Source organism: Lactuca serriola, chromosome 3, assembly GCF_051521515.1.
Source record: "Lactuca serriola cultivar US96UC23 chromosome 3, Lser_US96UC23_V15, whole genome shotgun sequence".
NCBI classification, from domain to species: Eukaryota; Viridiplantae; Streptophyta; class Magnoliopsida; order Asterales; family Asteraceae; genus Lactuca; species Lactuca serriola.
Window position 1 is genome coordinate 65,854,638 of NC_136410.1, and position 72,089 is coordinate 65,926,726.

A 72,089-nucleotide genomic window follows, 5' to 3' on the forward strand; every position below is an offset into this window, starting at 1 on the left:
CTTTTGTCTTAAAAAAATGGATCAAACTTCATATCTTGTTACATTTTTGTACAAATAAATTATTTATAAAAACTAATCTATTATTAATAAAAATAAACCAAGAAAACTAACCTATTTAATTTATTACATACTATATGAATAAATAAATTATTACAACCATTTTATTATAAAAACAACCAACACAAAAACACAACAAACAGAAAGGTCATTGGCTAGTTTATGCACATAAAACATATCAACATATACATCAAACAACCTTTGTTTTCTAAGACAACTTTAAATGACAAAAGATGCATGAAAACTTTTCTCACATAAAATAACAATTATAAATTTGTCATCGAAAATATGTATGAAGTTGTTTTTATAAAAAACCAAGTTATCCACCATCTGCAAAAACTAAAATTTCCAAAAATCAGAAAATCTAACCAAACTTATAAAACGGATCTGATACCAACTGTTGCGTTTTTATTCAAAAACTAGTTTCAAAAACTAGTTTCAAAAACATAAAATTTAGGCAATGGAAGACTTCATAATTTGAATAACATAAAACAAGTTTATAAACACACGGATCTTCTTGCAAAGTTTGGAAAGAAAACAAGCACCAAAGAAGAAGATGGAGAAAATTACAACCTTTGTAGTTCTTTGGATCCTCTTGGGAGGCTTGGAAGTTGATGAAAGAATGTAGAACATTACAGATGCCAACAATAAACCAACATGATGTAGACTGCTAGTTCTTTTGTATAAAACTCTTAAGACTCTAAGGCTTTATGTTCTTATCAAAATAAGAACATAACAAGAGCATAAGCAAGAATGTGATCTTCAAGTCTTCTACTAAAACTAGGGTGAAACACAGATACATACATATTTATGATTTTTTGCATGAGTAGTGAAAGATATGAAAGCCTCACTTTATTTAGAAAGTTTTTGGTCCATAAGTTTTTAACACTCTAAGAACCCACGCCCCTAAAGCGTATGTGTTCTGTATGCTTCAAATTATCCCTTTCTTTTAAATAAATTAATCAAAAAACCATCACTCCTTATTTTAAACATATTTTCCATGCTTGTCCTTTTAGAGGAGTGTTCTTTGCATTGAACAAATGAAAAGCCCATACTCTATTTTGTCTATCCATATTTCAAAAATATGAAGTCAAAAGAAGACAAACTTGGTTTATATTTTATAAACCAAGTTTATAAAATATAGACTTGAACTTTTTGGTGAAAGAAAAAAGAATTTATCTAGTCCAATATGTTGGGCATGACTTATTAATTCATACCATATGAATTATATATAATGTTACTTGCTAAGGAAAATTATTATTTCCGATAAATAAATAATTTCCAATTTAATTATAAGAGTTTATTGAATATCTTTTTAAAATAAATTTGTAATAAATTATCAATTATACCAAGTTGTTGTTAGTGTGACCCTTTAGTATCATATGTTAATTAGCAATATCACTTTAATATGATTCTTGAGCATACTAGATCTCTCAGCTGCCGCGTAGCACCACAAACCACTGGACATGTGTCAGCAACAGGGAGGGCTGACAAGGACAGAGCGTGACACGCCTCTAGTCTAGGCGCAACGCGCCTCTGGGTTTTGTTGCCTATAAATGCTCGTTGCTGCCCATAATCCTCTCCACACCATTCTAAACTCTTTCTCAACTATTGTGATCGATTTTAGAGATTTTTTTGGGACTTCGGAGTATTTTAGTTTAGTGAAGCTCTATGCATCCAGGCTCGGCTGATAGAAGTGCTCAGTATCGAAGTTCTGCAGCGCAAATCCCGGTTTCCGTTAAAACTCTATGTAAGTTAACCTAGGCATAGAAGGCTTTTAAGTGTAACTTTACATATATATATATATATATATATATATATATATATATATATATATATATATATATATAGTCATAGTCGCTATTATGAACCTATAAATAAGATTTATCAGTAATTCCCAAGTCATAAAACTAATTGATCTACTTACGAGAGGTGCCTAGAATGGTCATGTTAGCTTTATTCTTGGATTTTAGAAAAGCTATATGTCGAAATGATACTACTTCATAACTGTCCTGCTTGGCCAATCCTTATTAGATAGAACTCTTACTATTGGTTGGGATTAGTTAAGGATTTAGCCTTACGTTACCAGATTCCCATAGGAACTAATAAGTTATAGTATTATAGGTTAATCCTCGTTGGAGTGCTGCTCGTCAGAAAATTGTCCGGTTAGCTGTTTATCCCCTGAGAAACTATCCATATGACTTCTTATAGCTATATTATATACTACGGTATGTATCCTCTATATGATAGGATATAGTTGTCATGTAGAATATAATTAGGCCACTAGACTAGCTTAGTTAGTTTCCTATCGTGTTGAACTGTTTGTCTGATGTGTAAATGTTATATGTATGTATGTATGTATGTATGTATTGTTGGATTAGGTGTGTAAGCTCATAACTATAATTGGTATGTACTTGACCCGATAGTAGCATTGCCCTTTTGGGTTGCCTTCACGAAAGCAACTTGACTGGATGAATTATGGAGAATGAGGTTAATTATGATTTATTAATATATTATGTGAATAATATATTAAAAGAGAAATCATATTATTTAATTGATATTGGTCAAGAATTAATTTAAATTTAATTTTGTGGTCAAAAGAGATTAATTAAATTAAGGGGATTGGTATTGTAATTATGTGATAATTGCAAATGGGTTGAGGATCCCTATGGATAGGGGTGGACGAAATCTTATGGGTAACCCATAAGGATTTTGTCCATGATATGGATTCTAGAAGGATCTTATGGGTTGCTTAGAGTCTAAGCAACCGGATTAGGTCTTTGACTGAAACCTTAATTCTTCAGCTATATAAGGAACCCCTTGGCATCATATTTTCGGCTACCAGAAACCCTAGAAGGATCTTAGAGCTGATTTTGAGCCTCGTCCTCTCTCTCTCTCTCTCATATTCTCCAACTTGCTCTTGGTGTTTGTGATCAATTAGAGGTGTTACACTTGTGATACTAAAGCTCTCAAAGGTTAAAGATCAAGCTACAATTGAAAGGTAACATCCTAACTTAGTTTAGTTATGAATTTTTTATGTATGCTAGCTTAGGGTTTGCAAGCTTTGGATGATTATTGCATGTACAATTAAAAAAACTAGATCCAAACAATGATGATGATGCACCTCTCACTCAGAGGCATCTCAAAGATCTGAACACTAAGCTTGATACTCTTCTCGCGTGTTTCGTTGCTTCTACGAGTCATGCCTATTCTAAAGCCACTGTTAAGAGTATGTTTGACACTCTGGTCAAAGAGCATGCAGCGAACCTTGCCAAAGCGAACAAAGTGGTTGACGATTCCGTACTCCTAAGCTAGCAAGCGACCGCAAAAGTCGATAAACTTATCTCAGAAACGAAGGTGTGTATGACAGATCTCAATACTGCCGCTGAAGGGAATACTGTCAAGGCGAATGAGGCTATTTCAAAGCTCAGCACTTCGCTAAGGACTGAACGCGAGAAACTAGAAAAGCTTCGCTCCGGTATCTCTGATGAGAACACCTCTTTTCACTCTTCCATTTCTACAAGGCTCCATAAGTTTCAAGATGATTTGGCCCTTGAAAGCAAAATCATGGATGAGCTCGCTCTTCGCACTACTCAACTTCGTGCTCAAACAATCAAGCTCAAACAAGCGATGTTTGAAATTGATGAGCTTAAGTATGAACGAGCGGTTATGAAGTCATGCATCAGCGATGTCAATTCATTGCTATCTAATCTTGTTGAAGTGCATGATTCTACTCTGACCATCACCGTTCGTAGGCACTTAGCTTATAAGCTTCGTCCTGCCTTCACTCTTTTAAACATGCTTGAAGGTGTTCCTGAGGCCCCTATCCTTCCGGAATAAGGGGAGAAGAGAAAACCGCTAAGGCAGGAGAGAGCCAAAGATAGACGAACCAAAGGTTAATGTAGCTTTGGGTTCAAAAGGAAAAGCTCCAATGGGTGTTGAAGAAGAAGAAACTGAAGAGGAGCAACTGAAATGAAAGTCAAGTGAACATGAGCTTAATGAAATTTCTTGCATTGCGAGAGAAATTAAGGAAAAAGAATGAAAAGAGAAAGAAGCTCACGACCTCTTGGAAACTAGAAAACGCTCTTTCCAGTGTGGACGTTGGAGCAACTAATGTATTAAGTTGTTGAATTTCCCAGTGTTCATTGGTTGGAATCGTTGATTTCGTTTAATCTGACTAACACGAGGGATAATCAATATGATATGCCAATAAAGAAAACAGCTCTCGTTTTTCACTGCTTTGATTCCATTGTAGATATTCCCTCTCTTGACGCGAAAGTAGATAAAGCCTTTATTGACTTTTATCTCACTTATGGCAAACCTCAGTACCTGACTTGGAGTATTCAAAAAATAACTATTGTCAAGGTCGCAGGTCCAATCGCTACTGGATGTTTCATGAATGCAAAGTTTAAGGTAACATGGGGATCTGAAAACACGTTGCATGAGTTCACGCTTGCAGATTTGCACAACCTTAATCCATATGATTGGATCTTGTTGCTGAATCATCTTTTGACTGAAGAACAAAAATACGAACCCATTCTGGCTCATCAATGTTGGTTTCGTATATATATGAAGTGGCGAAGCTTGATGTTGAGATTGCTAAAGTTCTGAAGCGAAAGCCTACCGTGAATCCGATTGGGAAAGCCAACGACATGAGCGAAATGAGGATGGGAAAGATCGATAGAGTTCACATGAATGTAATGTTTCAATGTGGATCTTATGTTCTCGGAGTTTTAAAAAAATGCCTTTTCGCTTTACCTGACAAATACCAATTCTCCACAGTCTGCTTGGAACACATCTTGGATATTATTAACAAGTGCACCTTAAATGATGATGCTGCAAAGAGGAAGTTTAATGATATGATTCGATGGTACATCTTGTTTCGCAGAACTTTGCTTGCTGTGATTCCCAAGCTTTTTAAAACAGTTAAGAAGACTCAACAGGCACAACAGTAAAGCTTCTTTCGCCTCAATTGACGCAAAGGGGGAGATTATTGGGTATAATAGATTGTGTCATTGGGCTTATTTATTTAGTCCATTTTGTATTCGGTATTGGGCTTGTCCAAGCCGTCTTATTTATTAGGGTTTAAGTAATAATAGTGCATGCATGCACCGTAGATGATTAACGTTTTTCATAGAGATATTCTTGTAAATCCTAGCACACCTCTACAATTGAAATTCTTCATCAAGTTCATCTGAGGTGTGACTTTAAATCATTCAAAACTTTGTTGATTCATTCTATGTTCTTACTTCACTTCGTGTTTATATTATACTTGTTCAGAATCTATTCGATCTATAAGGATTTTAGTCTTATCAATTATCACATTTGAATTAAACAAAAACCAAGAAGCCACCTGGAACTATGGGAGAAAAAAGGCCCCGCGCCTGGATGGATTCATTTTCAAGTTTTTCAAGCGCTTTTGGCCTCTTATGCAACATGACATAATGACGTTTGTGAAACATTTTGAAGTGTTTGGGTTCATATCTAGAGGGAGTAGTTTGTCCTTTATAACCCTAATGCCCAAATCAGAGGATCCCCTCTCATTGATCGATTATAAGCATATTAGTCTTATTGGTAGTGTGTATAAGATCATAGCCAAGGCCCTTTCCTCTAGATTAAAGAGGGTTATTGGGAAGGTGATTGGTGAGGTTCAAATAGCTTTTATAGGAGGCCGACATAGTCATGATGGTCTCATGATCATAAATGAGGTGTGTAATTCACTACAAGAAAAACGCGATTTTGTTAGGGAATGGCGCTATAGAACGTATTTTTGTTGTTAATCTGCTATGGATCATGCCATGGAATGCCGTTCCAAAGCAAGGTTGCTACCACATTGTCTACGAAATTTCTTTCCGGTAGCAAGCATGAGACTTGCTAGGGAAAATGCTACCGACTCCATATCTGTTAGTATTGTGCTACCGATATTTCTTTGCAAAAAAATTCGAAGCAATTTTCCAATTAGTTTTTTTACAAAAACACATTCCATTGTACTGCTGTTATGGAATTAACTATCTTGGTTAATGTGCACTGGAATTTTTCAACCGAAAACAATTAGACAGTTGCTTTTCTATGGAAGTATCATTCGTAGGCATTTGCTAGGGAATTCTGCTATGAAATTTGATTTCCTTTGCTTTTTTTGCTATGGAAAAAAAACCTAGCTAATTTGTGATGAAATTTGTTATAAAACTAAAATCCATAGCAATGATGATAAGGAGTAGTTCAAATTCATAGATATTTAGCAATGGAAATTTGCAATTGCAATAAAACTCGTGGAATTTTTAGTATTGAGCAATAATATGTTGCAACTTTTGTTACCAATTTTGCTAATAATTAATTTTTTGTAAAGTATTTTACATTAATTAAAGTGTCATATTATGGAATTTATTTGCATAAATAAAGCATCCAATTCAACTCCCATATTCGCAAACCCACAAGCGGAAGAAGATAAATTAAGACAAATCGATGTCGTCGTCTTCAAGCTGTAACGTTAGGCTGTGCGGATGTGGACATCCGGCTGGAATTTGGAAGGCATGGACACTAAAGAATCATGGACAGAGGTTCCTTGGCTGTACAAACTACAATGATGAATACATAAATTGGGGTTTTTTTCGTTGGATTGACCCACAAATGCCGAACAAGTGGTATAAAAAGAAGATGTACAAGTTGAGAGCTCAAGCCAGTGGTGAAGATGTCATTTTAGATGCGCCCCTAACGCTCCTGTCAATTTTCATGTCAATGAAACCCCGACTCAAGTTGTTATTCAAGATACTAATAAACATAGTAATGGCTCTCGAGTTGAAGGTGGAAAAGTTGGAATTATCAATTTCGTGATGGTGTGTTTGGTTTGTTTCTTTGTTGGGATGTTGTATGATTAATTAATGTTCTTATTGTTATTACAATCAATGGAGGAATTGTTATTATGATCAATGGAATTGGTAAGCTATGGTTTGGATGATATGTTTTTGAATTGGTAATATATTTTGTTTGTGTTATTGCATTTTATATGTCTTCAATAGTACATGAAGGAATAAACATTTGTTATTATGTTTATGTTATCTTGATTAAATTTTTACCATTACAATGTAAAGAAACTGGATTATAACATAAACGATTACTAATACGGATAATTAAGGAAAATATTGTACATACAAATATCTCAAAAACACATGTCCCCTTTTAGTAAATGCTTTCAATGTACCGAAGAATGATAAATTTTCATTTTATTTAATTCTCATGAAGGGCACTAATACATAACATCACATTTACCAATTCGCATACAAAAACCAAAAATTAGACAATGTAACCATCCTTCTATACAAAAACCAAAACAACCAGTCAATATATTCTTCCTCCTCTTCTTCTTGCTCCTTTTGTTCTTCACTGCTTGATGTACTATACTCATAACTACCCTCCTTTTCAGGAATACCATCATTGTCGTCTTCATGAATTTCACCTTCTTCATCAATGTTATTTTCATTATCTGAACCGTTGCTTGACATGTCGTGATCATCATAATTGTATGTATCGGTTGTATTTGGTATAATGATTTCATTTGATTCAACTTCATCTTCTTGGAAAGCAACGTCTTTCTAAGGATGATTTTCAGGTACATCAGTCTAACCACAAGGTTTAACTTTAATTACAGTCTACCACTCCGAGTTGTTCATTTTGAAACTTGGGTAAGGAATGTAACACACTTGATTAGCTTGCATGGCTAAAACAAACGGCTCGAACTTGTTGTATTTTCTTTTGACGTTTATCTCGACCAAGTTATATTGTTTGTGAACCTTAAATCCTATGTTAGGTGTTCGATCACACTAATGAAATTTAAACAAAACTATGGTTTTAATTGGGTAACTAGGGTATTCGACTTCTAAAATTTCCTCTACCTTACCGTAATAATCACCTCATTGGCTACTAACACACAATCCGCTATTGATTGTTGATTTGTTCAGACCATGAATTTCTATGTGAAACTTGTAACCATTGACAAAGTATACGCTATATAATTTCACTCTCCTAAATGGCATTTTGGAAAGGTTAAATATATGCTTGTTCTTTATCTGGATCTTACATGTCTATATGACAAATGGCAAAACACTTAATTAGAGTTAATTATAACCATAACCAAAAAATAGAAAATTAACACCCACATAGTGTTGAAACCATAGTGCAAAGTACTTCTCAACTTCAGCTACAACCTCCTGTTCATCCATATTCCCAATATGTTCATTCAAATCTTCTTCAAATATTTTGTATTACCATTTAAATGACATTTTGAAAGTTACTATGATGTAATAAACAAAATCATGCATGTAAATGTTATTCAGATCAATTACACAACAAATGTTATTATAATTAAAAGTGAACTATATGTTAAATACCTGACGTAATGTTTGATCTTATCTTCGTTAAGGGGTATGTAAGTTTGGGCAACATGTAATTCTTCACTAGACAACATTCTATTCCTAAATCTTCCATAATGACGACCAGGATATGAAAATATATCTAAAATTTCATTGTTATCATCAGGTTGGTCATCTCCTCCTCCATCATCATTTCAAGGTAACTTTCTATTATGTGTGGGGACACTGGTCTCGAAATAATGAGAGCAAAATATTGATTCTTCACGAAGCAAGTACGCGTTAACAACAGACCCTTCCACTCGAGCTTTATTGTTCACATCTGTTTTCAACTGATTTAGATATTTGTAGTAAAGAAGATTTAAATTAGCTTACAAAAAAGCAACATACATTTTGATGTAACATACAAACCTTCAAAATGGATACATCCGCTGATATTGGACGGGACCAACTATCTTCGCCTCATATGGCAAATGTACTGGTAAATGTTTTATGGAGTTAAAAATACCAGTGACAAAGATTGTCTCTAATTTACATAGAATAATTGGGATCTCGGTTTCAATCTTTTCCATCTTTTTTGTTGTGATTAATGTTGTTGTTAATGTTTTGAAGAAAAGACTCAACTTTGTTAATGTGTCCCACACATGTTTTGGCAAAATCTCACGAAATTCAATTGGCATCAATATTTGCATAAAAACATGACAATCGTGCCTTTTCATTCCGAACAGTCTATAGCTGGTTAAATCAACACACCTCCCCAAATTAGAAACATAACCATCAGGGAAATGCAATTTCTCCACCTATTCGCATATGGATTTCTTTTTATTCTTGTCTATAGCATAGTATGCTCTTTAATCATCTTCTATTCCTTTTCTCTTCCCACAATATAGTTTCAGATCTCTTCTCACTGCTACATTGTCCTTTGTCTTTGCTTTGACATCCATTACAATGTAAAAAAAGCTATCAAATACATTTTTCACAATATGCATAACATCAAAATTATGTCTAATAAGGTTTGTTTTCCAATATGGTAAATCCCAAAATATGCTTTTCTTTTTCCAACCATGGTCGCCACATGCTTTATTTACATCATCAACATTTAGTTCAGTTACTTTTACCAAACCTAATTGCTCAATTTCCCTTAAAGTTTGTTCACCATTCTTATTTGGATGAGGACCTTCTGTTACTTCAAAATTCCTCTTGAACTTATTTTTATCCTTTCTATATGTGTGATTTACCTAAATAAATCTCCTATGGCAGTCAAACCATGACATCTTATTACCATTCTTTAGTCTGAATGCTTGTGTATGTTTCCCACAATATGGACATGCTAACTTACTTGTTGTAGACCGTCCTGTCAACATTGCATATGCTGGAAAATCGCTTATTTTCCACATCAAAGCTGCTCGTAAATGAATTTTTTTTTTAAAGATATATCATATGTTAATACGCCTTCTTCCCATAACTGCTCGAATTCTGCAACAACTGGATGCAAAAATACATATATTTTATGTTTAGGGTTTGACGGTCCTGGCACAAGTGCGGTCAAAAACATGTAAGGATCTTTCATGCACAAAGAAGGTGGCAAATTAATAAGGCGTTATAATAATAGACCAAGATGAATATTGTTTTCTAAATGCTCCATGTGGTGCAAACCCATCTGTACTTGGGCCTAATCTAACATTACGTGTTTCTGCTACAAATGAAGGATGAATTTTGTCAAAGTGCTTCCAAGCTTCTGAATCAGATGGATGACACATTACTCCAACATCATGTCCATGATCCTCGGAGTGTCATCGCATGGAAGCGGTTGTGGCTTGGAAAGCATACAGTCTCTTCAACCTTGGATTCAAAGGAAAGTAATGCATTATCTTAAAGGGTACACGAGAACATCTGGCCAAATTTTTTGACCGTTTTTACCTATCTGCATTGCAGAATTTGCACCGATAAAGCTCTTTGTCTCCCCTCTAATATATCATACGTCCAAACCTGCAGCAATCAATCATCTACACAGGAAAACCTAGTGACTGTATTAACTTTTTGCTCTTGTATGAACTACTTACCATATTATTCTCCTCCGGTAAAACATCATTTATGAATTTGCAGATAGCATCATAACTTTGTTTAGGTATGCGATACTCTAATTTTATATTCAATAGTCTAGCTACAACAAAAAGTTGTGTGACTTTTTTACATCCAGACCACAACTCTTTATCGTATGCCTCTAACATATCAAAGAATTTTTTATCTAGTGCATTTGGCTCCTCCTTAGGGTTACTAGTAATAAAATCAGGAGCCATTGCATCTATGACCATTTCTCTATAAGTAAATTCACCTTCATTCAAATTTCTGATTGAATTATCCACCCCTAAAGACATATTGTCATCATCAATGGATCGTTCGCCATGTTTATCCCAATACCAATATTCTTGAACAAAACCTGACTTATACAAAGGATGCTTAACAGTATCAGGGTCTCTATATGGTATGTTACGACATTTGATGCATGAGCATTTGATTCCGTTTTCATCCATGAACCTTTGTTGACTGGTAGAAAAGTCTATGAATTTTGTCACTCCTTGTATGAAAACAAATGATACACAACCACGATTATCTTTTCTTTCATACATCCACGTTCAATTGGTACTGTTCATGATGTTAAATATGTAAAATATACATTTAAATAATAGAATATTATGTTCATTAATATGCATTCGAATTGATAGATGGGATTTGAAGTAAATATATGTGTACAATATAAATATTGCAAAGGTACCTTTACTACAAATTGTTTCACAAAATTAATGATTGATTGATGAACCAATCTTCAAAGTTTTGTCGTTTGTATGGTGGAATCACTTTGATGATTTGATAATGGCATAGAATATTTGTAGAATGGTTTAATTGAATTTGAGAATTGTAGAACACATTTTCAAAGAAAGAGTGTATGAGGGAACCTTCGAAAACCCTTGATTTCGATGTGGTGGATAGATACTAGGTCAAAGTATTTGGTCGATATTATTCAATAATAGGTTAAAACATCTGTAGTGCATGGGTAATAAATCTAAATCACATGCATAATAAAGTCACAATTTTGAAAAGTATGAAATACTTAGTTTAAATATAACGTTAAACGAGTCACTGAAATCAAATTTTCAATTAAACTTAAAATAAAATCCAAATATTATTTTATAAATTGTGAAAATATATAAATATTAGTGTTAAATGCAAAGCCTAAATTGTAACCCCAAAGTAATAATAAAAAATTAAAGAAAAACAATGTTTGGTGTTTTTAAATAATTACAATGATAGAAATTCAAAAGGTAAGCAAAAAAACTTTTGAAACTTACCATGATGTATTAAATGATCAAACCTAAACAAGTCAACATCATCAAGTTACTACTTTACTATATACCATAGAAAGTGCACGGTCTACATAACAAATCCAAAATATATTACATTAATTTATGTATTGATATTAAACCAAATTACAAATATATATATATATATATATATATATATATTAACATTTCAACAAATTACAAGTATATATTCACATTACACAAAAATGCGTATATAATATGCATCTCTAATTGTCTCAATCAAACAACCATCATATAACTACTCTAAACTAATGTCAAACATCCTAGCAAACTCAGCCAAACATGCATCCCACAAACAAATATCACAATTTAACACCCAACTATATTCATCCATAAAAGATTTTCCATATCTGTTCACAGAAGGATGATTTGCACAACTTTTATGCAAGCCACGGAATTGTATCTGCTTTGATCTCCCTTCCCTAACCAAGTGGCTTCGAACCTTGCAACTGGTTTGTCTTAGATTCCAATTTCTTCTTTTACTAATGTAAACATTATTCAACATGATCACAGTTTCTTGCTTCCTTTCAATGCCTTCGTCATCAGTAGCATTCCCAGAACGAATATTGCATCTAACCGTCCCTTATTTGCTGCATCTTGAAGCAATTGTTTCCCTGCTTCATCATCTCCTAACAAAAAATACTTCACCAGAAATACATTAAGTAATCATAAAATTTTAATATAAACAAATACAAATATAGAAAACAAATTGCATGTGTAATTAATAGAATGCATAAAAAAAGAGTATCATTCCATCGTTGAAGAGTATGTGTGGGTTGTTCAACTTTCTGCATCTGCATATGACATAATCAATATCAACACTTAATGGACGAAACCTTAATCGATATGTGTCCATGGTTTTATATATTTCTTCTGATGTTGCAAAATCTCTAAAGAGTTTATAACTATATTTTACAAATTAACAAAATTCATGTATTAAACCCAAAATTAACTACATATATAAATATAATAGAAGTATTGTACACGAAACTTACACTAACTGGCACTTAAAAGCATAGATTGGTGATTTTCCCCCAACCATAGTTACAATTTTTTTCGATCATTTGCGATGGCAGAGCAGTAATTATTATTCCTTGTTGTCTTGTTCGCATTCTTGTTGATGAAGGACTCGCTGCCATGATGTTGAACTGCTTCAAGTGTAATACAGATAACGTAAGAACAAGGATTTCAAGGTTTATTGATAACCGTGTTGGAAGTTTGATGTTTGGGAATGAATTGTAGTTGATCTATCGCCGAAAAAATGGAATGACGGGATGACTCTGACTCCAAATTATGGCGCCGAAGTGTTTAGACTATGAATTGACCTAATTGTCATTATACATAGAAAGCTTCATATGTAAATGGTAAGGATATTTTGTCAATACTATTAATTCAAAAACTGAAATCTCTTTGAAAACAAAAACAGTCCATTAAATTTGTGCCTTTTTAAAAACATGACCCATGACCCATATGTCATCCATGGGTGTTAGCATATGTCATCCATGGGTGTTACCATGACACCCATGGCCCATATGTCATCCTTAGGTGTTACCATGACACTATAAGCAAATAACACATGATCCATGACCCATATGTCATCCATGGGTGTTACCATGACATTATAAGTAACTACCACATGACCCATGACCCATATGTCATCATACATGGGTATTAACATAACACATGACCCATGACCCATATGTCATCCATGGGTGTTAGCATGACACCCATGAACCATATGTCACCAATGGGTGTTACCATGAACCTATAAGTAACTACCGCATGACTCATGACCCATATGTCATCCATGGGTGTTACCATGACGCTATAAGAAACTACCAAATGACCCATGAGCTATATATTGTCATACATGGGTATTACCAGAACACATGACCCATGAACCATATGTCATCCATTGGTTATTATGTTTAAGTTATCTTGAATAATTTTATAGCATTTCAAACAAAGATTGTATTAGGGAATCGTCAACAACCCTTCATCGTGATTTCGATTTGGTGGATGGATACTAGGTCAAAGTTTATTTGGTAGATATTACTCAATATTTTAAAATGTAACAGATAGCAACAAACATAAAATAATTACCGAAATTGTATACATCATTACAAGTTATAAAAAATATAAAAACATTATTATACTTATTAACACAAAATAACAACCTCAACAATTGTATAGAAAATTCAACCATTGTTATTAAAGTAGCATACACTAAATTAACATATATGTCAAAATTGATAATTATAACACAACCATTTAATTTTACTAAAATAATGTAAACACGATTATATATATATATATATATATATATATATATATATATATATATATATATATATATATATATTAAAGCTTGACCAAGTTAGGAATAGTAAGCTTTTGTTGACTTTCATTTTGCCACACGACTTTCCAAACTTTTACACTTTTAGTCCCTTAGTAAACTTTTGTTGGCCTTCATTTTGCCACATTACCTTCCAAACTTTTACAATTTTAGTCCCTTATTAACAACACAACATACTTACTGATCAAGGAACAACATCAACTAACTACTTATCAACTAACTTATTTTTAATTCATATATTAAACCAAAAGAATGTACATATCATTAATTATCATAATATGAATGTACATATCAACAAACTACTCATAAATGATCCCAAACTACCTACAAAACCTAACGAAACAAGCCTTACACATACAAATTTCACACATGAACACCCACTTGTATCCAAACACAAAAGCCTCTGACACACTAATCACATAACTGTGTATTACACAAGTTCTATAAAAGCCATGGAACTGTACATGTTTTCTCCCATCCCTATTTAAGTATAGATGAACCTTAGAACAAGTTTCTCTAAGATTCCAAGTACCTTTGGTTCTGCGGTAGGCATCATTCAACATGTCCAAAGCTTTATGCTTCCTCTGTCCTCCTTCTGCCATCATCATCATTCCCAGGGCAGATGTTGCATCTAAATGTCCCAATGCAGATGCTTCTTCAAGCATCGTTTTCCCTTTATCACCTTCCAAGAAAAATAACTTCATCTGAAAAAAATTAAACACACAATTTCTAGTTAAAGTAATGCAAAATAAGAAACAAATTAATATTATGCAGATAACAGCGTGCCAATCCATCCATGAACAGAATATTTAGGTTTCTCAACTCTTTGAATTTGTTGACAACTACATATTTCTCATCACGCCAACGACGAAAACGTAATCCATATATCTCTTCATTTGTTTGTATATTTCTTCCTTTTTCCTGTCTCATTCAAGATTCTGCAACTAAAAACGAAACACAATATTGGCCCCTAACTGTAAGCACAAATCAAATATACACATGTAATAGAAGGATTGAAGACAAAACATACACCGCCTTCATCTTGAAAGCGTCAATTGCTAAAAAAATTCCCACCTCGACTCTTATCTTCTCAATCACTTCCAATGGCATGTCAGTTAGCGTTTTGATTTGCTTTCTTGGTTATATCTTCGAAGAAGTACTAGCTTCCATAATATTATTCCTTGACTAAAATAAAGATACTCTAAAAACAATTTTAGGGTTTTTTTTACCATCGGAATTTTGAAATTGGGGTAGATTGCAAGTAAATGAAATAAGCCTGAAGAACTGAGAAGACATGATGCGTCGGAATAATTATGATCCTTAGAATATGTTGACTATAAAATGACCTAATTACCCTCAAACATATAATGACTCATATTTGATTATTAAGGGTAGTATTGTCAAAAATCAGAATTAAAAAAAATCAACCTATTTTAAAACACAACCGACACAATTGATATATGCCTTTTTAATATAGAAACTACCACATGACCCATGACCCATATGTGATCCATGCATATTACCATGACACTATAACCAACTACCACGTTGACCCATAACCATATGTCACCCATGGGTATTACCATGACACTATAACCAACTACCACATTGACCTATTACCCATATGTCATCCATGGGTGTTACCATGACACTATAACCAACCACAACATTGACCCATGACCCATATGTCATCCATGGGTATTACCATGACACTATAACCAACTACCACATTAACCCATGACCCATATGTCATCTATGGGTATTACCATGACACTATAATCAACTACCACATGACCTATGACCCATATGTCATCGATCGCTATAACCATGCCACCCATGACCCATATGGCATACATGGGTGTTACCATGACACTATAAGCAAACCATGACCCATATGTCATCCGTAGGTGTTACCATGACACTATAAGCAACTACCACATGACCCATGACCCATATGTCGTCCATGGGTGTTACCATACTACATGACCCATTACCTATATGTCATTCATGGGTATTACCATGACATTATAACAACTATCACATTGACCCATGACCCATATGTCATCTATGGGTATTACCATTACACTATAGGAAACTACCACATGACCTATGACCCATATATGATCCATGGGTATTACCATGAAACTATAACCAACTACCACATGACCCATGACTCATATTTGATCCATGGGTATTACTATGCCACTATAAGAAACTACCACATGACCCATGACCCATATGTCATCCATAGGTATTACCATGACACTATAACCAACTACCACATTTACCCATGACCCATATGTCATCCATGGGTATTACCATGACACTATAACCAACTACCACATTGACCCATGACCCATATGTGATCCATGGGTATTACCATGACACTATAACCAACTACCGCATTGACCCATAACCCATATGTCACCCATGGGTATTACCTTGACACTATAACCAACTACCACATCGACCCATGACATATATATCATCCATGGGTACTACCATGACACTATAAGCAACAACCATATTGACCCATGACCCATATGTCATCCGTGGGTAGTACCATGACACTATAAGAAACTACCACATGACCCATGATCCCTATGTCATCCATGGGTGTTACGATGACACCCATGACCCATATGTCATCCATGGGTGTTACCATGACCCATATGTCATCCATGGGTGTTGCCGTCACACCTATGAAACCATATGTTATCCATGGGTGTTACCATGACAGGCTTCACGTGCGTGCCCTTCTTATTATTTGTTGGCTAGCCCTTTGTATTTCATGGCATGGCTACATGTGTCATTTGGATTTGATGGCACTTCAACCGGGGGTCTTTTTTCATCCTTTAATGCTAACCCTGAACTCATGCTTCCACCTCCTGCTTAAGCACTTCCTTCGATAAATTCTGGTTCAAGATTTGAAACTAACAGTCGAACCCAACGAGTGAAGTATATGTAAGGATTCAGAAGAAACCAATAAAAAAGAAAGATTTCACGGCGATATATTCCGTCATATCTAAAAGAAATTCATGAAATAAATAAAGAATTATGTCACTTCAAGAAAGAAGGAAGGAATTCCATCAATAATTGTCAAATCCTAAATTCAGTCTTCACTGATAGATAGAAAGATAAATTTTGTAAAGCAAAGAGAAGAGAAGGCTTGAAATCAAATTCATCTTAATACGAAATTTTGAAATAAAAATCTTTCCACTTCCAGCGCACCTCCTTTCCATGTTACTTCTTTTTTTTCCACTTCATGACCAGGAATTATAGGTCGGCATTACATTCATTCCATCAACAAAGGAACCTCTGGACGTTGGCTTCAACTTCAATCCGAGGGACCATGGATCAAGATTTTTGGTTCCCCTTTGATTTTCAACTTTGCAGTCTGCTACTATTATAGGGATATGGATTTCTTTCCCCCGGATATCGATTTATCGGGAGTGCTACTCTTTCCATCAAAGCAATCACACCCTTAATTCACACTCATTCTACTCCACTCACACCCGAAAGAAAGTTATCTCATCTCTCAAACTGGATCCGGTCGTAGGGACTGATTGATTGATCACCAACCTGCAAGACCAAGAATTTGAAGAAAGATCTCTACTTAGGTTTAAAATTTATCTACCTCTCAAAGTCACCACTCCGTCCAAGTGTGGAGGTCAGAATCCCATCCTATCCACCCGGGCCGTCGTTACCACCTTCTTTTGTCTGATCCTTCTCCTTTTGAATGATCTTCACGTTTCTCTTGAGATCGAGATCAGCTTCCCAAGTCAGAACTAGAAAGAATAGTAAATAGCACCGTTGATAGACTTCATATGAGAAAATGGGATGATTCCTCAGGCAGTGTAGCTTTGTCGGGGTGCACCTTTAGTAGCATTGGAATCTCTCTTTCTTTTTGCAAATGCATCCCATTAAGACTTCTCCCCCTGGGTAGGATCTTCCAACCTTTCATTCATTTCTTGATCCATCAACCTGGGAGCGAAGCCCTTCATCTTTCTCTTCTTGCTACTAATAACTGGGCTTCCCTTCACCAAAAGATGCAAAAGGTTGGAAGAATCGCTTGAGAGACCGTCCGCCTAACCTGTCAGATATTCCTGGACTCGCTTTCAACCAAAAAAGATGTTGCTTGATCCGAGTATGCTACTTGTGTAGTAGATCCAGCCATATCAAAGTGTCTTTCCAACTTGAGAAAAGGAGTGATTTGCACTCCTCCGATTGAGGGCCCTTCTCGCTTAGTGGAAAAAGTACTCAAAATGGCAATACGAACCTAATGGTTAGCTTTTGATGCCACCATACCGTAGGGGCTCTAGCTTAAGACTATCAAAAAGAAGGTGATAGGGAAAGGCATGGCTAGATCGACTTTTAAAGTCCGGCTGGATGGGAATGATTTCCGGAGAATAAGCCTCGACTGCCATGCCAGCTCGATCTAAGGTGGGAAGGGATCGAGACCTTTCTCACGAAGATGGTCTTCTATAGTTTAAAAATCTTGACTTTAGAACAAAACTACTTTCTTTCTTCCATGCTGCCGTCGAAGGCCTGGCTTAAGACATTGACTTGGGTCTTCCAGCTGCCAACCTTCAAAGTAGGAGTTTGGGATCTTGTCATGAGCATGCTCCAGAGAAGGCTTTTTCCTTTATTTATCTACCTGTAACCGAGCGAGGATGATCTTCTTCATGATCGGCCAAGTCCAAAAGCTGCAAGAAAAGGGGGCCAGAGAGAAGGTATTTTCATCACCTCCTTTGGCTCTTAAGGGTTCTCTTCACGATGATTGGTCGGGGCTTTCGTTCCCTCTTTTAAGTAGAGAGATGTTCCTGCTACAAAGAAGTGGAATGATTATCAGAATGAGGTGAAGGGCTTAACCGCGCAGGGCGGGAATAAGAAAATAAGGAAATTGGGTCGGGTTTGATCATTCATTTTTGCTTTTTGGATTGAAGGATAAATTACAAGCAAGTTATGTTTGGAGCGAACAACTAACACATGATCCATGACCCATATGTCATCTATGGGTATTACCATGACACTATAAGCAACTATCACAAGACCCATGACCCATATGTCATCCATGAGTGTTAGCATGACACTTATGACCCATATGTCATACGTGGGTGTTACCATGACCCATATGTAATCCATAGGTGTTACCATCACACCCATGACCAATATGACATCCATGGGTGTTACCATGACACTATAAGCAACTAACACATGTTCCATGACCCATATATTATCCATGGGTGTTAACATGACACTATAAGTAACTACCACATGCCCATGACCCATATATAATCCATAAGTGTTACCATACCACATGACCCATGACCCATATGTCATCCATGGGTATTACCATGACACCATAAGAAACTAACACATGACCCATGATCCATATGTCATCCATGGGTATTACCATGACACTATAAGCAACTAACACATGACCCATGACCCATATGTCATCCATGGGTATTACCATGACACTATAAGCAACTAACACATGACCTATGACCTATATATCATGCATCCATGGGTATTACCATGACACTATAAGCAACTAACCCATGACCCATATGCCTTTTATATATAAATTTTGTTTCAAACATAGCAACATAAAGATGTATATTTTATTATTTTTTAATTCTTTAAATTAAAATTATGGTATGAAAACCTCATTACTCTTTCTTCTTTATTGACATTATATACCCTTTTTATCTTACTGAAACTACTTTAAAATTTTTGAATTACTAAATATTTAACGCTAATTTGTACAGTTTGAATTTTTTATTAGTGGAGCTTCAAAAAAAAATTGAAATTCCTTTCCCCCTAACCTACACACGTCAAGTCTGCATATTAGGGTAAGTTAACTTATTAGAAATAGGGTTTACATTTTCTGTAATCATCTCTAGTGGCTAATTGATTGAAATCTACATTTCTTCATTACGTTTGTGCACTGAATTTGGTGATATAGGTTGTCACTCATCTAGAATTTATTTTATTTAATTTACTATTGTTGTGATCATCATTTCTTGTTCTCTGATCATATTCATGTATATAATCATCTTAAAGCACAACTATATTGGTTTTGCTTTCTTAATCTATGATTGCCGCACTTTAATTACATGTTAACGAACTAGGCAATATCATGAAAAAGTTGTATTAATAGCATGCATAGTAATGCCTTCATCTATAATTTATTTTTATTGTATGATTGTTCTCAACTCATCAATAGTTTATCATCTTTAATAAATTGGTATTGACTATAGTTTTTTGTTTATTTTTAAGTAAGAAAGATGTTGAACTTGACACAAAAAAGAGCATCAGGTGTGAAGTCAACTAAATTCATTGCACATCAGGTTTTGAACCACAACAGGACTTCAACTACAAAAATTCATAAGCAGACAATTAATAGATGAAGAAGTCGACTTCTCAAAATCATCAACCACATCTGTGACAACCCGATATTTCAACTCTTTGTAAATGACCAAAAAGGGTCAAGTATTGTAACCACTTTTGAGTAATAAAATTTACTTTCATAATAAATGTACAAATAGTTCTATTTAATTTCCTTCTATGTTTAAATGTCTGTGAACCATGATCGTACGTGAAAAGAACGCCCAAATCCAACTTCATATAGCGAAGTTATGATTTTTCCAAGTTCGGCTTAGCAACAGACAGCTAAAAACTCGAATCGGAGATCGAGCGACTTTTGGCCGGAATGACCTAAACGAGAATCGAAGGTCTCGACAATGGTATTCCAACGGTAAAAAGTCTGGCAAAAACCGACATCAGATAAAGAAGTTATGAATTTTCAAAGAAATTCCTTAAACACGATGAGTTTATAATAAATAATAAAAAAAAATAATTTCGGAATTTGCCGACGGAGTCTAAACGAAAGTTGTAGAGCGTAGTCTCACCTACGCGTGGATATAAAGACCATCGAAAACGGAGTTCGTATGAAGAAGATATGAATTTTTGAAGTTTATTAAATAAATTAATTATTTATTTAAATCAAAATTCGGACATTATCCGAAGAGGAGTCAGCGTCCTCATCTGATGTACGCGCTGCGTACCCCTGTACACCCAGCGTACCGGAGAGACTTGGCCTCTGATCGTCCACGTCGCGCTATCCGACCCGTCCGACCCGTCCGAAGTATCCGACCCGTCCGACCCGCTGTCCCGTCCGACCCGCTGTCCCATCCGACCCGCGTACCCAGCAACCCGTCCCATCCGAATCCGAGGCAGTCGAGGCTTCGGTCATGCATGACGTACGCGCACGCGCTTCGTACGAGCGTACGCCCCGCGTACCGAGGGAGACCAGCCTTCCTATAAATAGGATGCGAGGGCTTCCGAGAAAAGGGCTCATTTCTCTCTTCTCTCTCACAATCTTGCCTCGTTTTCCGTGTCCGTTCAAACCCGAAGCCCTGGTCTTTTTGCTCAAGTCCCGAGGGTCGATTTTACTCCCGAGATTCCCGAGAATCCCGAGGAAAATCCGTTTCCCGAGACGAAACTCTGCCCGGTTTTCCATCTCGCTATCTTCAAACTTTCAAGTGAGTTTCATACCCCTTAATCAACCTTTTTAAATATTCTAAATGCTTTTATATGCTTTCAATGGGGGGATTACAAGTAAAACACACGAGTATTATCGTGTGTTACATAAAGAAACTCTTTTATATGCTGTTATATATCCAAATCACGTGCGATTTATAAACCTTTAAGGAACTTTCATATATATAACATATGTTAAAATAGCATTCTATCTTTTGAAATATAAATTTGTTGTAATGCATGTATAAACTAAACTTTTCTTAGATTATTCTTGTCTATCTTAGACTCTACACCAAAAATCTATGCTTTCATAAACAAGTGATTCTTTTTCTAGGTATTTCTAAACAAACAAGATACACTTTTTAGAAAACTATAATAGGTATAGTTTTACGAACAAATTTCTAACTCTTATTTTCTAGAAACATGAATTTCAAGAAGTTTACTTTCGTATACAAGAACAAACGTAACATTTTAACAAGTAGATCTGTTTTTATACCACGGTTTTGTGAGACACTAACTTCATGTACGTTCGAGTACACATTTCAAGTCCTATATTATATACCAGAATCCCTTGTAGGGGGAGCATGGTGTTTGTGTATAGATCTATACGGGCTTGACAACCCGCGCCCTGACTGTTAGCTGCAGTCCACCGTTTGGGGTAACAAACGTCATAACATTCCAACGCCTGAAGAACGTTGTGTATAGGCATTCCGAGTCAATAGTATGGTTATAAAACTCACATGGGGTATTAAAAATGCATTGATTTACAAGGTTTTCAAACTCATTGGTTATTTTACACTTACATACATTTTGGAAACAAACATTGGTCTTGAGTGAAGGCTACTTTTATACTAGTAGAAAATATAGGATTTTCTAAACACAAACAAACAAAGATAAAACATTTCATTTCATTCAAACATTGTCACTTAAATACTTATGAAATTCACCAGCTTAAATGCTGATCTACTCTTTCAAAATTACTTGTATGTCCCAGGAAATCAGTAATTTCAGGTATTCATTACGCTTTTGATGAAGGGATGCTGCGGCGCCAGTTTAATCTCGTATTTTTGACATCATATTGTAATTGAGTTTTGAACATGTAACTTTTGACAAATGTAAACTTTCAATTATATATATGATGGTTGTATTGCTTTCTTTACTATGTATTCATTTGTTACGTTACCACATGAAGTCATCCGCCCCCGAACGTTTCCGCCGTTCAGGTTTGGGGTGTGACAGATTGGTATCAGAGCAATGTTTATAGTGAACTAAGTATATCGAACCACATAAGATATACAAACTATAAATGCTTAAGGGACTAATACTCTCTGACAAAACAAATTTTCTTTTTACGCTTAAGCAGCATTTCGTTCAACTTAAATTGATAGTTCATTTAAGTACAATTACATGCATACAACAAATTATTTTCATGATATCTAACTATACAACAAGTATTTAGACAAGTTGACACTACGATTAAGACTCGATATATGTAATCTGATTTGGGACAAATATAGCGTGATCAACTATATTTGCCCGAGATTGGACCAACGTATATCGAGGAATGATCGTAGTAGGCAACAAGTCAAACCTTACCAAACCATTACAAGAATCAAACACAAAAATTAAAATACTATAGGAGTATTTGCGATCTAAATTAGTTTAACTTACATGTTTTGCATGTTTCAACTTTATTCCATTCTTATAACCCTATTTCTCGTACAGTCAAATGGCTGGATTTCACCACCCTGGCGACCCCTACTTTCCCAACCAAGGCAATGGAGGATGGATCGAAGATGATCCCGAAGAGGACGAAGAACCCATAGAAGTGGGTGATGACTCCGGTACCGACTCAGAGCCGGAAGTTATCGATCCACCACCCATTCAACCTCCCGTCTTCGTAAGGAACTTTCAAGGACCGACTCCCGTCTGGGGAAGTCACCTCCACCATTGGAGCCAACAGCAAAACCTACGCCCTCCCTACGGCATGTGTCGGGACTTCTGTGATGTCCGCGGCGGAGGTTCAGCTGATCGAGCACTCCCGGTAATGGTGGGTAAGTTAGCCAATCAGTCCTATCAGTCTGGAGTTCAAGCTAGTCGACTCCGGGATGTCAACGTGGAAGTGCAGGTTCACACTTCTGACATCCGTAGGCTGGACAAGATACAGGACAATGCTCAACTCCAAACCGAATCATTTCAAGCGCAAATGATTGCAGCCCTCGCTGAACTGAGGGAACAACAAGCCGCTTTTGATAGGCGTCTAATGGAGTCAAAAGCAATCAGATACGGAGTCAAGCTCCAAGCGCAACCTTCGACGCAAGTAGTGCTTGTCAAGGACTCAAATTTTGTTATAGCTTAGGACCTCGGCTAAAAGTCTTTAAATTTCTCGAACTTTGTAATCGGAGACCCTTATAGGGGTCAAATTTTCATGATCGTTGTAACAACTTTTATATTAATATAAGTGACGCTATTACTACTATGTTGAGTATTTCGTTCAAACCTTGAATGGTCTTTGGGAAGCCAAATACTTGTTTCATACCTTCATCTTACAAATAACTTTCATTCTTCTATTTTAAGACTCATACTATCATCTGTTGTTGAACTATAGCGATTTAGTTCATGAGACACATACATTTTCTATTCTATGAAATTCTTATCCTTGTCTTTTCAAACTATAGTTGAAGGATGCCTCCGCGTAGAAACCCAAGGCGAAACAACGGTGAAGAAGCACCAGTACCACCACCACCTCCTCCACCTCAATTTGATGCTGTTATGTTTCAAGCAGCAGTCACCGCAGCGGTGGCAGCTGCCATGTCACAGATCAATAACACGAGTACTAATGGCTCGAGATCTGGCACACACCCATCCAACCATGGCGAGAGTCATGGACCACCGTGAGAATGTACCTATAAGGACTTCACTAATGCCAAGCCCCGGATATTTTATGGAACTGGTGGTGTGATGGCCCTGAGGCAGTGGATTGAAAGGACGGAGGCAGTCTTTGAAATCTGCTCTTGTCCCGAGCACAGCAAAGTCAAATTTGCAACTTTCACCTTTATTGACTAAGCTTTGACCTGGTGGAATGGCCACGTTAAAGTACTTACCCTAATCGTGGCAAACTCCATAAGCTGGGAGAGCCTGAAAGCCATGATGATGAGAGAATACTGCCCACGGGGAGAGATTCAAAAGCTTGAACACGAGCTATGGACTCTCGGAATGGTTGGTACCGACATCGCTACTTATACCAACAAATTCTGCGAGCTGGCAATTCTTTGTCCAGATATGATTGCTCCCGAGAGCAAGAAAATAGAAAGGTACATCTGGGGACTGACGCCCCAAATGCGATCAAGCGTGTTAGCTTCTAAACCTGACACCTTTGAAAGTGCTAAGGAACTGGCACAATCTCTGATTGACTACGGAGGTCATCAAAACTCAACCACTTCTGCACCAGCACCACAGAAAGGAAACAACAACAACAACAACAATGGCAGAAAGAGAATGTGGAATAAAGGGAAGGGTGGGTCTTCCCAAGAATCCGCAAAGAAACAACTGGTTTCAGTGAGTGCTTCCACTGTACCTACTACAGCTCCTACAAATACCTACCCAACAAAGCCTTATATAGGTAACCTCCCAAAGTGCACCAAATGCAATTACCACCACCATGGACCTTGTCAAGAAATGCAGTGCGCCAACTGCAACAGGAAAGGACATACAACCCGTTTCTGCAAGGACCCCGCAAAGCCGATCACTCAGGTTCCCGGTGCGGGTGTAGGGCAGACTTGCTACGGTTGTGGCGAGGTGGGCCACTACAAGAGGAACTGTCCTAAGGCAGCAGGCACCGGAGGTGTGGGACGAGTTTTGGCGATAGGCCACGACGAAGCTGTAGCTGACCCAACTATAGTTGTTGGTACGTTCCTTCTCGATAATTCATACGCATGCATATTATTCGATAGTGGAGCGGAGAGAAGCTTCGTGAGTCAAAACTTTATTCATTTACTTAAACCTAAACCTAGCAAGTTAGAAAAATCATTCACTATAGAGATGGCCAATGGAAAAACCGAAAACACTAATTGCATATACATGGGCTGTACGTTAACATTAGACGGCCATTCTTTCCCAATCAATCTCATGCCGGTCCAAATTAAAAGTTTCGACGTCATAGTCGGCATGGATTGGTTGAGTCTTCTTCGCGCCGACATCATGTGCTTTGAGAAAGCAGTCCGTCTTAACCTCCCTAACAACGAAACCTTAGTTATCTACGGCGACAAATCTAGTACAAACCTTCGAATCATTTCGTGCATCCAAGCTCGAAAGTGCTTGCGGAAGGATTGTCGAGCATTCCTAGTGCACATCGTTGATACAAGTCAAGAACTGAAGGACATCAAGAGCATCTCGGTAGTACGCGACTTTCCCGATATCTTTCCAGAAGAACTACCAGGATTACCACCGCAACGCCAAGTCGAGTTCAGAATCGACTTAATTCCAGGAGCTACCCCAGTAGCGAAGTCGCCTTACCGTCTCGCACCAGCAGAGATGCATGCACTTTCCAGTCAACTTAATGAACTCCTTCAAAAAGGATTCATAAGACCAAGTTTCTCACCTTGGGGAGCACCGGTCTTGTTTGTAAAGAAGAAAGACGGATCGTTCCGTATGTGCATCGACTACAAAGAACTGAACAAACTTATTGTCAAGAACCGCTATCCTCTACCCCGTATTGACGACCTATTCGATCAACTTCAAGGGGCGAACTACTTCTCAAAAATAGACCTACGATCCGGATACCACCAATTACGAGTTCTAGAGGGGGACATTCCAAAGACAGCTTTCCGAACTCGTTATGGACACTACGAATTCGTAGTGATGCCGTTCGGATTAACCAATGCACCAGCAGTATTTATGGACCTAATGAATAGGGTATGCCGCCCTTACTTGGATCAGTTCGTCATCGTCTTTATCGATGATATACTTATCTACTCTCGAAGTGAGGAAGAGCATAGTCAGCACCTACTAAAAGTCCTAGAAACACTGCGAACGGAGAAACTCTATGCGAAGTTCTCTAAATGCGAATTTTGGATTCGAAGAGTCGAATTTTTAGGTCACGTTGTTAGCGAGGAAGGTATACACGTGGACCCCTCCAAAATTAAGGCTATTGAGAACTGGTCGGCACCAAAGACACCTACAGAAATTCGTCAATTTCTAGGTCTAGCTGGCTACTATCGCAGATTCATAGAGAACTTTTCGAGCATTGCGAAACCCCTTACTACATTAACCCAGAAAGGTGTAGCCTTTGACTGGGAAGCGAAACAAGAGAAGGCATTCCAGACACTAAAGCAGGCCTTGTGCACCGCACCGATACTATCCCTCCCCGAAGGGATAGAAGACTTCGTAGTGTATTGCGATGCGTCAAATCAAGGACTTGGTTGTGTTCTTATGCAGAGAGGGAAGGTTATCGCTTATGCCTCCCGACAGCTTAAGACACACGAAGTGAACTATACGATACACGATCTCGAGTTAGGAGCAGTGGTATTTGCTCTGAAGATCTGGAGGCACTACTTATACAGAACAAAGAGTACTATTTTCACCGATCACAAGAGCCTTCAACACATTTTCGATCAGAAGGAACTCAACATGCGACAACGACGATGGGTTGAGTTACCGAATGACTACGAATGCGAAATTCGTTATCATCCTGGCAAGGCCAACGTAGTAGCTGACACCCTCAGTCGAAAGGAATACACTGGTCGGAGGGTCAAATCTCTGACCATGACCATCCATTCCCACTTATCCACACAAATTAAGGAGGCACAAATGGAAGCTTTGCAACCTGAAAATGTGGCGGGTGAATCCCTGCGAGGAATGGAGAAGAACCTAGAAGTCAAGGGTGGCGGAGCCTACTATCTCATGGACCGAATCTGGACCCCGAAACATGGTGGTTTCAGAAACGTAGTCATGACCGAGGCTCACAACTCAAGATATTCCGTTCACCCGGGTTCAGATAAAATGTATCTGGATCTTAAGAAGCTGTACTGGTGGCCTAACATGAAAGCAGAAATTGCTACCTTCGTGAGTAAATGTCTTACTTGCGCTAAGGTTAAGGTCGAGTATCAGAAACCGTCAGGATTACTACAACAACCAGAGATACCAGAATGGAAATGGGAGCGGATTACTATGGACTTCATAACCAAGTTACCCAAGACGACAAGTGGACTCGATACCATATGGGTCATTGTCGACAGATTGACCAAATCCGCGCATTTCCTACCCATCAAGGAGACTGACAAAATGGAGAAGCTTACAAGAACTTACTTAAGGGAAGTAGTGCGACTGCATGGTGTTCCGATATCCATTATCTCCGATCGAGATAGTAGATTCACTTCAAGATTCTGGCAGTCACTACAAGGTTCCCTGGGAACTAGGCTAGACATGAGTACAGCCTACCACCCACAAACAGACGGACAAAGTGAGAGAACAATACAAACTTTAGAAGATATGCTGAGAGCCTGTGTGATTGAATTTGGAAAGGCATGGGATATTCATTTACCCCTTGTCGAATTTTCATACAACAATAGTTATCATACAAGCATAAAGGCTGCTCCGTTTGAAGCCCTCTATGGTCGAAAGTGCAGATCCCCTCTGTGCTGGACTGAAGTTGGCGATACCCAATTAGCTAGAGGAAGAGTTCCTGAAAGCACTCTCACCGGTCCGGAAATCATACGAGAAACGACAGAGAAGATCGTTTAGATTCGTGAACGATTGAAAGCCTCTAGAGACCGACAGAAAAGCTACGCTGACCAAAGGAGGAAACCTTTGGAATTCCAGGTAGGAGACCACGTCTTATTAAAGGTCTCACCGTGGAAGGGTTTAATACGCTTTGGAAAGCGTGGGAAACTAAATCCAAGATACATAGGGCCTTTCGAGATTCTTGCCAGAATCGGCCTTGTGGCTTACAAGCTTAACCTACCGCGCGAACTTAGTAACATCCATCCAACCTTCCACGTCTCAAACTTGAAAAAGTGTCTGTCCGACGAGACTCTTGTTATTCCACTCGACGAGATCGAGATCAACGAGAGCCTCAACTTTGTGGAAGAACCAGTAGAAATCATGGACCGAGAGGTCAAACAAACAAAACAAAGTCGCATACCCATCGTGAAGGTTCGCTGGAACGCCAAGCGGGGACCTGAATTCACATGGGAACGTGAAGATCAGATGAAACAAAAGTACTCTCATCTCTTTCATGTTCACTAGTATCTTTACTACTTTAAATTTCGGGACGAAATTCTCTCTAACGGGGGGATGATGTGACAACCCGATATTTCAACTCTTTGTAAATGACCAAAAAGGGTCAAGTATTGTAACCACTTTTGAGTAATAAAATTTACTTTCATAATAAATGTACAAATAGTTCTATTTAATTTCCTTCTATGTTTAAATGTCTGTGAACCATGATCGTACGTGAAAAGAACGCCCAAATCCAACTTCATATAGCGAAGTTATGATTTTTCCAATTTCGGCTTAGCAACAGACAGCTAAAAACTCGAATCGGAGATCGAGCGACTTTTGGCCAGAATGACCTAAATGAGAATCGAAGGTCTCGACAATGGTATTCCAGTGGTAAAAAGTCTGGCAAAAACCGACATCAGATAAAGAAGTTATGAATTTTCAAAGAAATTCCTTAAACACGATGAGTTTATAATAAATAATAAAAAAATAATAATTTCGGAATTTGCCGACGGAGTCTAAACGAAAGTTGTAGAGCGTAGTCTCACCTACGCGTGGATATAAAGACCATCGAAAACGGAGTTCGTATGAAGAAGATATGAATTTTTAAAGTTTATTAAATAAATTAATTATTTATTTAAATCAAAATTCGGACATTATCCGAAGGGGAGTCAGCGTCCTCATCCGAGGTACGCGCTGCGTACCCCTGTACACCCAGCGTACCCGAGAGACTTGGCCTCTGATCGTCCACGTCGCCCTATCCGACCCGTCCGACCCGTCCGAAGTATCCGACCCGTCCGACCCGCTGTCCCGTCCGACCCGCCGTCCCATCCGACCCGCGTACCCAGCAACTCGTCCCATCCGAATCCGAGGCAGTCGAGGCTTCGGTCATGCATGACGTACGCGCACGCGCTGCGTACGAGCGTACGCCCCGCGTACCGAGGGAGACCAGCCTTCCTATAAATAGGATGCGAGGGCTTCCGAGAAAAGGGCTCATTTCTCTCCTCTCTCTCACAATCTTGCCTCGTTTTCCGTGGCCGTTCAAACCCGAAGCCCTGGTCTTTTTGCTCAAGTCCCGAGGGTCGATTTTACTCCCGAGATTCCCGAGAATCCCGAGGAAAATCCGTTTCCCGAGACGAAACTCTGCCCGGTTTTCCATCTCGCTATCTTCAAACTTTCAAGTGAGTTTCATACCCCTTAATCAACCTTTTTAAATATTCTAAATGCTTTTATATGCTTTCAATGGGGGGATTACAAGTAAAACACACGAGTATTATCGTGTGTTACATAAAGAAACTCTTTTATATGCTGTTATATATCCAAATCACGTGCGATTTATAAACCTTTAAGGAACTTTCATATATATAACATATGTTAAAATAGCATTCTATCTTTTGAAATATAAATTTGTTGTAATGCATGTATAAACTAAACTTTTCTTAGATTATTCTTGTCTATCTTAGACTCTACACCAAAAATCTATGCTTTCATAAACAAGTGATTCTTTTTCTAGGTATTTCTAAACAAACAGGATACACTTTTTAGAAAACTATAATAGGTATAGTTTTACGAACAAATTTCTAACTCTTATTTTCTAGAAACATGAATTTCAAGAAGTTTACTTTTGTATACAAGAACAAACGTAACATTTTAACAAGTAGATCTGTTTTTATACCACGGTTTTGTGAGACACTAACTTCATGTACGTTCGAGTACACATTTCAAGTCCTGTATTATATACCAGAATCCCTTGTAGGGGGAGCATGGTGTTTGTGTATAGATCTATACGGGCTTGACAACCCGCGCCCTGACTGTTAGCTGCAGTCCACCGTTTGGGGTAACAAACGTCATAACATTCCAACGCCTGAAGAACGTTGTGTATAGGCATTCTGAGTCAATAGTATGGTTATAAAACTCACATGGGGTATTAAAAATGCATTGATTTACAAGGTTTTCAAACTCATTGGTTATTTTACACTCACATACATTTTGGAAACAAACATTGGTCTTGAGTGAAGGCTACTTTTATACTAGTAGAAAATATAGGATTTTCTAAACACAAACAAACAAAGATAAAACATTTCATTTCATTCAAACATTGTCACTTAAATACTTATGAAATTCACCAGCTTAAATGCTGATCTACTCTTTCAAAATTACTTGTATGTCCCAGGAAATCAGTAATTTCAGGTATTCATTACGCTTTTGATGAAGGGATGCTGCGGCGCCAGTTTAATCTCGTATTTTTGACATCATATTGTAATTGAGTTTTGAACATGTAACTTTTGACAAATGTAAACTTTCAATTATATATATGATGGTTGTATTGCTTTCTTTACTATGTATTCATTTGTTACGTTACCACATGAAGTCATCCGCCCCCGAACGTTTCCGCCTTTCAGGTTTGGGGGTGTGACAACATCTAATGCACCTATAACATCTAGCACCAAAATCCTTAAACCTAAATCATTAACACCAACGATCACTACCACTTCCTCATCATCACTTACAACATCCACACCATCCTTAACAAATACATCTAAAACTTCAGCAACTGGACCATCGATACCATATTCAACACCTACATCTATAACCAAAACTTTAGCACCTACATCATCGAAACCATCCTCAACACCCACACCGACTACCACATCATCAACACCTATATTTACTACCACGGTCTCAACACCTTCATCGACACTACAATCCTCACCAACTATAGTAACTACCACATCCTCCTTACCTAAAGGAACTACCACATCCTCAACATATGCATCTATCCCAACACCTACCCCAGAATCTACCCCATCACCAACACAACCAACCGTGAATGAATTTGTTATGGAAAATATAGAATGTGAAAACAATTCCTCTGAAGATTGTGGACTAAATGAACGTTTAAATGTTCATGTTTGGCAAAAAAAACATGAGTTACCAATCATATCTTACAACTTTTTTCTATGTATAACCTTTTGGTGTACACATACATATTAATTCAAACCTAAAACGATCACATGATTATTTACATGCACATGCCACCAGAACCTTCTGCACACATTAGTAGTCGGTCCTTTTTACAAAGAGTAGATCCAAAAGATTACACTTAGGGAAAAGTAAGCAAAGAAATGAGCGAATTATATTGGGAGGAGTTTTGGGTAGTTAACTATATGTGATAAATGTTGTTTGCTAAACAATTACATTTAAACTTATGTTTATATTGTTAATATGTAGAAAAAATGTTGATGGGTGAAACAATAGACTCGTTGGTGAGGCAAGCTTAGGCAAGTAAAGTGACACAAAGTTATGACCAACATCTCTACAACATGTGGAGCCGACAAAGAAACTCACATGCCTTTAAACCAACTCATATTTCACTAGAAGTCTGGAACTCCTGGCAAGCAAAATGGAATACAGATGAATACAAGCTAAAATCCGAACAGAACAAGAAAAATAGGTGTATGGTGTGGATGATGGAATAGCACAACCTACCCATAACGCTGGATCTGCAAATCATTTAAAGATATCTTTTGATTTGGTAATTTTTTTTAATGGTACATCAATGTTTATGGTTATTTGTATGTTTTACATTTTGTGGTATTTATGTAGAAGAGTAAATTAGGACGTGATCCACCCTATAGTGAATTGTTCCAGTATACACACACGAAGAATCACGATGGCGTCATACTTACAAAGGAAAAAGATAGATAAATTCATGTAATATTCATTTGAGTGTAATTAAACTTTTATATTGTAGCTAGTCCTTAATGTCATTCATAACTTTGATATCTTTTAACTTAAATTATTATTATTTTGTAGGCGGCATATATAGAAAAACTTGAAGAGTTGGAAGTTGAATGTACTAGATTTGAGGATGACAAAATACTTTATGATGTTATTGGTGGTCATGACAAAAAAAAGATTTTATGGATTACGCTCTTTTGCAAAGGCGGTTCCCAATATTAATGGTAAAACGGATGTATCTTACGTTCCCGAAAAAAATGATGAAATGGAAGAATTGAGGGAGTTTGTTGATAAACAAAAAGAGAAAAATGAAGAGCTTAAAGAAATAATGAAGGCTCAAGAAGACCAATACAACGCAAGAGTCGAGCAACTTGATAAACAACTGAAATCGGAAATGGATCTTATTAATGTTATTAGAGAACAACAAAATTAGTAGGTCATAAAGTGTTGATATGTTTATTGCAAAGTATTTATTTTATAGTAGCCACTTTCATGTAATAAATAATTACTATATTATTTTATGACATACTGTTATTTGATTTTTTTTGTTATTTTTGTTTTTCATATATTACTACAAAATAATTTGGATTTAATTTACAAATCAATTATTTATCCGTCCCTATGGAATCTGCTATATAATATACACCACTGAAATCGCTAGGTATTCATGACCATGGAATTTGCTAGGGAGTCATCGCCATGGAATTTGTTAAGGATTCATCACCACCAAATTTGCTAGGGATCCACAACCACGGAATTTTCTAGAGATTCATCACCACGGAATTTGCTAGGGATTCATCACTACGAAATTTCCTATGGATTCACCACCATGGAATTTCCTAGGGAATCACCACCATGGCATTTTCTAGGGATTCATCACCACGGATTTTGCTAGGGATTAACTACATCGAAATTTATGATGGAAGAACTACCACATAATTTGTGATGAAATCCTACTACGGAATACATGACGGAATACCATCTACAAGAAATTTCATTACGTTGTCATATTTGTGACGGAATGAGTGTTTCCGTAGCAAACCCTCATTACAAGGTTCTTTGGGATGGAAATCGGTCGTCGGAAATTTCGTTGCTATTTGTCTTTTAGAACGAAATTTCAACTTTTCGCAACGGATTCCATCCTAAGCAAAATCATGTTTTTCTTGTAGTGATTGGGCTAAAAGAGTCAAAACAAGATGTTTCTCTTTAAGGTTGATTTTGACAAGGTTTTCGACTACATAAATTGGAAGTACTTTCTTTTGGTTATGAGGCAAATGGGTTTTGGTGATATTTGGATTCAGTGGATCAAGGGTTGTCTCTCATCTTCTAGAGCTTCGGTTATTACCAATGAGTCGGTAACTAAAGAATTTCCCATTATGAGAGGGGTTCGACAAGGTGATCCGCTTTCACCTTTTCTATTCATTATTGACATGGAAGGCTTAAACATAAGTATAAAGTTTTCCTGTGATCAATCCTTATTCAAGGGGTCAAAATTCCAAGCGGTACTTCGATTTCGCATTTGTTCTATGCTGATGACGCGCTCTTCTTTGGGGAGTGGGCGAGCTCTAATTTTTCAACTCTTGTTAGGATTTTAAAATGTTTCCATGCAGCCTTCGGGTTAAAGGTTAACTTCGACAAGTCCAAAGTATATGGTATCGGTGTTTCCAACAATGATGTGGCTAGTTGTGCTTGGATGCTTGTTTGTGACACGGCTTCTCTCCCCTTTAACTACTTAGGGATGCCGTTTGAGGCGAATATGTCTCTCAAACGCAATTGGCGGCCTATAATCGAGAGGGTTCAATCCAAACTTTCCGTTTGTAAAGAAAAGACTTTATCTCTTGGTGGTCGGTTGAGTCTTGTCAAATCGGTTCTTGGAAGTCTTCCTCTATTCCATTTTTCTTTGTTCAAAGTTCCTAAATATGTAGTGGATTATCTCGAAAAGCTGCAGAGAAACTTTTGGTGGGGAGGAGGTGATGACAAGAAAAAAAATGTTGGCTGGAGTGGGATGTTGTTCTTAGGGCGAAGGAGAGAGGAGGCATCGGGGTGGGGTCATTGTTGTCCCTTACTTAGGCTCTTATCTTCAAATGGTTGTGGCATTTCAAAATGGATACAAATATGTTGTGGAAAAGGGTCATATGTAGGGTGCATAACAGTTATAGGAAACCGATTTAGTCTTGGGTGAAAAATAACTCTCAAAGGAACAAGGTTTAGCATTGTTCCAGTCATCGAGGAAATTCAAAAAATTGGTATCGACCTGTCCTTGTTTATTTAAGTAAATGCCAGTTCTGGCTCCAATACGCTCATGTGGTTGGACGATTGGACAGTTTCTAGCATCTCGTTTTCCCCTGCTTTTCAATCTTGATAAGAAGAAGTAGTGTTTTATGATTGAACGGATCTCCGTTGATGGAATCAAATAGGGGTGGAAGAAAGCTCCTAGCGGCAGTTTGGAGATTAATTTAGTTGGAGTATTGAACTCGATCTACATCAAAAACTCCCCAGATACTTGGAATTCAAAACTTTCAAATAATGGATCTTATTATGTAAGTGATCTAAGAGCCTTAATTGACTTAAAGTTGACAAAACAGGTAGATAATCCAATAATTTGGCTTAATATGGTTCCTTTGAAAGTCAACGCTTTTGTGTGGCGAGCTTCTATAGACATGATCCCCTCTGTTGGTGCTCTTTCAAGGAGGGGTATTTTGGTCTGAAACTCCTCTTGCCATTTCTGTGATGGAGGGCGGGATGATACCAATCATTCCCTTGTTAGTTGTCATTATGCTCACTAGTCCTTGAGCTGGATTTGGAAGTGGTGCAGCATCACATCGTTGTAGTTTAATACGGTGGGAGATATCTTAAAGTTTGCTACTGTTTGGGGCAATTGTCCCAAAAAAAAATATCCTTGGAGCTATTTTGTATGGATGCCTTTGGTGTATCCGGAAGGCGAGAAATGATAAGGTGTTCAATATTGTTATTATTAATGCTCCCAAGCTAGCGGATAATATCCTTATTGTTGTGTTTAGTTGGGTGAAACACAGAGGAGGGAAAGAGGATTGTAATTGGGTAGACTGGATTTGCTCTCGGTTTAGTGCTTTGTAATGTCTTGTTAATCTTTTTGTATTGGGCTTCCATGCCTTGTATCTTCATAGGCAGTGGTTCAATAAAATTTTCGTTAGGTCCAAAAAAATCCTAGATCATTACAACTTGAATCGGAGTGGTTTTAAAGTCAAGTGAGTTAACTTATTAAATTATTTTTGAAGTTTTTGTTCATAATTCAATTAATTAAACAAGCATTCATAGCTAATCGTTGTAAATTTCACTTGCATAGGTAATTTAATTAAAATCATTTGAATTTCTTAAATCATGCGAACACATTGATTTAATGCAACAATATTAAACAATTTGTAAGTATATTGTTAAGAAAATCAACATGATATAATAATATTAAATATTTTCAAAATATATTAATTAAAAGAGAGTCTTTTTGAATGAGTTGCATAATTTTACTAGCAACATATACCAAAAAATCTAGAGTTGGGCAACTACTTCAATAATTTCGAGTATACAACTCCATAGTATTTGTTTTTAACTCTAAACGTGGGTATTTGTTCTTATGTAATTAGCTCTTATATGCTCTCACAAACGTTTCAATATAATCAAAATGCGTACATACAATACTATAAAATCTAAAACTAAGAACTAAATAAATAAAATTCCAAAATTCTGATAGATTATTACAAATCAAATCTTTTTCAAAGTTTTAACTCATACATATGCTTGCATTGGGCTCACATGTTCTCCTTTTGGCTCCTACCCATCATTCTTTCATATAAATATAAACCCCATTTCCTTTATCATGTCCACACACCTTAACCCTAATTCTCTCTCTTCTACTAATTTCAAGATTCCCAAACAAGAGTTCAGTCGACAGATTGAGTATGGACTACAATGGTGGATTCGTGAGGGTAAAAGCTAGTTTGAGAACAGGAAAAAGAACAAGAAGAATTAATGGGACGGTGCTTAGGAAAGTGAAGAAGTTGCAAAAGCTTATACCAGGAGGAAGAGGGTTGAATGCAGATCGACTTTTTGATCATACGGCCAATTACATTATGCATCTCAAGTTACAGGTTGATGTGCTTCAAGCCCTCTCTGATGTTTATCGATCCTAGAAATCCCCTCTTTTTGTTGTCATGTTCTATATTTTTTTAATATATTTTAAAGCCAAATATAGGCCCTAATTATATTGTGGTTGATAATATATGATTCATATAATTGATAATTCTCATGTGGTTTATTTGTAAAACCGTTGTTTTTATTTTTCTCATAGTCGACTTTGAGTGCTTGATTCGTGTTTGTAAATACAGGATCGTGACGTTCATGTTTGTATTGGTTAGATCTGAGTTCATGTTTGAATTCTATGTGGAAATCAGTTAGATATCATCATTCATCATTACAGTAAAATAATGTCATAGATGTTCGGAAACAAATTGAAATCAAAGTTTCAATTTATCGAAGATCAAGAAAAAGTGGTTTAAGATATGGAGACACGTACATATATCAAGATGTATTATACTTCTTAACAGCTAAAATTAGACCATTATATACGTATATGTCTTATATATAGACATGTAAAAACTATATCAACATAAATGATAGTATCACATCAAGTTATACATGCATGTGAACGCCATTATTGCCATTATTGGTGATTCATGAAGTTTTGCACATGGCTAGGGTGGCAACCCTTTCTTGCATACTGTACTCCTGTTATTTTCTTCTTACACAAAATTATTTTTTCATGCAAATAAAAGCTTTGGATTTATATATCTAAGAAATAAATTAAATTAGTTTATTTACGTAAATATCATTTTTGTATATGTTTTGAATGTTTGTTATAAATAATTTATTGATAAGATATTACGTATCATATTAATATTCTAACCGAAGTAAATAACTTGACACTCTAAGACAAACAAAAATCGTTGAAACATTCATACTTGTACTCTTATCATTGTTTTTGTAATTTTCGTTCTAATCAATAAAATCAAATAAGACAAGTGATCATTATCACCACCTAAGGTTTATGTCGGAGACCCATGGACGGTTTTGCTTGGTGTCCCGGTGTGGCACCGACAACACCTACTTTTTCTGCATGCAGTAGAAAAATTTTTGATTTTTTTTGGATTTTTTTTGGATTTTTATTTATTTTTTATGCACCGTCAACACGTCTTCAACCTCGAAACACCTATTATGTATTCTTGCGTCCGTTCCTACGGAGACCCTATCAATGATCAAGGGTTTTCCTTGTAAATCACTATTGTCATCTTGATCTCAATTTGATTCTCATAATAGCTACAACATCACAGTCTATCATATAACTTGGTTGATTCTCACTTGATTGATTTTTTATCAAAACAATTTGGCGCCCACCGTGGAGCCGTGGTGTTCATAATTCTCGAAAATTATGTCTACACAATCAACCATATTTTCTTCTTTTATTCCTCCTATTTCTTTGAACAATCTTCCACCACCTCCGAGCGGACCCCCTGGTCAAAGGAAAACTTCTGATACATCGAAGAAGAGCGTTTCTCCAATCACTAGCCATGGGACTCTAGGATCCCTAGGATCTCAGGATCCTCCTGTATCGATCTTTAACAACGAACTCTTCTCGATGATGAAGGTGTTGACGCAGCAGGTGGCTCAGCAACAGGAAGACAACAGAACGTTGCTCAAGGAGGTGGAAAAGATAAGGTCAGAGATCCATAAACCCCAGGAGGCGACACTTTCAATCTTGCAACCCAGGATCCTGAATTTTGATAACACAGGATCCCTAGGGAAACTACAGCTCCAACATTCGTTGTTACCCCAGTCGGGGGTGCAATCCCAAATAACCGAACTCCTATGATCTAAGATCTTGACGAAACTTTCAATACCCCTAATAACATAAATACCGATAACTTCTTTGAAAGTAACACTTTTAATACTAACTCTATGAATCTTGATGCAAGAATACGTCCAGTTATAGCCAAAGAACTCCAGCAACTAAGACAGGTGATCTCGGGTGTACCACAGGTGGTCCAACCTATACCGAAAGTATCCCCCACCAGTCACAGGATATCAAAATTTATCCCCTTGATAGCCGATACTGAAGTTTAAAAGCGCTTCCAAACTCCCAGCATGAAACCTTACAATAGAACCATAGATCTTGAGGAACACATAGCACAATATAGATAGAAAATGGAAATTATTCTCATTCCATCACACTTAAAGGAAGCCTATTTATGCAAGGGTTTGGCTCAACTCTTACAGGATCAGCCTTGAAATGGCTTCTCGATGTTCCTCCTTATGGATGAGTTATAAAACCAGAAAACAAGACCCGGACTGAAACCGAAACCGGGATAACCAGAAAATGCATAAACGGTCTGAGTATGGGGTTTAAAAATTAGCCTTATTCGGGTTCAGGTATTCCGGGTACGGGTCCAATGGGTCCGAGTATTTCGGATTTTAGAACTGGATTTGTCACACACACAAAAAATAAATAAATAAATAAATAAAAAAGAGGAATCAGGTTTAGTAGGCTAGGGAACCGGAATTTGAAAGGGTTGCTCAAAAATATATGTCTACTAATGTTACTAATCGACGAAAAGGGCTACTCAAAAAAAAATTTGCTCATCTCTTGCGATCGACATTGACCACAGAGGGACTCAAAAATAAACTTTCTATTAACATTGGTAACGATTTTAATTGCAAACTTCTTGCGATAAGTAACCTACTTCACCATTAACATCAAGTGGTCCCACTTTATAAGATAGTTCAACTAGTATGGACTTCTCAGATTGAAATTTCATCATTAAAGTATTATCATAACTTCTTATGTATTGGTGTAATATATAAATGGACCAGTTTGAAAATCACATAAATTTGTATTATATCGCAACATATGACAAGCATTGATTCATGGTTCATTTATGTTTGAAAATCACATAAATGGACCAGTTTGTATATGTTTGTCTCGTCATGAAAATAAGATAGGTATTATAGAAAAAATAGTACAGAAAAATAAGTTAGTTTGTTCATAACTACGTAAATGATAAATGTACAGCTTATTTTATACCAATTTGAAAGTAATATAGGTTCATAATTTATTTTCTCTTTCATTTTCCAAGTGTGTCACAATCATGATTCTAGGTTTCCGGTTCCATTTCCGGGTTTCCGGCTATTTCCGGTTCTAATACACGAATCTGGCTCCAATTATCCATTTCCGGTTCCACCCGGTTCAATACCCACTTTACATACCACCGGTCCGGTTCTCGGTTCTTATAATCCATCAATTCTGGTTTCCGGGTTTTACGATTTCGGGTCAATCAGTCCGGGTTTGGACCCACTTTCATCCCTATTCATGCTTTACTCTATTAACTCTTTTGTTCACTCAGTTAATATTTTCAATAATCAGTTTTCTTGTAGCAGGATATTCGAGGGGTTCACTAGTGATCTTTATTAAGTGGTCCAAGATCCTAAAGAATCTCTTAGGGACTTTGTAACCAGGCTTGGCAGGGAAGCGTTGAACATATCGAACATCGACATAGACACTTCCGCGGTAGCCTTTAAGATGCACCTAAAGAAGGATTCCCCATTCTACGAAGACCTTGTGATGACTCCATGCAAACGAATGGATGAAGTCAGAAGCAGAGCACTGTGATTCATCAGATTGGAAGAAGACAAAGATATACAAAAGAGGGCTAGCACACCAAATTCCTATGATAACCCTAATAGGAAGGTTGAATCCTCGACCCAAAGATCATATAAGTCAAAACCATATTCCAAACCCTATTATCATAGGTTTAATGCCCTTAACAATGAAGGAAAGGAAGACCAATTCCCCAAGATTACTGATTACCGCTTTTCTATGGATGTTTCGGGTCTGATATTTGATATGCAGGATCTTAGGGACAAAAAAAGATGGCCAAGAAAATGAGAGAAATCAAACGGCTAGAAAGACAAATCCAAGTGTTGTGCATATCACGAGGATTTTGGCCACAACATTGAGGGCTGCATAGCCCTCATGAAGGAAATTAGCTATCTCTAGAGCAAAGGATATCTTAAAGAGGTCATATGATGAAGAAAAGAAAGATCCAAAGAAAAAGAGCAAGATCCTACGAAGATTCTGGAAAAACTAGGATCCCTCCCCCCTTGGATGCCAAGGTAATCAACGTTATTTTCGGAGGATCTGACATTTGTGGAACTTCTTATTCTGCAGATAAAAGACATGCCGAAGTATCCAAGACGGAAAGGGAAGAAAGAACCCAAAAGAGCATGTTGATAACAAAAAACAAGGAGATCATCTTCGATGAACATGATAGAGAAAACATCCAGGATCCTGACCACGATGGATTGGTGATTACTTTATACATCGCCAATCACTTCGTCAGAAGGATCCTGGTAGACGAAGGATCCGAAGTGAACATCATACTTTTAGACGATCTAACCAAGATGAACATCCCAAAATCCAAAATAATCAGAAGATCATCAGTGCTAATAGGATTCAGCGGTGAAATGAAGCACACCATTGGAGAAATCAAGCTGCCTATTTACATCGAATATGTAAATTCTGTGCAACGCTTTTATGTTACCGATGCTTTGTCTTCCTATAATGTCATACTAGGTAGGCCATGGATCCATGGCATGAAAGCGATTCCATCGACATACCATCAATGCATTAAGATGCCTACCCAAAGTCCTCATAGGACCCCCGATACTAGAACAAATCGAGCAAGACTTACTAAAGTTCTTAAAAGATAGAAATAGAACCTTCTCATCGAAACACAAGGATATGACAGCTATAAATAAATAAATTATAACTCATAAACTCAATATAGATCCCTCTTTTAGGCCTATACATAAAAAAAGGAAATTCGCACCCGAAAGGAACTAAATCATTCAAAGAAATTGAAAAACTTCTCAAGATAGGAATTATTAAAGAGGTAAAGTTCCCAAGATGACCAGTGAATGTGGTGGTGGTACAAAAGAAGAATGGAAAATGGAGAGTGTATATAGATTACACGGATCTCAATAAGGCTTTCCCTAAGGATGGTTTCCCTTTGCCACAAATAGACTCTATGATAGATGCCACGATAGGTCATGAGCTACTAACATTCATGGACGCCTCGGCTGGATTCTAACAAATACAAATGGAACCATCCGATCATGAAGATATTTCCTTCATAGCCCCTACATGTATATTATGATATATTGCTATGTCTTTTGGTCTTAAAAATGCAAGGGCAATGTACCAAAGACTGGTGAATCGAATGTTCAAGGACAAACTGGGGGACAACATGAAGTCTACATAGATGACATGGTGGTCAAATTTAAAAGAGCTAAAGATCACCTCATGGATCTTAAAGAAGCCTTCGATATACTAAATGAATACAACATGAAGTTGAATGTTACTTTTGAATGAAGGCAGGAAATTTCCTTGGTTACATAGTCACCAAAATGGGAATAGAAGTGAGTCCTGAACAGATCAAAGCCATAATTGATCTAAGATCCCCAGCTTTGACCAAAGATATCAGGAGAATGAATTGAATAGTAGCAGCTAACAGGTTCATCTCAAGATCCTCAGAAAGATGAAAACCTTTCTACGATATCTTAAAGAATAATAAAAAGTTCGAATGGACCAAGGAACATCAACATGCCTTCCAAGAACTCAAAAAGTACTTAAGTTCAGCACCCTTATTGGTAAAACCATTAGATGGGGAGCCAATCCTCCTATATCTTTCAGTATCCTTAGATGTTGTAAGTGTAGTCCTGGACAAGGATCTCAACGAGGATCAACATCCTATTTACTATGTAAGTAAAAGTCACTTGGATCCTAAGACCAAGTATTCTTATATCGAAAAACTAATACTTGCACTAGTTACGGCTTCTACCAAATTAAGACATTATTTTGAACCTCATACCATACATGTAAAAACTAACTATCCTATTAAGAATGTTATGAGAAAACTAGAAATTTCAAGAAGAATAGGCAAATGGTTAATGAAGCTCGGTACATATTACATCATATACGAGCCAATATTCGCAATAAAATCACCTCAAGAAAGCTTCTTTCTCTCTACCTTCCACCACCTTGTGCAAGTGTTCTTGAGTTGCTACTGCACTTTTTGGAAAGTATTCCATCTAAACTCAAGTGTCATTCCATAATTTCATAGCAATCTTGGATCATTGACTCATATCTTAACACCAAAAATCGTTCTTAGGATCATCCAAACTCTCACGTGTTCATCAAGTGTTCTTGACTTGATACTCCTCGTGTTCGACCTTCCACTCTTCCCAGAATCACTCAAGGTGAGTTCATAACCCTACATTTTCTAGTTTTATTTAGTTTTCAGTGGGGGGGATACAAGTTAAAACACCAAAACATATTTGAAACATAACTTGACAGCTTACAACTGAAAAGTTGTGACCTGTTCACGAATTGTTTTACCCAACTTAAACTTAATATTTTTTAAAACTGTTCAATATGCAAATATTTCAGGTTTATACCTTTAAAATGACTACTTGCACATCTCCATACGATTTTTCTACAATTTATAGTGATCTTTAGAAAACTGTCTGTCACTGCAGCAACGTATTCGGACCAGTCTGTGAAAATGAACGTTTTCACACTGGTTTGAGACCACCAAAAGTTATAAGAATTTTTATGAACATAGTAGACTCTCTTTCCAAACTTTCGGAGTTTACGGGCTCATTTTTTGACTTACGATAATTTTTCTATAAATATTCTAAAATAGGGATAATAGAGAGTAAAATTACCAAAAACAATTTTAAGAGTTATTCACACTTTGTAACATGTCGAGCAAATTACGTAATACTAGGGTTAAGTATAGTTAGTATTTTATTGCCATTTTATTTCACTAAGGAATAAAAATCATAACTATAAAGGTTTTACATCATAACAAAACATTCATATTAAACTATAATAGGTATAGTTTGTTAGTCACATTCACATACACAAAAAGGAAAACACATACTTTTACAAACAAAAAGGGATTTTGGTTGCTTAATATGTAAACTTGTTAATGAATAAATTTGTGAGGTATTCTCCTTCGGGGTACTCCTAAGTACCACAGAAAAGTCCTGTAGTTATAATCAGAATCTCTTGTAGGGAGAGCGTGATAGTTGTGTATAGATCTATATTGGGTCTGACAAACCCGCACCTAAGCTGCTTGCAACAGCTAGACCGGCAGGTCTGTGATGACAAGTGTCATCACAATTCCGACGCCTGAAGAACGTCGAGTACGAGGTCTTCGAGTTTTAGCATGGTTATAACAACTCACATGGGGTATTAACAAAACATAAAGTTTACGGAGACTTAAGAACCACACACACACACATACGCACACACCAAAAGGAGTTTTATGCACATTTAAAACCATGTATACTATTTTAAGTACGGGAATTTACTTACAAAAGTGGAGTCTTAATACATTAAAGACTACAAACTATCATTTTGAAAATATAGAATCTACCAGGTTAAGCGTCATCACTGGCAAAGTGAGGACATCTTCAAATTAGTTTTCTTAATAGCAAAACCACACACTTGTAAACTAAGTATGGTGCTTATACTTACATATTTCGGCCTTGGTTCAATAAAGGCTATAACACACTTTATGGAAAATATAGGATTTTCTGGAAACATTAGAGACTTAAGAACCACACAAAAAGGGATTTTATGCACATACAAAACTACATATAGTATTTAAGTATGGAGATTTACTTACGAAAATAGCATCTTAGTAAACACGTAGTGGATCCGTTTGATCTAAAAACTTTACTAACAGGTACACACCGAGAAATCGCACCATGAACGTATTTTGCTTACTAGTCTTTCAAATTTTGAAACGTTCTTTAATAACATGAGAAACAAAAATATAACTTGGTCTTAAGACTCTAAGGCAACAGTTCATTTTTTCAAAGAACAAAAGGACGTATCTCTTTTACAACAAAAATACTTATGCACTCACCAACTTTAATGCTAATACTCTTTCAAACTACTTGTATTCTCAGGAAATTAGTAAGTCAAGTTTGCATACAGGTTTCGAGAAGACGGAGCATCATAGTGTCAAGTCTTAGTTTTGTTGTTTTCTTTTGAAAGATAAACTTATGTAAAACAATTACAATGTAAACTATATGTTATCAATGAAATGGTTGTTGTTGCTTTGATTACTATTGTACAATTGTTGTGATATTGGGCATGACATCCTCCGCCCTCGAACATTTCTGTCGTTCCGGTTTGGGGGTGTGACACATACTGGGGGCAGATAATGGAACGAAAAGGTACGCTATGGATGAGGAACCCCTATAAGGAACCTCTTACCAAGATAATGGAACGTTGTACACCTCAAGGTATATTTCATGTAAGTCAAAGTCGTAATATTTTATTATGACAAAGAAAAGGTATGCATCCACTCCTTACCTTCATTTTTCCCTTTTTACTAAATTTTTATCTCTAAGATCATTACTAACTTAAGTATCGGATGGGCATTATCCAGACTAATGCCCATCCCAAGCTAACATCTACAACATGAAGAAACTCAAGGATCCTAGCCGCTACGTATAAAGATTGATCATCTCTCCTATGATCTAGGGTACTTAATCCCCTATAAGGTTTAAAGAGTTAATAACCTCTTTCATCCGTGTTTAGTTTTCTACACCTCGCTTGGACGCATGATATCTAAATATGGGATGTGAATAAAGGGATCATTTCATGCTTAGTGACTTTGAAATGCTCTTATTTTTTAACATATGTTAAGATCTTAAAGTTTAATCTACGGTTTATAACATTGTCATGTTATCTTAACTTGGGATGTTACCCGTAATATCTTAATTTGGGGCCTTCCCCAAAATATCTTAAGTTGGGATTTTCCCCAGTATTTCTTGAGATGGGATATTCCCCAGTATATCTTAAGTTGAAATTTTCCCCAGTATTTTTTAAGTTGGGATATTCCCTAATATTTCTTAAAGTTGGGATTTTCCCCAACGAGGCTCTAAGCTAAGATCCTCCCTAAATGAATTACTATGTGGAATCTTTCCCAGTATAACCTAAATTGGGACTTTTCCCCAGAAAATTCTAAAGTTGGTATCATCTACCAAGAGCATATTTAGAAGAATTCTCTTCAAGATGATAAGATCATAATCCTAAAGAGAAGTTCAAAGAGACAACTAAAAGTCTAATGGAAATCTAAGGAAGAAGCTCTTATCAGATTTTATATATCCTTATTTTCTAATGAAAACATAATATTTTCCTATTTTTCAAATCAAAACTTATTTCTTTAAAACAAATATCAGGATCCTTACTATTTCAAGATCCTGATCAGATAAGTTTTTATATCAGATCTTCGAGATCCCAAAAAAAAATTATATATCCTAAAATCCTTAGCATCCTTACTTTTTGAGAACCTTTGAGAAAACCTGTTTTAACCTTATTTCTACAACCAAATCATGAAAAATAATATGTAAACAACCATAGCATTAAAATAAAAATGGGTTGCCCTCCAACCCCACAAAAAATATTGTCTTACACACCCAAATTATTAAAATTGTTTTTAAACCAAATCTGCGCTACGGTTTGATTATCACCACCTGGAGTCACCTCCGCCTCTACTTTCTTCTCCCTCTCTTCTCTCTTTTTCTTCTTTGTAGGATCCTAGCCAACATTAATAGTCTTTCTAGTCAACTTAGTCAGGGCTTCACGCCAATTAGCTATATTTCAGGATCCTGTATTCTCCACATCCTCCATGGGCTTGATTTTTGCCTCCCAAACGGCTTCAAGGGCACTGCTTTTGAGCTCAGAAATCACCTCCTCAATCTCCAAAGCATGGTCCTCCTCTTTTTCTACCTTCTCCTTGCTCAGCCACTCCACCTTCGTCAAGAGATCCTCGTTGGTTTCCTTCCAAACCTTCTCCTTCTCATTTAAGGCTCTCTCAGCCTTCTCATCCCTGACCCTCAAATCAACGGCCGACTAGGAGATGTGATCTGAGACCTAAAAGGAGAATATCATCAAAAAAAAAAACAAAAGTCAAAAAACAAAGATCAAAATTCAAGAAATACTTACAGCTTGACAAAAGGAGACCAGCTCCTTGAGTGTCTCCTCATCTCCGAGATTTTTCAGGGTCAGATATGTGCCCTCAGCAATCTTCCTCTTCCGAGATCCTATAGTTTTGACAGTAAGATAAATTTGATGTCTCTTTCGAGGAAGGTAGGAGGAAGCCTTTTCCTTTTTAACCATGATTAAACCGTTGGACATATCATCTTCTAGATCAGAGAAGGAAAAGCAAACACTAGAGCGTGTGGCCTTAGATCCTATGCATTACGAAAGATCCACATTAATTTAGGATCCTCAAAATGAAGCAAGTATAAAAGCAGGATCATTACCATTAGCCATTGGAGCATTGGTAGAAGAACCTTCTTGGATGCTGGAATGTTCAAACTTGAAAGATCTATCAGCCACAGACAAAGCAAGAAAACTAGCAACCTTATCTTCAGTATCCACAGCAGAAGGAACAACTTCCTCGAACATGAAAGCTACATCAAAACAAATAAAATAAGTAAGTGTGAATTCCAGGATCTATAATATAACAAATTAAGATCATATCCTTTTTAACCCATATATTGGGCAAAACATCTCCGTTGGGGATAGAGTCACATGTCACAAAGAAATACTTTTCTATCCAAACATCATCATTGTGTTTCGATTTTAGAATAAGAGGTGATTTCTTAATTTAAACTTTAAGCAGGAAACAGGAATTCCCAAAGGTTGAAAGAGTGTAGACATGAGCTAACTCAGTTAGACCTATGTCTAGATCATTAGATTGATTCCTTCTATCTAACAAATAGTACATATTACCTTATTATAATTTGACAGAGTGTATTATCGTATAGTATTCTTACTATGATGTTATTGTATTATCTCAGTAAGATAAGTCTATGTAACATTAAGAGAAAACAATAACATTATAGTAAGATAATATCATTTGTTGATACGAGAATACAATAAGATTATAATGAGATAATAATATATGTCATTGATGTTAGAAAAACGTTAATGACTTTATCATTTATAAGCAAAATGTATATATAGAATTTTCTGAATATTTTCGCCAAAAATCTCAAATGTCCAAAATAAGTATAGATTCATTGTCTTTTTCTATTAAACAGTTGCCCTTTAAGTCACTTTTATTTAAAAAAAAAAAAAGTAATGGCTTTATCGTTAATCAACACAATATATAAAAGACTTATTGAAATTTCATTTTTTTAATTGTTACGATAATGATAATATATACTAGTGTTGACCAACTGCCACTATAGTGAACCAAATGAAAAGTTCTGGTTTTCCAAAGTTAATCAAAGAAGTATATATTTAGTTAATAAAACTTGCAATGTTTGATTTGACATTTTTTATAAATTAAGAAGAATTTAAAATATCTTGTAATAATTGTTGATGCACATAATTCCCATGAATTATCCTTAGGTCATGCATTCCAATATATATATATATACACAAAACACACAATATGGGTCTGGTATGAGATCATGGGTTGAATACAAGACAAGCCCATCTAACAAAATGGGCTGCATAATACATACAATATATACACTAACATCCCCCCGCAGTCAGAATGGCAGGTCTCAAGCAAACATTCAGAAAGGATTTGAAATAAAGAAATAGAGTCGATGGCATCCTTTTGGTGAAAATATCGGCATACTGAGATGAAGACGGGACATGTATAACTCGAAGCTGTCCCAAAGCTACCATGTCACGCCCAAAGTGGATATCAATCTCAATATATTTGGTGTGTTGATGTTGAACTGGATTTAAAGATAAGTAAACAGCACTAACATTGTCGCAGTAAACCAACATGACAGACAAGGGTGGATAAAGTAGCTCGCGAATTAAATTGTGTAGCCAACAAGTTTCAGCAACAGCATTCGTAACCCCACGGCATTCAACTTTAACACTACATCGAGAAATGGTCCCATTATGTTTAGAAGACCATGACAAGAGATTCTGACCAAGAAAAACACAATAGCTAGAGGTGAAACGTCTAGTGCATGGACAACTTGCCCAATCAGCATCATAGTAAGCTATCAAGCCTTTAGAAAGGGAGGCAAATGCTAGAGACCATGGTCCAAAGTGCCCTGAATGTAGCAAAGAATAAGTTTGAGAGCAATAATGTGAGGCTCTCTGGGGTCATGCGTGTGGAAACATGCCAGATGAACAACGTAGGTAATATCCAGACGAGTGAAAGTCAGATACTGAAGAGCACCTATAAGGCTGCGATACAAAGTGGGATCAGAGACAGAAGGCGATGCCATCAAACTAAGTTGAAGTGTCAAGCGGAGTACAAGCTGGTTTGCATTTATGCATGTTGGCTCACTCAAGAATTTCGGTGGCATATTTCTGTTGAGAGAGAAACATGCCATGACTATCTCCGGTTACTGAAATACCCAAAAAAATAGTTCAGTGATCCCAAGTCTGTCATGGAGAACTCTGAATGAAGGGTTGATATGAGCTGCTTGTAACATCCTAAAATCAGAGTAAAATTATCATTTTTAAAACCATCTCAAAATCCATAAGTATTACAAAACAGGATTTCCAAAAGCCATAACTGTGAATCAAAGTATCCAAAAGACATTTCAGCAGAATAGCGTAGGTAATATCCAGACGAGTAAAAGTCAGATACTGAAGAGCACCTGTAAAGCTGCGATACAAAGTGGGATCAGAGATAGGGGCGATGCCTTCAAACTTAGTTGAAGTGTCAGGAGGAGTATGGGCCAGTTTTCATTTATGCATGTTTTCTCCTTCAAGAATGTCGGTGGCATATTTCTGTTGAGAGAGAAACATGCCATGATTGTCTCTAGTTACTAAAATACACAAAAAAATAGTTCAATGAGCCCAAGTCTGTCATGGAAAACTCTGAACGAAGGGTGTAACATCCCAAAAATACAGGCCAAAAATTTTTAATTACGTCATTTTAAAACCAACATTGTAATAAAACATCTGTAATATTATGTCATGTCAAACCAAAGTAGAAATAATCAAACATGTTATCATAAAACAATATCAGAGTGTAATCCCAAAGATCTCATGTGCGGAAAACCATAGTGTGATGCGCTGCGATCAAGTCGGCTCCTTTCCTTTGAAAACGAAGTACCTGAAACCAAAACTGAAAACCGTAAGCACAAAGCTTAGTGAGTTCCCCCATCATACCACATACCACACAATCATATAACATACATACACTGTCAGGCATATCTTGGTGCCCGACCTACCCCTTCGGTCCTCTCGACCGGATACTGCCTAGCATATCTGGGTGCTGGCATCCCCTTCGGTCCTCTCAACCGGATACTGCCTAGCATACCTAGGTGCTGGGCTTCCCTACGGTGCTCTCGACCGGATACTGCCTAGCATATATGGGTGCTGGCCTACCCTTCGGTGTCTTTCAACCGGTAACCGGGCACTATTTCACCCCTAACGCTACCACATAAAAGCATAGCATAAACACATAAGTCATATACTGCCTAGCATATCTGGGTGCTGGCCTGCCCCTTCGGTCCTATCGACCGGTAAGTGGGGACTATTTCACCCCCTACTACTACCACATAATATCATATCACATATATCATAATCTGTCTAGCATAGTTGGGTACTAATCTACCCATTCGGCCCTATCGATCGATAACCGGGGACTATTTCACCCCCTACTACCACTATCACATAACATCATATCATGCTAGCACATAAACATAATAGGTAGTAGCAAACATAGACAATATTCACAAAGACAATCATCTAACAACAACTCCTACTGGTGGGCCGGCATTGTGGCCGTAGACCCACCTCTACTGGAAGGTAACTCACCTCACACTGCTGAAGTCCCGTAGACACAATCCCACACTGCTGAAGTCTCGCAGACTCAACCCCAGCTGCTGGATGACAGATTCCCGATCTGTCAATATCAAAACATCACCCGATTAATAATTGGGTCCCACTACATAACCAGAAACACTTACTTTGGATAATTACATTACCCCAAGCTTGGTTTATTCATGCCCAAGGCCCAATCCGTAGGCCCAAATTCAACTAGGAATCAAAGCCCAACACATGGCCTAATTTTCCAAATTGGGCCTAGGCCTATACATGGTCTTATTCTGAGGCCCAACATCATGTAATTATTAAGGCCCAAACTATGGCCCATCTATGGCCCAAATTTCCAAATTGGGCCTAAACCCCTTACATGGGCCTTACCCTAAGCCCGTTAAATTATTCTAGTTCGATTGCTTGCTCTTGGATGGTCCATTATTATCTCAATCATTTAGGCCCAATAGAAAGGCCCAACAATAAACCCAAGTGAAATTAGGGTTTCACATAAAATGATGATTAGGGTTAAGTTTCCTACTTAACCCATTAAGGACTTAATCCATTAAGTCCAATATTTCTTAGATTAATTTCCGTTAATGATTATTATTTAATATTCCAAGTTATTAAATAATTTCTCGTGTGTCCCGATTATCCTGCATTAGGGTTTTCCAAAACCTAATTAGGGTTTCCAATCCATATACTAGCCCATTTATTTATTTGTTGGACTTTTAGATCAATTAGGGCTTTATGTGGCCTATTAAGCCCACTAAATTATTATTAATCCCCTTAGGGTTTTATTAGGACCATTAGAGTCCATTAAGCTTCATTGGGCCCATTAGAGCTCCTTTGAGCCCATTAGGATTTCTAGTACCCCAAACGAATCTATCACAAGAGGCAAAGCGCACCGCCACCCGACACGGCGGCCGGTGGCAGCAGGAGGCGGCAGCCACCACGCTAAGGTGGTGGTTTTCAATTTCTTTCATTATTCCATTTACAATTACAATAAAAAATACCAAAAATAAACACACACCCACTACACTAAAATAAACACACACACAACCACCCCTTGTGGGTGGCCTGTGGTGGTTCATGGTGGCAGCCACCACCTCACGGTGGTGGTGGTGGTGGCCCTTTAGTGAAATCCGATCACTAGCCACACATATTCTGATTGAGAATGGACCCAAGCCACCCACCTGGTGGCGTACGGCGGCAGCGGCGACTTGGAGTGGTGAGCAACATCAACGTTATCAGCGACAGCCACCATGGCCGGCAACCATGGTGGTTTTTCTCTGGTCTTTTTCTGGCCAAACAGAATCTACACCCGCATCCCTCTAACCATAGTGGCTTCCTAACGGAAGAATCATTCAATCCCAGCCACCCATGTGGTGGCGTGAGGCAGTCGAACGGAGAAGAGAGAAGAGAAGAAGACGACATAGAGGAAGAAACGCAGCAGCAGCGGCGGCTGAATGTCTTGACGATGGGGCACATCAGCGGCAACAACACACGCATATCATTTTCCTTGGCGGTCACAACAGCTTCTAACGGCGGTTCACGACCCATCTTCGCTCCGCGTTCCGCTGCTGGCTTCTGGTGGACTTCTCGGATGTACACTGCATCCCCGGCAATGGTGGTGCTGCTACGATGGCGAGATATTGGTGATGGAGGCGGGCTTCAATAATGACGGGAATACCTTCAACGAACGGTGCCGGATGGAGGGAGGTACAAGGGGAAAAGGGGGGTGACAGCTACTTATCATTAGGGTTAGGGTATAAGCAATGGAACAGTTATACCCGTTCCATCCAAACAAGGAACCATATTGACGGATATAGTCCCTCATCCTCTCTTTTTCTTACAAAACAAATCCTTAATTTTACCCTTTAAACCCTTGCTCCCATAACTCTTTTCAATTAGTCCAACAGTTACAAAATAACCCTTCCTCTACAAATTATTCTCAATTAAGATCCATAAATTACCATTTAACCCCTCCTTCTGAGAATCCTTACAAATCACGTTCAAGATTTACACTTTTAACCCCCGACTTCTAAAAATGTGGCGATTAACTCCTCGAACCCAACACCCTACATGAATAATTATTTATTTTAGGCTACCATTCGTTCATTAACTTATTTATTTAACTAATAAATAAACGGGTGTTACAAAGGGTATATATGAGCTACTTGTAACATCCTAAAATCAAAATAAAATTTTCATTTTTAAAACCATTTCAAAATCAATAATTATTACAAAACAGGGTTTCCAAAGGTCATAATCATGAATCAATGTATCCAAAATCATAAATCACATAAAATCCGTAATGATGTGTCTGGTCTCGCCTTTGCCTTACCACTATCATCTGAATTACCTGAAACCATAAACTGAAACTGTAAGCATGAAGCTTAGTGAGTTCCCCCAAAGTACCATCATGCAACGTAACAAAAACAACATGAAAATATGATCCTTCAGCCTGACTAAACCGCCTCACATGCCCTACAACCAATATTGACCGCTCTTCGAGCATTCGACGTGACTATACCGCCTCACAAGGCCTATACCCTTTCCGGACAGCTCTTCGGGCCTTCGGCCTAAGTGGACCGCCTCACAGTGCCTACAACCTATCGAGACCGTCCCGGGTATCTTCGCCTTCAGCACAAAGCAGCACAGCCTCAAACCCCCCACAGTGTGTGTAACAACGTAAATTTCAAAACAAAAATTCCATTTTGTCACAACCATTTTCACATAAAATGTTTTACAAAATATCCAGTAATAGTTATCAAAACATATCGTATCCCAAGATCACAAAAATCAAATCCTCTCTCTAGTGTGTACGAATCACGCCGGCTCCTTTCCACGGTCCTCGCTAGTACCTGAAACACATAACACAACAACTGTAATCATAAATACTTAATGAGTTCCCCAAAATACCCTTACACACATACGCCTTTCTAGGCCATACTCTACACGACCTTCCGGTCCATGTGTTTCAGGAGACTTCCGTCCCAGTCCCAGTAGACCTTCCGGTCCTACTCGTATCGACCTTTCGGTCCATGACTCCCTGACCTTCCGGTCCACGTCATAATGACTTCCGGCCCATATCATACATAGCATACATATCACATACATAACGCAAACAAAACATGCAACTCATAGCATACAAGACCTTCCGGTCACACATAGGTACCTTTCCAGGTACAGTATAGTGAGAAGACTCACCTCTGATATCTCGGTAAGTCTCTGTCTCGGTAGAAACGTGATCTAGCCTCCGCCTAATCACATAAAGCAAATACTCCCATAAATATAACTATACTCCAGCCTTTCTTAACATCCTCAGAAGGGTAAAAGACCATTTTACCCCTCTCCTGGCTCAAACGCCTCACTGTTGACAAAACCTAAAGTCAACAAAAAGTCAACTGTCAAACTTTGACCAGACTCGTCGAGTGCACTTGGGTGACTCAGCGAGTCCACACGTGTCCACTGACCCTCTTAGCCCCTTTCTTTCCACGTCGAGTCCTTCTCTTTACTCGACGAGTCACACCTGGCATGTATCGCGGGGCCACCCCGACTCAACTCGCCGAGTCTCAACAACAACTCGGCGACTACCGCCTTGAACCCCAATCCTCTAATCCCCTTTTGACTCACTGAGTTATCCCCCAACTCGGCAAGTCTACTCACAGAGCTATTCACGTGAAACCCTGACCCTACTCGCCGAGTCTCAAGAACAACTCGGCGAGTTCATGCCATGCGCCATCTCTATTGACCTCCTAGGGTCAGATCTGTACCCCTAATCCACAGATCTGGCCTTCCCAAGCACGAAAGTCACGTAAAGCTCGAAACTTGATGCTCATATATCAACATAATGGCATCAAATGGTGATTTAGTCCCAAAAATGGCAACCTAAGTCCAATAACCCCAAAATGACTCATAAAGCTCAATGGGTTATTGTCTCTGGACCCCTTTGAGTCCAGATCCAAGGCACAAACTCGAGAGGGGACTAAATACTCTACATATTATTCTTCTAAAGGGTTTAAAAACCCTAACTCTATGAATCAACACCCAAAACTAGAGAAGGTCCTTAGGAATACCTTAATATGAAGCCTTTGATCTCATAAGACACTAGATTTGCACTTCCTTCAGCCTTCTTTTGCCTTGGTCACCTTATCCTTCAAATTTCACCAACAAAAGATCAACAATGGCCTCTCTTCACCTCACAAGCGATCTAGGACTCTCTCTGGGGTGTGGTAGCTGCAATGGACGGCCATAAGGGCCTTTATATAGGTCTCAAACCCTGGAAATTAGGGTTTCATTAAACAGCATGGACTAGCCGAGTCCACTCATGAACTCGTCGAGTCCAGCTGTGAACTCGCATCCGAATTCGCGACCATACTCGGCGAGTCTAGACGCCAACTTGCCGAGTTCCCCCACAAAGCCCAAAAATAAAAGAACAAAATCTCATACCTGGAAACTCGGGTGTTACAATTCTCCCCCACTAGAATCAGATTTTGCCCCCAAAGTCTCACTCTGCAAACAACTCTGGATGCTGCTCCCGCATCTCACGCTCCGGTTCCCAAGTCAACTCTGACTCTTTCCGATGCTGCCACTGGACCTGCACCAGTGGCACTTCCCTGTTCCTCAAAACCTTAATCTTCCGATCCCTGATCACCACCGGTCTCTCAGCATAATTCAGGCTCACATCTACCTGAATGTCTTCTAATGGCACCACTGCCGACTCGTCGGCTATACACTTCCGCAACTGCGATACGTGGAAATTGTCATGAATCTGACCCAACTCTGCTAGCAACTCCAAACGATAGGCTACCCTGCCCACCCTCGCGATCACTCTGAAAGGACCAATATATCAGGGCCCCAACCTGCCCCTCTTCCTGAATCGGATCACTCCTTTCCACGGAGAGACCTTCAGGAGCACGAAGTCGCCGACCTGAAACTCGAGCTCGGACCGGCGTCTGTCCGCATAACTCTTCTGCCAACTCTGAGCGGTCAACAACCTCTGTCTGAAGCACAATCTCGGTGCTGCCCATCACACGCTGCCCTACCTCTCCCCAGAAAATGGGGGTTCGTCACCTCCTCCCATACAACAGCTCAAAGGGCGGCATGCCAATGCTCGAATGATGGCTGTTGTGATAAGAAAACTCCGCCAAGGGAAAATACGTGTCCCAACTCCCTCCAAAATCCAATACACATGCCCGAAGCATATCCTCGAGCGTCTGAATAGTCCGCTTACTCTGCCCGTCCGTCTGTGGGTGGTATGCGGTACTGAAATGCAGCCTCGTACCCAACTCCTCGTGAAACTTCTTCCAAAACCTGGAAGTAAATTGCACATCTCGGTCTGAAACAATCGAGATCGGAACTCCATGCCGCGATACCACCTCCCTCACATACAACTCTGCCAGCCTCTCAGCAGAAGAGCTCTCACTAATAGCAAGAAAGTGAGCGCACTTTGTCAACCTGTCCACAATCACCCAAATTGCATCGACACCCCTCGTGGTCCTTGGCAATTTGGTGATGAAATCCATGGTAATCTGTTCCCATTTCCACTCGGGAATCTCTAATGGCTGCAGCTTACCATGTGGACGCTGGTGCTCGGCCTTAACCCTGCGACAGGTCAAGCATCTCTCTATAAACCATGTGACATCCCTCTTCATACAGGGCCACCAATAATCCTTTTTTAGGTCCAAATACATCTTAGTGGCCCCGGGATGGATCGAGAATTTAGATCGATGAGCCTCTTCCAACAAAATGGTACGCGTTCCGCCCACGGACGGTACCCATATCCGACCCTGAAAGGTCATAAGCCCCTGGCTATCGGTAACAAATTCCGATACCAGCCCCACAACTCGCTCTCTCTTCTGGCTTTCTGACCTCACATCCTTAACCTGGGCCCCACGGATAGCATCCAACACCGGGGTCATCACTGTCAATCTCAAACAAACATCCCGCAATGGGGCGCCCTCCGCCCTTCGGCTCAGAGCATCGGCTACAACATTAGCCTTGCCCGGGTGGTATAGGATCTCACAATCATAATCCTTGACCACGTCCAACCACCTCCTCTGGCGCATATTCAGGTTGGGCTGATCCATCAAATACTTCAAGCTCTTGTGGTCCGTGTATATCGTACACCGAACCCCATATAGATAATGTCGCCAAATCTTGAGGGCGAACACTACCGCTCCCAGTTCCAAATCATGAGTGGGATATCTCGACTCATGAGGCTTAAGCTTCCTCGATGCATACGCTATCACATGCCCCCTCTGCATAAGCACCGCTCCCAATCCGGATATCGATGCATCACAATATACCACAAAATCCTTCATCCCTTACGGAAGAGCTAATATTGGGGACTCGCATAACTTCTGGCGAAGTGTCTCAAATGATGTCTACTGCTCTGGACCCCATGAAAATGCAACACCCTTACGGGTCATCTTGGTGAGTGGCACAGCGATCTTGGAGAAATCCTTAATAAATCTCCGATAATAGCCGGCCAATCCCAGAAAGCTCCTGATCTCGGTGGGTGATCTCGGCACCTCCCACCTCATGACTGCCTCAATCTTGGCCGGATCGACCAATATCCCATTCTGGTTGACGAGGTGCCCCAAGAAATGAACCTCCCATAACCAAAACTCACACTTGGAGAATTTGGCATACAACCTCTCTGATCTCAGGACTCCAAGGATCTCCCTCAAATGCTCCTCATGTTGTTCTCTGGACCTTGAATATACCAAAATATCATCAATGAATACGATCACCGACCGATCCAGCATCGGCCTGCACACCCTGTTCATGAGATCCATGAACGCAGCTGGTGCATTGGTGAGCCTAAAAGGCATCACCATAAACTCGTAATGCCCATAACGAGTTCTGAATGCTGTCTTCTGGATATCTTCATCCCGAACCCTCATCTGATGATAACCCGAACTCAAGTCTATCTTGGAGAACCAAGATGCCCCCTGTAACTGATCGAACAGATCATCGATCCTTGGCAACGGATACCGGTTCTTGACCGTCAACTTGTTCAACTCCCGGTAATCAATACACATCTGGTGTGAACCATCCTTCTTCTTGAAAAAAAGGATCGGCGCTCCCCAAGGTGAGCTACTCAGTCGAATAAACCCCTTCCCCAACAGCTCCTGAAGCTGCGAGGATAACTCCTGCATCTCTGGCGGCACGAGGCGATAAGGCGCCTTGATGATAGGTGCTGCTCCCGGAACCAAATTGATACGGAACTCCACTTGCCTCTCCGGAGGCACGCCCGGTAGTTCCTCGGGAAAAACATCCAGAAACTCGCACACTATCGGAATCTCATCAATCGAACTTGGCCTCCCCGCGGCCACCCGTGTGTCCATCACATAGGCTACGAATCCACCGCAGCCTTGCTGCAAACTTTGTCTCGCCCTGGCAGCCGAACAAAACGCTGACCCACACCGGGTCCCCTCGCCATACACCATAAGCACTCCCCCACTAGGGTCCTGTATCGTCACCAACTGACGCTCGCAGTCTATAACAGCTCCAAATCGGCTCAACCAATCTATGCCCACTATAACACACACATCCCCCATCGCAATCGGGACCAGATCTATCGGGAACTCCACACCGAAGATCTCAAGGATACACCCTCGAATCACCTCCGAAGCATACACTGCTCGCTCATCAGCTATGGAAACTCACAGAGGTTGATTCAACGCCTCTCGACGGATACTAATGTGCTGACTAAATGCCAAGGAAACAAATGACCGACTCGCACCCGAGTCAAATAATACCAAAGCAGGTACAGAACTCACAAGAAAAGTACCTATGCATATCATCATATAAGCACAACATCATAAACAAAAGATAAAATACAGAATACATACCAGCTACAACATTGGGCGCCGCGCAAACTTCCTCCGCAGTCAACTGAAAAGCTCTCCCACGAGCCTTCGGAGCCTCGCCTTCACCGGTCGAACCTCGGTAACCCTAACAGGAGGCGCAGATCCCAACGCTGATCCTTGGTGTAGCTGAGGGCACTCGGCCTTCCGATGGCCGGTCTGGTTGCAATGGAAGCAAACCATAAATCCCTTGGGGCAATCCCTAGCGATATGCCCCTCCTTGCCACATTTGTAGCAAGCACCCGATCAACAAGCCCCCTCATGACCCTTGCCGCACTTCCCGCAAGTGCGGCCCTTCTGGCCTCCAGTCCTCGAATCGGCGGACTTGGTCCGCTTGGCTGCCGGTTGAGACTGAGCCGGCCGCCGATCCATCCTCTGAGACTCGGCCTCCTCCCTGTCCTGAGTCTCCAACTCAATCTCCCTCTTCCGGGCATTTGCCTGGAGCTCAGCAAATGTTCGGTACGTTGAGTTCGACATGAACTCTCAAATGTCCCTCCTCAAAATACCCAAGTACTGGCTCATCCATGCCTGCTCAGAAGACACCTGCTCAGGGCAAAACATCGCCCTCTCATGAAACTTCCGGGTGACCACAGCAACCAAATCATTACCCTGCTTGAGGGTTAAGAACTCCTGAACCAGCCGTTCCCTTTCCACCGGGGGAACGTACTCATCTCTGAACATGGTGGTGAACCTCTCCCAAGTCACCGCTGAAATCTCTGCAAGAGTGAAGTTCGCATTCACGAACTTCCACCAATCCTTCGCTCCCAAGCGAAGCTGGTTCAAAGTGAACCGTACCCTCAGATGCTCCGGACATGAACACGTATAGAATCATCCGTCAATATCATCAATCCATCTCATCACAGCGATCGGATCCTGCGTCCATCAAACTCGGATGGCTTCGTGTTGCTGAACTCCCGGAACAACAACGAGTCACCTCCCTGAGGCATGGCAGCAACCACAGCTGTTGTAGCTGCAGCGGCTGCGACCTCAGTCACCGCGGCGTACCGCTCATCAAAAGTCTCCAACAGTGTGGTCCTGATAGACCCAAACATCTCTGGAATCTCGGCCCTGATCGCCGTAGCCACCTCATCGTGGATCATCTGACGAAGCTCCTCGTCACTCACACCGCTCGCCTCAGGTCTGTGGCGTGTCCCAACCAAGATGCCTATACAACAAAAATTTATCAGAGACTCGATCGAGCATAATCATACTCGATGACACCACCCTACTCGTCCTCCGTTGTCCAAAAGATTCTTACTTGGAATGCCCACTGATCCGGTGTCTTCAATAGTACGGTCCTAATACTATTGACCACACCGCATCAGTATTCACTCCAAGTCCTCCTCCTTGGATCCTGGATTACGAGTACTCTACTCTCATGAGCTCCTAACTGCTATATACTCGCTCTCAAAGCATCTCAGCAGCAGAAATCTCCTAGGCTAAGGCATCAAAAATCATGCCACTCTAGTCCTAATATGTATACCTAAGCCTACTCTAGCATGCATAATGTAACATAACATATCTCATAACACATAATGTAAGGGTACTTTTGGGAATTCATCGTTCGTGCGCTAGGTGATCGTACACACGGCTCTGCTCTGTTTGTCTCAAAACTCTTTTTACTCTTTTCAAAAATTTTACTTCATTATCAAAATTTTCCTCAAATCCTCAGTTTAAGTTCAGATACACCCGAAGGTGCATCCGAATCTCTCAAACCAAGGCTCTATACCAACTTGTAACATCGTAAATTTCAAAACAAAAATTCCATTTTGTCACAACCATTTTCACATAAAATGTTTTACAAAATATCCAGTAATAGTTATCAAAACATATCGTATCCCAAGATCACAAAAATCAAATCCTCTCTCTAGTGTGTACGAATCACGCCGGCGCCTTTCCACGGTTCTCGCTAGTACCTGAAACACATAACACAACAACTATAAGCATAAATGCTTAGTGAGTTCCCCAAAATACCCTTACACACATACGCCTTTCTAAGTCATACTCTACACGACCTTCCGGTCCATGTATTTCAGGGGACTTCCGTCCCAGTCCCTGTAGACCTTTCGGTCCTACTCGTATCGACCTTCCGGTCCATGACTCCCTGACTTTCCAGTCCACGTCATAATGCCTTCCGGCCCATATCATACATAGCATACATATCACATACATAACGCAAACAAAACATGCAACTCATAGCATACAAGACCTTCCGGTCACACATAGGTACCTTTCCAGGTAGAGTATAGTGAGAAGACTCACCTCTGATATCTCGGTAAGTCTCTGTCTCGGTAGAAACGTGATCTAGCCTCCGCCTAATCACATAAAGCAAATACTCCCATAAATATAACTATACTCCAACCTTTCTTAACATCCTCAGAAGGGTAAAAGACCATTTACCCCTCTCCTGGCTAAAAGGCCTCACTATTGACCAAAACCTAAAGTCAATAAAAGTCAATTGTCAAACTTTGACCCGACTCGTCGAGTGCACTTGGGCGACTCGACGAGTCCACACGTGTCCACTGACCCTCTTAGCCCCTTTCTTTCCACGTCGATTCCTTTTCTTTACTCGACGAGTCACACCTGGCATGTATCGCGGGGCCACCCCGACTCAACTCGCCGAGTCTCAAGAACAACTCGGCGAGTACCGCCTTGAACCCCAATCCTCTAATCCCCTTTTGACTCACTGAGTTATCCCCCAACTCGGCAAGTCTACTCATAGAGCTATTCACGTGAAACCCTGACCCTACTCGCCGAGTCTCAAGAACAACTCGGCGAGTTCATGCCATGCACCATCTCTATTGACCTCTTGGGGTCAGATCTGTGCCCCTAATCCACAGATCTGGCCTTCCCAAGCACGAAAGTCATGTAAAGCTCGAAACTTGATGCTCACATATCAACATAATGGCATCAAATGGTGATTTAGTCCCAAAAATGGCAACCTAAGTCCAATAACCCCAAAATGACTCATAAAGCTCAATGGGTTATAGTCTCTGGACCCCTTTGAGTCCAGATCCAAGGCACAAACTCGAGAGGGGACTAAATACTCTACATATTATTCTTCTAAAGGGTTTAAAAACCCTAACTCTATGAATCAACACCCAAAACTGAAGAAGGTCCGAAGGAATACCTTAATATGAAGCCTTTGATCTCAGAAGACACTAGATTTGCACTTCCTTCAGCCTTCTTTTGCCTTGGTCACCTTATCCTTTAAATTTCACCAACAAAAGATCAACAATGGCCTCTCTTCACCTCACAAGCGATCTAGGACTCTCTCTGGGGTGTGGTAGCCGCAATGGACGGCCATAAGTGCCTTTATATAGGTCTCAAACCCTGGAAATTAGGGTTTCATTAAACAGCGTGGACTCGCCGAGTCCACTCATGAAGTCGCCGAGTCGAGCTGTGAACTCGAATCCGAATCCGCGACCATACTCGGCAAGTCTAGACGCGAACTCGCCGAGTTCCCCCACAAAACCCAAAAATAAAGGAACAAAATCTCATACCTGGAAACTCGGGTGTTACAGTGTGTCGACATATACAACAAATAAACATAAACACATATCTAGTAAATACAAATAATCATACAGATCTACTAATGTATCATATAACTAACATAACAGCATCCTATATACCAGGATACATAACCTAGTGATTCGGCATTGGTGCCTTCGACCCACAACTACAGTGAGGAAAACTCACCTGGAGCAGCATTGTAACATCACGTTTAAAATAAAATAATTAAATAATAAATCCAGAACCCCGAGATGAAATTTTATTATTATTATATAGCCAAAATCAAATAATAATTAGCGGGGTGTTGGTTGCGGGAAGCCAAATGACGATATTTGAATCTCCGAGGGTTAAAGTATAATTTCAAGATTTCTTTTGCAAAGGATTTTAGAAGTCAGTGCCTATTTGGTATCATTTGGATTTAAATTGAAAAGGATTTGTAGAGGGAGGGGCTTTTTGGTAAATTTGAACTTAATTGTAAAGATTTTCAGAAGCCATGGTATGATTGGTAACTTTGTGTTCTTATTGTGAAAAGATTTTAAAAGGCAGGAACTAAAGGAGTAAGTTTTGGGACTTAAACAGAAAGGCTTTTTTATGGGGAGGGACTAAATGTGATATATATATATATATATATATATATATATATATATATATATATATATTCTTGAAGATGAACACGAGTGAACCCGTAACCTTATTTGGCCTTCATATAAATTCTTCCTAACCCTCATGCAGCCTAACCCTAACCCTAATATCATGTATCGGCCGCCACTCTCCCTCCATCCATCACCACCCCTCTTATCTCTTAACTCTGGCGCCACCAAACCATGTCACCTATTCCAATCAACCAAGACCAACGGCGAAATCCTCTATGAACGAAGGAACTAAAGACCACCGGAGGACTAACGGATGATCCTCCTGCAGTCGGGTCCTTACCATCAGCCATTGATGTGTCTTCGCTGTTGATGACAGAGTTGTCGACGAGGTCAGCGAACCGTCGCCTCTTCGCTTCTTTTGCTGATGTACTCGGTGGGTTCGAACCACCCTCTTCCCACTTCATTTCCCTCCCGATGGCTGCCTCACTACTACCGTTTAGAGGCCGATGCCCTCCGGCCGCCGCATACTACCGTGGAATGGTGGTTAAGTCCATTGAATCGTGAAGTTGTCGCTGTTGTTGTCCGTTTCTTGTGCTGCCGCCTTCGCCGCCCACCTCAGTGGGTGTTGGGTTTATTTTTCCGGGAAAAAGGGGCAAGTGTGCTTGTATGGGTTGTGCCTGTGATGGGAGAAGGTCACCAAAGTGTTCCTTGGCCAGAGATCCGAAGAAAAACCACCGCCACCACCATAGGGTAGTGGCTGCCACCATGTTCAGCTGGCTGCCGCCATAAGGTGGCTATGTGTGTGTGTGTGTTATTTATGAGCGTGTGTGTAGCTTAGTGTGTGTTTGGGGGTGTTTGGATATCGCGTTGTAACATTGTAATCGATGGGAATAGTAAGAAAACTCTAAACCACCACCGTGAGGTGGTGGCTGCCGCCACCAGCCGTCGTGTTGGGTGGCGGTGTGCCTAGCTTGCGTATTCACTCGTTTGGGGTGTTTGGACAGGATGGGCCAGACGAAACCCTTGTGGGCCCAATGAAACCCTAATGGGCCTAATGAGGCCCAAAGTGACCTAAAAGCCCAACCAATCGGCTAATGGGCTAGTATTGGGCTGGAAACCTAATTAGGGTTTGGAAAACCCTAACGTCTTGGAAACCCTAATTTTAGGGAATGATCGAGACCTGCATTGAAACTAATTAATAAACTTAAAATATTAATTAATAATCATTGGCAAATTAATCTAAAGCAATATGGGACTTAATGGATTAAGTCTTTAATGGGTTAAGTAGGAACACTTAACCCTAATTGTCATTTTATGAGAAACCCTAATTTCACTTGGGCTTTGTGTTGGGCCTTTCCATTGGGCTTTGGTAATTGGATTATTAATGGGCCATCCAAGAATGATCATATGGACTAGAATATGTTGATGGTTTTTGGATAAGGCCCACGTGAGAGTCTTGGGCCCAATTTGAAAATTTGGGTCATTGATGGGCCATAATTGGATCTTTATGATTATGTGATATCGGGCCATGAGAATACTAAGAGTTTGGTCTATTTTAATTGGATAGGCCTTAAGGAAAGACCATATAGAGGTCTGGGCCCAATTTGGAAAATTGGGCCATATGTTGGGCTTTAGTCCATTGGCTGACTATTGGGCCTTTGGAGTGTGAGTTGGACCTTGGGCATGGAACCCAATTATTAATTGGGTGTTGTTTGATGTTGACAGCTCGGGAATCTGTCAACCAGCAGCCAGAGTTAGAACCGCGGACTTCAGCAGTGCCAGGGGAGTTATCCTCACTATATTAACAGGGTCTAAGGCACTAAGGCTGGTCCTTTATATATTTGTATTTGGATTATGGCATGATATGTTTATTCATTACATCCTAGTAGTTAGGATGGTGGTATGCTTATACTTAGTAACCTGTTTAGGTCAGTGTTCTGGTTACAGGATGATGCTATGTTAATGACCGGTTAGGTCTGTATCCCAATTATTGGGATGTTGTTATGATTAGTGATTAGTTATATCGGTTTGACTGTTATATGATATGAGCTAGTGTATGATATTTATGTGTACATGTTTGTCTGATTGGGGGTTGGGTTGAGGCAGTCTTGCTTTGTGTTGTAGGCCAACATACCCCGTAGCGGTCTGGATAGGTTGTAGGCCCTACGAGATGGTCCAGTCATGCAAAAGGCTCGGGAACGGTCCAAATAGGTATTAGGCCCTGCGAGGCGGTCTAGTCATGTTGAAGGCTCATTATGCATGCTGTTTTGTATTTGTTATATGATACGGTTATAGTTGTATGGCGTTGGTATTTTAAGATAACTCACTAAGCTTTCGGGCATACAGTTTCAGTTTAGTGTTTCCGGTACATCAGGGGATCGTGGTAAGGCAAATGTGTGATCGTACAGCTCCTCACTTTTTATGACTTTGTTTCTGGGATACTCTGATATGATACATTTTGAAAACAAGTTTTGTGGTGGTTAATAGATATGAAATGTTTTTAAAAGTGTAAATTTGGCATGATTTTTTTATGGGTGTTACAAGCATAACATAATGGAACTACTGAAAGGGCTAGGATGATTTGTCCAACTCTCTAAACACCTATATCTCAACAATAATTTCTACTTAGCTCACATTTCAAGTATTAACTAAAAATACTTATATGATACTCAAACGTTGCCCTTAGATAAAGTACATTACTTATATTTAACCAACTCCTTTAAATAAGTAATATTTAAATGTCGCTATCCAATATTTCTCCATAATTATCGCATTCTTATAATCTAAATCCACACAACATAATTAATCCATAAATTCCTCTTATAAATAATTAAATCAAAACATACTTTCATAATTGTTTTCCATTTTATTGAAGGCCTAATATCATATGCATAGATTTCATTAACCCATAGATACAATTTTTCTCCCCATATTTAACATTCATTTTAACCCAAAATCATTAAGCCCAATTACTTAGTAGTCCATTGTCCAGCCCATCTAAAGTAAACCTTTTTTTAAACGGCAAATCTAACCTACTCCTAAACTACATCATAAATCCACCTATGTCCATGATGGGACTTGAACCCTCAACCTCAAGGAGGGAGGACAACACCAGATACTGATGGGCTAGAAGCCCTTTGGTCCATCTACAATAAACCTACCTGTTGCAAAATGATAAGTCAAAGTCAAAATTAGGAACATACCTTCTCTCCAGTATGGCGGCAATGAATTTATCTATCAGAACCTTAAGTTGGCGATGATTTCGATTCCGACATACCCTCCATCTTCGGCAATGGCTTTAGCTTCTCAAGACCTTTACTTCTCTTACTTGTTTCCTATCCATCTCAAAATGTTCTAAACAAAACCAAATGGGACCTTAACTTTGTTCACTCTCATTCTCCTTCCAGTTACCGAGAAACGGCAGAGTAACGTTGGCTACCAGAGAGTTATGAACATCATGTCGGAAACAGGTTATGATGTCGAGCTTGCTTTACAGTGGGGCTCGCTGCCATCCAAACTCTTATACCCATCCACGATCTGCTCCTACATTCAACGACTACTCAGCCTTAGCACTCAGTTGCTCCTTTATGATCATTATTGATAGTCCGAAAAGGTAATTGAGATATTGTCGGAGAGTCATGTTCCAACAACACTCCTACCTACATTGAACTCACATGAACCCACACTATGATAAGTTCTTATCGTCTACATTTCTTCCATAAACTCTACAACTCTAACTCACTATCTCAACAGGTGCTCTTGAAAACAAGTGATAACTTTATTAATGACAGAAAATACATATAACTTCCTTGATTCATATCAAAATAAGTAACATAAATCAATTCTCATAGAGTCTCTCACCTTCTCAATCTCAAACTTTCATTTGCTTCTCTTCGAAAAACCTTTTGAGATCTCATCAGAGACCTCTCTCTCTCTCTCAATCTCTCTCTCATCGCATAACAACACACACCTTCCTAATTCTTTAGCTAGGGCTAGTCTTTTGTAAAGGAGCTTATGCATACTTCTAAAGGAGACAGAAGGAGGGCACTAACACAACCTGTGTCTGATGTAGGGGACAAACATGTCCAAGTTTTTGAATTTGACTGCCCTGATACCTAAAGTTTGACATGTGGACAAAACTTACCCCAAATGGATTCCTCTTATCAAAATGTTGTTTTTGAATTTGCACTATAGCCCCTTGACTTATTATTGTTACTATTATTATTAATTATTATCCTTAATAATTTTCTTATTCATTCTTTTAATTTAATAAACCTTATTTTAATAACTTCAATTCATCTCTTTCCATCTATAAATGTCATTTACTTATTATCACCACTTATTTCACCTTAAAAGTCAATCTTGTATACAATAACTATTCATATTGTTTAATAACCCTATTTCGAAATAGTTAAGCGGAAAACAACCATTACAAATCTCCGCCACCTATTATAAGTTCGTCCTCAAAATTACATGTCTTGGCTTAGTTGTGGAAATCATTCCTTATGTAATTCCTTGTGTCATGGAATCGGGAACCTATTAGTCTAAACTTCACTAACCATACCCTAAGTCTGATGATCATCCATTCATCGCATCTACCCCTAGTTCCCTGACAATGAACATCACTAATCTAAGCAAAACGAATACTGAAAACATCCCGATCATGAATTTCGTCCAACCCAAACTCCGGAAGTTGTGCCCAAAACCTTAAATTAACACTTGATTTCCTGACAAGTCATCACCAACCCACTGCTCCCACGAGCATAATGATGGTCCATCTAAGATTCTTACGTTGCATCCAAATCCCTTACCAGCTCAGGTGCACATCCACCTGACAAATCACTCGAGGCGTTTACACTAACTTCATGACTCGAGATTTCAGAACCAATACCCGACATTAGTAACCAAACTTCTAATAAACAACCCACATGAAAAAATGAGGTTCATGACGCAAACATTCAGCAGGAGACTTCTGAGGCACAATTAATACTTCCAACAACCTTCTACTATCCACATGATCCAAACCAGCTGGTCATTGAGTCTCCCGAATCCTAACAATGCACTAACACCCAAGCATGCCAATAAGACTAATGATCTGATACCTAAGAGTCTCAATCAAATGAATATCGGGTCCCACCCACATAAATCATACAACCACTAGTTCATGATACATCGTGACACCGCCTAACCACTAAAACAATAAGCTCCCAATACTACCCCAATCTTGGCGTCATTCCTTTATTGCCCTGAAGACTCACGATCAACACTACATGGGCCTAAATTTACACAACCATCAACCCAACAACTTGCATGAACCCAATCAACATCCCTTTTAACACTAACCAAACACAACATGAGCCAAACCCTTATATAATGCACAATTCCCTTCATAGAATAGGCTGCTACCAACGCAAAACAGACAAAAACATGGTTACGACGCAACCAGAGAATGAGCAAGGCAGATGCACTCTTGTTCCAATTCAAAGGCTATAAACCAAATAAGAACCATGCTACTAATTCAAACCAAGTGTTCTTATCCTATCTTACTCAGTCCACATACACCTCTAAAGAAAACACATAACCAACCCTAAATCTATTACATTCCTTCTTCTTTGCAACCTTACCCAAAAGGGTGACGTACCAGTAGATCTAACGGAAATGACAAACCACAACCGCTAACAGAAACGCCCTCATGAACGACTGATACAAGATCCCACACCTCACTTAAAACTGAACAGCTCCCACCAATACATAACTAGCTCGATAAAACTTCCAAAATTATTCAAAACTGTTGTCAAAACCCCAGGTCGGGTCAAACCAGATACCATCCCTGCCGACGCGACATTCCAAAATTAGATTCTACACAGATCTAATGACTCTCCTGGAAAACTGAACAACATTATCCCAAATTCTAGTCTCCCAATTGTTGGGATTAAAACCCTAATTGATATTTGATGAACAATATGCGGAAAATAAGAACAAACACAAATATGAAGATTAGGTTGAATGATCACTCGATTTATTGAATTGTGAGGAACAAATTACACTTAAGAAATAAGAATCTAACTCTACCGAAACCTCACAATGTGGCGGCTACATTTTGCCTCACTCTTGACCCTAATAATGAATAATACATGACTATTTATAAGGAAAAGACAAGCCTTGGGCTTTTAACCTACACTTCATCAAAGGGCCCACTGCCATCATCCATTGAGTGCTTTCAAACCCTACAATCTCCCCCTCAAAGTATGGAATGGATGATAATGTTTTAACTTCCAAAACAAGCATCTAGCGAATAAAAAGATCTTGCAATGAGGAATAGATGAAGCAATCCACGAATCTTGATTCTTCAATAGTCTTCAAACATGGGCTCTAGGATATATAAATCAAGCACTAAAGTAATGTCTTTAAACTTCATTTTCGAATGTAATCCCAAAAAATCTTCATGAAAACCAAACTAGCCATAAAAACCCATTTCAGAACAAAGAAACCAAATCACTTCTTGTCTTTGAAGAGCTTCCCCTCCAAGTCACAATGATCTTCAAATAAGCTAATGATATAAGCCATCAAAAAATATCATGTAACAACCCAAACTTTACGATTTGTAATGCCACTTGATCGAGAAAATACTAGAAGTCGGAGATATAACAAGTCCTTAGCAGAGCTCGATAAAGAACCTCCGCTGTAAAGGATACTTCTCTGTAAAACCTTTAGCAGAGCTCGATGAAGAACTTCCACTGTAAAAGCTACCTTCATAATTCTACCACAAGCTTTATAAAAAATCTTCAACTTTTAAAAGTCACAAATCCAATTTCAAATGACCATACCAAATTCTCCCCCGATTTATAATAAAAAAACATGATTATACAGCCTTCAAATGGTCATGAGAATGATCTTGAATGGATAAAAAGTTACTAAGCTCCCCCCGCGACAAAATGATATACACAATGAAGTATAAAATCCGAAAAAAGTTGTGAAAAATTTGACGTTATCACGAAAAAATGACTTTCCGAACCGCCAAGACTTGATGGAATCATTATTTTGTTGTTCACGAAAAAAAAATATGTACGTTAAAGAATTCAAAACTGTTCACTAGCCCTCAAATTTGCAAACTTTTCGAAAAATGGGCTGAAATTGTCACTTGCTGAAAGACAGGGGCTAGAATGGTAATTCTGCATCAATATACCCCTTTATTTGTAACAAAATCTGGAAATGGTCCAAAACTGCCAAGGCATGAAAAGTATAGGGACCAGATCGTCAAATTCTTATAGTTGCAGGGACCAAGTATGAAACATTAAGTCATCTTCCCCATTTATATTAAGATGAATGAACACAGCGACTGGAACATGATTTCAATCGAAACCACAAATATGATTCCATTCAATTCCATCATTTCCTAGCATAAAGACGCGAATCTGAGTCACTTTTGTTTCAAGCACAAGCAACCGAACCGAAGTTCGGTCCAGGTTCATTGAACCGAAACCATGTTCGGTCCGAGCATCACTATGCGAACAAAGGCGAAACCTTAGTAAAACTGAATCCAATCAACAAACTACTCCAATCAAGCCTTTCGTTCCGAGCACAGGTCCGTTTTTTTTTTTTTTGATGTTTCGTTCTAGGGCAAACAAACGAAGCCAATCATAGGTTCGCTTTTGGTCCTCTCCTCTTTCATTCCAAGCACAATCACGTGAACTAATTCATAGGTTTGTTTTGAGCAATAACGAGTGCGAGCTGAACATTCCAAGTAAGAGAGATTCACAGCAATTTTGACTTTTCAATTTTGACCAACAGTTCGTCCATATGAGATCGATTTGTTCTTCATTTATTCCAATTTTGACTTTGAGGTATGACCATACATCCGAGTTAAGCCCCAACATTTCAACCACAGACTCGTTTTTCTTTCCTAGCATAAACACGCGAACACTAAATCATTCCAAGTCCGTTCGTGGTTCACCTCCGATAGTCATTTTTGACTTTTTGCCTTGACTGGTGTTCTTCCAGTTGAGTCCCGATTTCTTTCGTTCTCAATGAGTTCGCTTTGCAATACCAATTTTGACCTTGAGAATTGACCTGCAAAAGCGAACAGACACACAAAGACCATTCCATCTCGTTCCGTTTGATGCCATCCAACATCACTATTCTGAATATGTCTTTCATTTTCGGTTCCGATCGATCCATTGCATCATCGTCCCAATTTCGATTTCTGTTCCAATTGCAAGACCATCTCGATTAGATGAACAGTAGATGAACAACATAAATTTCCATGAACAGTAACTTGAACAGAATTTTGATTCGATACTGCCAAAACACCAATAATCTTCAATATATGTGCAGAAAATCACCAAACCAAGAACCGATACTTCAAAAATCAGTAGATCTTCAAAGACCCGCTCTGATACCACTTGTTGGGATTAAAACCCTAATTGAGATTTGATGAACAAGATGCGGAAAATAAGAACAAACACAAATATGAAGATTAGGTCGAATGATCACTTGATTTATTGAATTGTAAGGAGCAAATTACACTTAAGAAATAAGAATCTAACTCTACAGAAACCTCACAACGTGGCGGCTACATTTTGCCTCACTCTTGACCCTAATAATGAATAATACATTACTATTTATAGGAAAAAGACAAGTCTTGGGCTTTTAACTTACACTTCATCAAAGGGCCCACTGTCATCATCCATTGAGTGCTTTGAAACCCTTAAAAAAAATCTTGTTAGTATTAAAACCCTAATTGAGATTTGATGAACAAGATGCGGAAAATAAGAACAACCACAAATATGAAGATTATGTCGAATGATCACTCGATTTATTGAATTGTGAGGAACAAATTACACTTAAGAAATAAGAATCTAACTCTACAGAAACCTCACAACGTGGCGGCTACATTTTGCCTCACTCTTGACCCTAATAATGAATAATACATGACTATTTATAGGGAAAAGACAAATCTTGGGCTTTTAGACTACACTTCATCAAAGGGCCCACTGCCATTATCCATTGAGTGCTTTGAAACCCTACACCAATAACTAAGGACATTTTTCAAACTCGAGTCAAACTTGAAGATAGGTTGATGAATCCATTGAACTTCAACGAATACAGTTCAAAACTTCCAAAGAATCTCCGGTTTGATGATGAACGAAATGACCAATTATAGAGAATTCATTGACACCTAATTCAACGAACCAATACACTACTGAACCAAAACCCACACTGAGCTGAATATACCCATCTCTAAAACTAATTTATTGATCGATAACTGCCCAATCTAGACTATAATTAGCAATCCATACAACGAGATGATAAATCCCTCAACAACCGATTCTCAACCTAAGCGACCCTAGCGCCTTCTGATATATTCCTCGATATCCCGAAAGGAACCAACGAGATGATAAATCCCTTAACAACTGATTCTCAACCTAAGCGACCCTAGCGCCTTATGATCTATTCCTCGGCATCCCGAAAGGAACCAATGGTTGCAACGAACTCCTTGACCAACAACTTCCTTTGGAGA

At 38.8% G+C, this 72,089-nt stretch overlaps 2 protein-coding genes across 2 annotated transcripts; both read left to right on the top strand.

Moving 5' to 3' along the window:
• Positions 1-33,862: 33,862 nt before the first annotated feature.
• On the top strand, positions 33,863-34,848 carry LOC145095343 (uncharacterized). Its single transcript, XM_079033242.1, has 2 exons — positions 33,863-34,061; positions 34,277-34,848. Exons 1-2 carry the CDS (start codon positions 33,863-33,865, stop codon positions 34,846-34,848), a joined length of 771 nt encoding a protein of 256 aa, XP_078889368.1.
• Positions 34,849-36,507: 1,659 nt separating this feature from the next.
• Positions 36,508-36,987, top strand: LOC145092504 (transcription factor). The gene has a single exon (XM_079030445.1). It carries the CDS (start codon positions 36,602-36,604, stop codon positions 36,830-36,832), a length of 231 nt encoding a protein of 76 aa, XP_078886571.1. The 5' UTR covers positions 36,508-36,601; the 3' UTR covers positions 36,833-36,987.
• The last annotated feature ends 35,102 nt before the right edge of the window (positions 36,988-72,089 follow it).

Bases quoted from the DNA above. Each gene is read 5' to 3' on its own strand.
- LOC145092504 (XM_079030445.1), top strand. From the start codon at position 36,602: ATGGACTACAATGGTGGATTCGTGAGGGTAAAAGCTAGTTTGAGAACA.
- LOC145095343 (XM_079033242.1), top strand. From the start codon at position 33,863: ATGTTTCTCTTTAAGGTTGATTTTGACAAGGTTTTCGACTACATAAAT. The intron at 34,062-34,276 runs GTGATCCGCTTT...GTTTCCATGCAG, and splicing joins TATGAGAGGGGTTCGACAAG to CCTTCGGGTTAAAGGTTAAC.